The 72,089-nt window shown below is 45.0% G+C and overlaps 1 protein-coding gene across 2 annotated transcripts; it reads right to left on the reverse strand.

The window, feature by feature from the left end:
* Positions 1-2,289: 2,289 nt before the first annotated feature.
* LOC139317354 (zinc finger protein 777-like) lies at positions 2,290-52,567 on the reverse strand. Of its 2 annotated transcripts, none has more exons than XM_070944372.1 (6): positions 52,488-52,567; positions 10,810-11,205; positions 5,523-5,649; positions 4,793-4,906; positions 4,151-4,342; positions 2,290-3,709 (listed from the first exon to the last, which is right to left on the reverse strand). In XM_070944372.1, exons 1-6 carry the CDS (start codon positions 52,509-52,511, stop codon positions 2,595-2,597), a joined length of 1,968 nt encoding a protein of 655 aa, XP_070800473.1. In that variant the 5' UTR covers positions 52,512-52,567; the 3' UTR covers positions 2,290-2,594. The 2 variants fall into 2 exon arrangements, with proteins under 2 accessions (XP_070800473.1, XP_070800474.1); XM_070944373.1 differs by lacking the exon at positions 52,488-52,567 and adding an exon at positions 12,193-12,323.
* Positions 52,568-72,089: the final 19,522 nt, after the last annotated feature.

The raw sequence follows: 72,089 nt of genomic DNA on the forward strand, positions 1-72,089 counted from the left end.
TTGCCGCATCTGGCGGCTGATTAAAGCCATCCTCGAGTGGGAAAAGCTCGGGGAAAGTGAGGGGAGCATTCCATCACCTGACTGCATCACCTGACTAAGAGGGCTACTCGGTCCAAGCTTACGTCAAATGTGGCCTGTATTGCCAGTGGGCCTCAGACTGCCTGGGGGCCCCACATTCCCGGGGCCCACAACGGAGCTGAGTCTGGTGTTCTAACCATACCAGCAGCCCTTGTGTCCCCCCTTGCACGACCCAGGAGCCCCCCCCCCCCGAGTCACCTTGTTGGGTGCCTTCTCCGGCATCATCTTACTTGGCTCAGCTCCTCTAACAACCCCCCCCAACGAGGAACCTTGGTCCCATGGCACTGGGTGTTCAATAGCTCGGCTGGGTGCCTGGTCCATTTGGAGCTTCGGACTAGCGAGATGGAAACGGGTTTCCGAGCTGGTACCCCCCGTGTCCTGCCATGACCCATGAGGAGGTTCAAGCCCCGTAGCCCAAGGTTGCCAGGATGGGGCATCACAGAAGCTGGCCTCCCCAAACCGTTCCCGGAGTACATCCATTGTACTGGGGCCAGGGCCCATGGAGTAACTCCACTCCCCCTCCCCCTCCTCCTCCTCCTCCTCCTCTGTCCAACGCCTCTCCCTCCACCCCTGAAAAGTTGTTCCTACACGAGGCGGTGTTGGCATCCTGGATTCAGTAATGCCAGTAAGAGCTGAGCTGTGCCACCATTCCCCTGTGGCTGTCTGTCCAGTCCTAGCTCTCTGGCCTTGTTGACCTTCCTCTGGGCACCCCGCACTCCGTGTCTGCCGGACCTTTGGTCTGACCACCGGTTGGTCGGTACCCTCCTGCGCCTCCTCTTCCGTTGGCCCTTCCTCTGCCACTTCCTCTGCCACCGTCTCCATCTCCATCCCCTCTGGAGATGTCCCCTCCGCCATCCTCCAAACCTTCTGGTTGCCAAACAAAGCCATAGGATGATGAGAGCACTGACTTTCTCTCAGCTTGTCAATTCCCGGTCTGTGCGGCTCCACAAAAGACCAGCAGCCGAAGATCGTTTGCAAGGCTTTAATCACCGACCACAGCCAAATCACAGTACAAGTCGAGTAATAGGTTCAAAGTCAGTGCTGAGAGAAGTCGCCTTTCAGCGCTATTTATCCATTATTTCCTGTTTAAGCCACCATCAGGCAGCTAAAGCCACACACCCCATCAGCTGTTTATCGGTTCTTTGTATTTCCCGCCCTCTGCGTGTCTCTGGTGTTCTGTAATGTCATCAAAGGCCGACAGGCCATGAAGAGAGCCGGAAGCCTTTCCATCACTGCTGTTTGCCTCCCGATGCCTCGCGAGTGCCGTCCGCCGCCCGGATCACCACCCACCGTCCCAGGCGTCATTGTAGGTATCTTCGGTGACCGCGTCTCCCCCATCCCTCCCATGTGTGACGGGTCCCGGCAGGGGCTCGACAGTGTCCAGGGAAACAACGGCAAGGAAAGTGATGGAGCTTGAAAGGTAAGACCTGCATCCCACTTCTCGCCCGCTCCACCTGCCACCCCCAAATTGCAACCCTAAAGGGGGCGGGTGGCTAAGCAAGAGGCAGGAGCCCTGCCATGCCTGGCGAGGGGGGGGAGAAGAGACGGCAAGGGGAGCCACGTCTCGCTACATGCGTCTCGCGTCTCCCCCGCCCCACCTGCCACCCCTTTCGATAAAGAGATGGCAGGGAAAGGAAGCAGCTGCTGCCATTGGGGTGGGGTGGGACGTGTTGGGCTGCTTGGGCAGCACGAAGAACAGGGAGGGGAGGCGACAGCAGCGACGGCAGCGACGGGACATCCAGTCCCATGCTCGCCGCCTCCTGCACCTCCAAAATAATAAGACCCCCCAATAATAAGGCCAAGCCCTTATTTGGGAGGGGGAGCAAAAGAAAATAAGACCCTGCCTTATTTTCAGGGAAACGTATCTGAACAACTGCAGGGATTCACTTAAAAGTGTGGCAAAAGAGGTTGTATAATGAAGCAAAGCTCACATCCCTGTCTTTCTCAGTGACAGAAATGTTGGGCTCAATGGTGGTCGTAACTCAAGGGCTAACTATACAACAGCCAGAAGGAAGATAAAATAAGGCTGGGCTGTATCCTTTTCCGTAGGCGTTGCTGAAGACTCTGGGATCCTAGGAACAAATTGCTGTGGGGGCTTCCCCGAAGCCCATCATTCTTGCTACCGATGGCTCTGCACTTCCCACTGGTATTTCAGGGAAGGCCCCCCCCTTAATAACCAAAGGAAAGAAAGCCAGAGGTTTAAGCAGATGCTTACCAAATAAATCAGGGTCCACATTTATTATCAAAAAGAACAGGAGGGGGAGGGGTCAAGGAAGCCAGAAGCATGGAGAATATAGTTTGTGTCCATCAAGGTTACGGTGTCGGAAGAAATGAGGGTTAGTTGAGCCAGTAACCCGTTACTGGCTTGGAGGGAGGGACCCCGATTCAGTGCTCCAGTGGGCAGAGAGGTATGTATCTCTGCAGGAAGTCCTTCCCCCTCTCCCCGATTAAATCGTCTGTCAAGGAAAACCAGGGCTGGCTTTGGGGAGGCTGGGGCAGGAAACAGGGACGGCCCCTCACTCCCCCGTGTGTGTCCGCAAGTGATACTTGAGTGACTGCTTGTAGCGGAAGCACTTGGCGCACTCTGTACACGGATACGGCCGTTCGCCGGTGTGCGCCCGCTGGTGTTCGAGCAGGTGATGCTTCTGGGTGAAATTCTTCCCGCACTCGGCACAGTGGTACGGCCGCTCACCCGTGTGGATACGCTGGTGTTCGAGCAGATGGTGCTTGCGGATGAAGCCCTTGCCACACTCGCTGCAGGCGTGGGGCCGCTCACGGGTGTGGACCCGGTAGTGGTTGGTCAGCTTTGACTTCTCGCTGAAGGTCTTGTCACACAAGCTGCACTTGTATGGCCGCTCACCAGTGTGAGTCCGCTGGTGCCGCAGCAGGTGGGACGGCCGGCTGAAGGCCTTCCCGCACTGTGGGCAGATGAAGGACAGCTCGGTTTTGCTGGCGTGCACCCGCTGGTGCATGGCCAGTGAAATCTGCAGCCGGAAGCTCTTCCGGCACTCGCTGCATGAGTACGGGCGCTCACCGACGTGTGTGATCTGGTGCTTGCTCAGGCTTGACTTGTGGCTGAAGCTGCTGTTGCACTCGCTGCACTTGTATGGCTTGCCGGGCGGTGTGGGCGGCTGGGGCTGTTGCTTGAAGCTGCGCTTGTTAGGGTAGGTCTGTCCACGGCGGTGTGGCGGGGTGACCCCACGCCGCGCCGTGTGCAGCCGCTGGTGCAGGAGGTACTGCTGCTTGATACGGAAGCTGAGGTCACAGGCGTGGCACTCGTAGGGCCCCTCCTTGAGGTGGTTACGCTGATGGATTATGTAGTTGATCCGCAGCATGAAGCTCTTGCCGCAGTCCTGACAGATGTACGGCCGCTCGCGGGTCCGGTTTCGCTGTTGCAGGGTGACTGGCCGTGCTTCAATGCTGTTGTCTCTCTCGCAGAGCGGGGCACAGATCCCCACGGTGGGTCGGGGTGGCTTGGTCACCCTCTGTTCCTCCCGGAGAACCTCCACGTTGCAAGTCAGCGAGCAAGGCGGCTCGGCCTGGGACGAAAACAACCCCCGGGTCTCCAAACTGACGGGGTCTTCCTCCTCCTCCTCCTCTTCTTCCTCCATTTTGATTACGATCCCGTCATCTTACAAGAAACAGAAAAGCAAAAAAAAAATCGGGGTTTGATGCAGCATTGTGCGGCGAGAAGAAAAACCATTTAGGGCTCAAAACTTCCTGGGACGGGCAGGAGGACGAATCGAGGAGATTGCTGTTTTCGAACACAGAAACTCTGTAAAACATTCCAGAGTCTCTCAGGATATTTAAGTACAGGTAGTCCTTGACTTATGACCAAAGCATGCTGGCTGGGGAATTCTGGGAGTTGAAGTCGACCCCACCTAAAGCATGTCAGCTGGGGGATTCTGGGAGTTGAAGTCCACGTCTTTTAAAGCACACTGGCTGGGGAATTCTGGGAGTTGAAATCCACCCCTCTTAAAGCACGCCGGCTGGGGGATTCTCTACTCACCCGTGCAGTTGCTGTGCTGCACAGTAACTCTCTTGATCTCACCAAAGTTCACATTGTACTCACTTCCTTCCTCAAGGTTGTTCCTGGCAAAGTTTCCCAACAGGGTGGCCGCACTGTAGGGGCTGCCGCAGGGGGCTTTTGGGTCCAGGCCCTGGAAATCTCCCTCCAAACTCCTGGACATCTGGTGTGGCTCCAAGTCTCCGGGACATTCGTCAGAATGAGGCTCTTCTGTTTTGATCACCACCCTGATGCCGGCTGCAGGGAGGAAAACGTCAGAAAAGCTTCGATTGGTCCAGTACAGCTGGTCCTCGCAATTTACAATGGTTTGTTTAGCGACTGTTCAAAGTTACAACGGCCCTGAAAAAAGCGACTTAGGGCCATTTCCACACTTACAACCTTTGTGTGGACGTGGTCACAATTCAGACGCTTGGCGAATTGACTTATCTTTATGACGGTGGCACTCTCCCGGGGTCACGTGATCAACTTTTGCGACCGACTGACAAAGAAGGTCAATGGGGAAGCCAGATTCGCTTAACGACCGGGTTACTAACTTGACAACGACAGCGATTCCCTTAACAATTCTGGGAGTTGGAGTCCTCCCCTCTTAATGCATCCTGGGAGATTCTGGGAGTTGAAGTCCACCCCTCTTAAAGGATTTCATTTAATTTCCTTGCAATTCTCTCCCCAACAGAGGCTGGAACTCACCTGCTGTGGCATCGGGGAGGATTCCCTGTTGTTCCGAATCCTGATCGTCTCCATGACATGAGTCGGTCGCCCGCTCGCTCTGGGACAAGACGCCTGGCTTGGAAATAGCATAATCTGTGCCGGGGGAGGGGAGGAAAAGAGAGGGGTCAACCCTTGGATCTAGGCCAGGTGACAAGACATGGGTTCAAAGGACTGCTCTGGAGGTCAGGTGCGGGGAGGCGGCAGAAGCAGAGAAGCATAAGGTGTGCTTGAGGAGAAAGACAGCTTGCTGGGCCCCACGGCAATTAAAGGAAGTGACATTGAGATGGGAGAAAGAGGGAGGAAGTGAGGGGAGGGAGAAAGGAAGGAAGAAAGGGGAGGGAGGGAATCTAGTCCAACCCCCTGCTCCAGCAGGAGACTCCTACAGAATCAAAGAATGTTGCAAGGGATCTTGGAGGTCATCTAGTCTAACCCTCAGCTCAAGAAGACCCTTCCAGAATCATAGAATGACAGAGTTGGAAGAGACCTAGGAGGTCCTCTAATCCAACCCCCTGCTCAAGCAAGAGACCCCAGACCATTTCAGACAGGTGGCTGTCCAGTCTCTTCTTCAAAACCTCCAGCGATGAAGAACCCACAACTTTTGGTTGCAAGCAGTTCCACTGCTCAATTGCCCTCGCTCTTAGGAATTTTCTCCTTTATTCCTGGTGAATTGCACCCCACCCAAACTGGAGCAAGAGCTGTGCCCCCTTACCCAAAGAGACCAAGGACTGGTGGTTGCCCTTCATCAAATTCTTATAGAGTTCCTTCTGCCATTCTTCCAGTTTCTCCCATTCCTTCTCGTTGAAGTAGACAGACATGTCATCAAAGGTCACCGGCACCTGGAACCACAAAGTTGGCACCCTCAGCATTGATCCCTGACAGCGAAAACTAAAACCTTCCTTTCTTTCCTTCCTTCCTTCCACATCCATCCATCCATCCATCCATCTCCTTCCTTCCTTCCTTCCTTCCTTCCTTCCTTCCTTCCTTCCTTCCTTCCTTCCTTCCTTCTTGTTGAGGGTAAAACTGCCCTTTGCAAAGTGGTGCAACGGACCAGACAGCGAATAGATACGTTGCTTAGCAAAACACACAGATACTCACAGACTCTGAACGTTTAAAGAAAAATAAACAGTCTTTACTTGTAGTAAAACAAACTTGGCTTCTCAAAACAAAGATAACACTTCTTCAAATAATCACGGTTCAACACAAACACATAGTTTGCTTACAATTCCAGTTCTCTTCAGTAACACCGACACAGTTCCTTTCAGCAATTCAACCTTCTAATAGCAGGAGCAGAAGTGAATGAACTTCCTGCCTTCTTTTATGTCTGCTTAGCACAGCCAATTAGTCATCTTGTAGCAGTTAAAGTTACAGAACATAGTTTTCTATATATTACCTACCCAACCGTAGGATAAGCATCCAACACTTCCTTCCTTCCTTCCTTCCTTCCTTCCTTCCTTCCTTCCTTCCTTCCTTCCTTCCTTCCTTCCTTCCTTCCTTCACTCCCTCCCTCCCTCCTTCCTTCCTTCCTTCCTTCCTTCTCCCTCCCATATCCAGGGTCAGCCAGGCAAACATGGCTCATTCTCAATAAAGGAGAATATTTGGAGCTCGGGGTTGAAATGAGAGGTCCTTGGTGCTCTCTGAGCTGGGTGGTTTCCTTGCAGACATTTTGTGACCCTACTAGGTAACATCATCAGTGCTAGAAAGGAGGGGTGTTTGTGGCGAGGAGGAGGAGGAGGTGGAGGATGAAGAAAAGGACTGGGCGGTCCTTGATTCTCTATGAGCTGGCTGGTTTTCTTGCAGACATTTCATGACCCAACTAGGGAACTTCATCAGTACTACAAGAAAGAGGAAGGAAGGGAGGGAGGGTGGGAGGGAGGGACTGGGGGGTCCTTGGTGCTTGGTGGTTTTCTTGCAGACATTTCATTACACAACTAGGGAACATCATCAGTGCTGGAGGAAGGAAAGGAGGGGAGGGGAGGGGTAGGAGGAGGAGGAGGAGGAATTACATCATGAAACATCTGCCAGAAAACAGCCAAGTTCAGAGAGCACCAAGGACCCCCTAACCCTAACCCTAACCCTCCTCCTCTCCACAACCCCTCCTCCCCCCATCTAGCACTGTTGATATCACCTAGTTGGGTCATGAAACGTCTGCAAGAAAAGCACCCAGCTTGGAGAGAACCAAGGATCCATCCAGTTCAACCCCAAATACTCTCTACTATTGGTGCCTATGTTTATCCTGAAGAAGCAAGGTTAGGAGGAGGTTCCCCTGCCTGGGGAATTCTGGGAGTTGAAGTCCTCACATCATGCCAAGGTTGAGAAACACTGCTAGGAACTACGAATACCGTATTTTCCAGCGTATAAGACGACTTTTTAACACATGAAAATCTTCTCAAAAGTCGGGGGTCGTCTTATACGCCGGATGTCATTCTCCTGTAACCAGGCAGACCAGCCCGAAAGGCTCTGACGAGCCTTAAATGGCTCTGGCGATCCAAGCTCTGACGATCCCAGCTGAGTTGCCTGCTAATCAGGCAACTCAGTTGGGATCGCCAGAGCCATGGAGAAGGGAAAAAGTTTTCCCCCTCCAGCTTGCTTGCCTTGCTTCGCTTGCCTTGCTTCGCTTGCCTGAATCCATTCCATCAGCAAGCAACTCCCTGCCTGCAATCAAGCAGGCAGGGAGTTGTGGACTTCAACTCCCAGAATTCCTCAGCCAGCAAAACAAAGCTGGCTGAGGAATTCTGGGAGTTGAAGTCTACAAGTCTTAAAGTTGCCAAGGTTGGAGACCCCTGTTCTATTGGGTAAGGGTTTTTTTTCCCTTTGGGAGCTTTAAAAAAAATAGTTAATTGGGTTTTTTTTAAATTGTTCTTTTTTAGACCTAGCCATTTAAAGTTTAGGAAGTTTTAAATTTAGCTTTCATATAAAAATAAAAATAAAATAAAATAAAATAATATTTGTGCAGCTTTCTGAGATTTAGTGTCTTTCTGTAGTGTTTCACTCTAACTACACAAACACACTAAATCTCACAAAGCTGTATGTGGAATTTTGTGTGTGTAAAGTGTGAAAGTTGGGTTTTTGGGCTTTTTGTGGCTGTGTGAGGTTCCTGCTTGTTGCAGGGACCTTTTTGGGTCTAGCACAGCTGCTTTTACATTGTAGGTGAGCCAGTTGATGTTTTTTAATTTTTATTTGGTGTGCGTTGGAAGAGGGGCAGTCTTATACGGCGAGTATAGCCCAAACCCTATATTTTAACAGGAAAAGTCGGGGGTCGTTTTATACGCCCAGTCGACTTATACGCCGGAAAATACAGTATTTCAACGTTTTGGATAACCTTATGAGCAATGGGACATAAATAAATGCTTAACAACGGAGACACGTGGCTTCATGCTCTGTGCTAAAATTGGATCCCTCCCTCTTCCTTGCTGGTTCTCCCCAGTGGTGGGATCTGGTGAGGTCATCATTTATTTCTGATCTGATCACATTTCAAGCCCGAGTGCCATTTCCGCACGAAACGCATCATGGGGACAGCCTCCCCAAGGGACCACCTGGATTTTAAGGAGATTCGTACGAAACCATCAAAACCCATGTCGACTGGCCATGACCTGTTGTGTGTCAAGGCTTCACTGCAAACAATGGTGGGTCCCTTGTTGCGAAACACCAAAAATGTTGTCATACTTCCTACCGTGTTTCTCCAAAAATAAGCCCTAGTAAATGGGGGTTGGTGTGGCCAGCAAAGGAGGTGGGAAGTTGTGCGGGCAGACAGTGTCCGGCAGCAGCCATAGCCCGCACAATGCAGGTGAGTTGATTACCTGTCCAAGCAGCAGGCAGAGGCAGAGGTGCAGTGGAAGGCACACAATCTGGACGCGCCACGCGAGAAAACCAAGGGTCGGTGGGCCGGAACAGCAGCCGGCCACAAGAGCCTCGTCTTCGTGTTTTCTCGGCTTGCCCGTGGTGCGCCAGGATCACCTGCCTTCCGCCCCACGCTTCTGCCTCCATCTGCTGCCAGTGCCGCAGGGCGAAGACAAGACTCTTGTGGCCACCTGCCCACTCTGGCTTTGCTGCAGCCCGCGTAGCATGTCCGGATCACGTGCCTCCCCCCTCACGCCTCTGCCTCCGTCTGCTTCTTGGAAAGGGAATCAACTCACCCATGTTGTGTGGGCTGCAGCCAGACACCATTGACCCAAGTGTGCTCGCCGCCTCCTGGGCTGGCCATGCCCAGCCCCCTTCACTGGGGCTTATTTTTGGGGTAGGGCTTATATTAGATGCATGCTTAAAAATCAGGCTAGGGCTTATTTCCGGGTTAGCCCCAGAGTGCGCCAAGGGACCGGCGGGCTGCAGTTGCTGCCGGATACCATCGGTCCCCGCGTGCTTGCCACCTCTTGTGCGCGCGCCGGGACACCCAATCGGGCTAATCACCCTGAAACCATGTCTCCCTGAAAATAAGCCCTAGTAAAGTGCTTACTTTGCAGCCAAAAAAAGTATAAAACCGAGTCTTATTTTTATGGAAACACGGTAACTTCTCATTTCAAACGTGGGAAACACCCCCAAATTTCCCGACAACTGAAACATTCAGGGGGTTAATGAGCTGAGATGGCAAAAATGTAGGCAAAAATTCAACGCGATCTCGCAGCTTCGCAAACCTCATCCGTCTACAGGCAGTACTACAACAGCACGCTTAGCAACCATTCAAAGTTACAATGGCATCAAAAAAAAGTGACCTATGTCCGTTTTTCATGCCAATGACCCTTCCAAGCATCCCCATGGTCACTGGCCGGGAGTTGGGAACTCTCGATCTATGTCATGGGTCCTCAAACTACGGCCTGCGGGCCGCATGTGGCCCGCTGAAGCAATTAATCTGGCCCGCAGAGTACCATGAGGTTGCCCCTCCCACATCGCCCCACCCAGCCTTCAGCAGAGCGCAGGACTTGCCTTTGGGAGCCCTGCGGGCTGGAACCAAAAAATAAGCTCAACAATTTTGACCTGCAGAATGCTTGTGGAGGTGGGGGGGTGGTGTTTGAAAGGAGGCCAAAAAACAGGCAAAACTGGCCCATTTTTGGCCAAAAACTGAGATGTTTTTGCCTGGTTTTAGCCTGCAGTATGCTTGTGGGGGTGGGGGGGGGGGTGAAAGGAGGCCAAAAAACAGGCAAAAACGGCCCATTTTGGGCCAAAAACTGAGCCGTTTTTGCCTGGTTTTAGCCTGCAGAATGCTTGTGGGGGTGGGGTGGGGGGTGGGGGTGAAAGGAGCCCAAAAAACAGGCAAAAACGGCCCGTTTTTCACCTTCCCCACCTCCAGAAGATAGATATAGAGAGAGAGACAGAAAGAGAGAGAGAAAGAAAGAAAGAAAGAAAGAGAGAGAGAGAGAGAGAGAGAGAGAGAGAGAGAGAGAGAGAGAGAGAAGAAAGAAAGAAAGAAAGAAAGAAAGAAAGAAAGAAAGAAAGAAAGAAAGAAAGAGAAACAGAGAGGGACAGAGACAGAAAGAGAGAGAAGGAGAGAGAGAGGGGAAAGAGAAAGAGAGAGAAAGAAAGAGAGAGAGAGAAAAAGAGAGAAAGAGAAAGAGAAAGAGAGAAGGAGAAAGAGAGGGGGAGAGAGAGAAAGAGAGAGGGAGAGAGAGAGAGAGAGAATTCTCAAGCTCCTTGGGGCTGAGAAGAATTGCTGCATAACTGAGTTTCCTGAAGTGGACCACTAGACTCCTAAACAACTAAAAAAGCGATCTAATAAAAAGAAAAGGCAACCAAAAGAGCACCATGCAAACAAAAGCAAAAAAAACACCCCCAGGAGCAAAGCAAATTAAAGTTTAATTTGTGTGCATTGTTCAATAGACTGTTAAATTGGCCACGCCCACCTAGCCACATGACCTAGCCACTCCCACCTAGCCACATGACCACCTAGCCACGCCCACCCAGCCGATTTGGGCCCCCCGAACGGTCTGAGGGACTGTGAATTGGCCCCGTTTAAAAAGTTTGAGGACCCCTGATCTATGTCAACGAATGTCATGAGCCAAACCTACTTTTGGGGTCTCGCCCTTGGAGCCTGGCGGGAAGCGCAGGATCCAGAAGTTACGGTTCTTCAACAGGTTCTCCATGTTTTCCAAGCGGCGTTGAAGCAGGCCGTATTCTTGAATGAGGGTCCCCAACGCAGCCCACTTGTTCTCTAGCCGGCCGCCGATCTCCCCCGCCATCTTCTCACAATCCAGAACCTTCTTCTCCACCCTCCCGGTTCTGCCTTCCAGGTCCAGAAGGCGGGTGGTGTGTGAATCCACCTTCTTCTCCATGGCTTGGAAGGAAGCCACCAAGGTCAGGGCGATCTCAGCCACTTGATCCTCCCGGTTGAAGATTTGGTTGGAATCGGCGGGCATCGGCGGAAGACGATGACAGGCGGGTGCTGCATCCCGTTGAGATGCCTGCTGGGGAGGATGGAGAGAGGACAATTTAGGAGGGTGCACTGCTGCTTACGACAACGCCACACCTCCCAGTACTATTCCTTGACTTACGACACTTGGTTTAGTCACCGCTCAGTTACAATGGCCCCCCAAAAAGGGACCGTTTTTTCACACCTACAACCTGTCAAAATTCCGACGCTAGGCTACCAGCTCGTATTTACGATGGTCACAGCATCCCGTGAACCCCTTTTGTGACCTTCCGATAAGCAGGAAGCTGGATTCACTTAAGCGTGTGACTCACTTAACAACTGCAATGATTCACTTAACAACCACGGCAGGAAAGGTCGCAAAATGGGGCAAAATAGCAATAGCAATAGCACTTAGACTTATATACCACTTCATAGTGCTTTACAGCCCTCTCTAAGAGGTTTACAAAATCAGCATATTGCCCCCAACAATCTGGGTCCTCATTTTACCCACCTCGGAATGATGGAAGGTTGAGTCAAAATTCCCTTAGCAAATGTCTCCCTTTTTGACCCCAGAAATTTTGGGGCTCGATTGTGGTTGTAAGTCAAGGACTAGCTGTATGTGAAAATGGACATCTTCCCAATTTTAATTTTATTATTAAATTTAAATTCCAATTCCCTGGAAAAAAAGACTATCAAGACAGATAGCCCTTGATTTACAACTGTTCACTTAGTGACCGCTTGAAGTTGCAGCGGCACTGAAAACACAGATTCACGACCAGGTCCTCGTGCTTACAACCATCACCGCATCCCCATGGTCATGGGATCAAAAATCAAGGTGCTCTGCAACTGACTCATATTTATGACGGTTGGAGAGTCCCGGGGGTCTCCTTTTGTGACCTTCCCAGCCGGCTTCGGGCAAGCCAAGTCAAGGATTCGCTTAATGGCCACACAATTCACTTAACAACTGCAGCGGCTCACTTAAGGAGCAGGGGGGGAAGGTTGTTTAAACAGGTGGGACTTGCTTAAGAGCCGCTTCGCTTACTGATGGAAATGCTGGCGCCAGATGCAGTTGTAAGTCGAGGACTCTCAGTATGGCTTTCCACGGAATCCTCTCTAGCTGAAGGTTTCTGTCCTTGGAAGAGAGAAGACTAAATAATTTTTAATTATGTTGAGGAATCGGATAACAGCATAATAGGCAAGGGAAATTAATTGGAAACCTGCATTTTCTTTCTTTTTTCTTTCTTTCCTTTTTTCCTTCCTTTCCTTCCGTTCCTTCCATCATTAATTCATTACCTCTCCCTTCCCTTCCTTTTCCTTCCCTTTCCTTTCTTTTCCTTCCTTTTCTTCCTTCCTTCCTTCTTTCACTTCCTCCTTCCCTCCCTTTCTCTTTTTTCCTTCCTTCCTGCCTTCCTTCATTTACTTGTTTCCTTTTTCCTTTCTTTACCCATTCTTTTCCTTCCTTCCTTCCCTCCCTTCCGTTTCCATCCATCCTTCCTTCTTCCTTCCTTCTTCCTTAATTCATTTATTTCCTTCTACCCTCCCTTCCCCTTCCTTCCTTTTTCCTTCATTCATTCTCTCCTTCCCTCCCTTCCTTCTCTCTTCTCTTCCTATCCCATTTCTTTTCCTTCCTTCCTTCCTTCTTCCTTCCTTCCTTCAATTCATTCACTATTTCCTTCTTCCGTCCCTTCCTTTTTCCTTCTTCCTTCCTTCCTCCCTTCCTTCTTCCTTCTCTTCTTTTCCTATCAATTTCTTTTTCTTCCTTCCTACTCTTTTCCTTCATTCAATTCATTCACTATTTCCTTCTTCCCTCTCTTCCTTTTTCCTTCCTTCCTTCCTTCCTTCCTTCCTTCCTTCTTCCTTCCTGTCTAATGGTTCAAACCAGAAAGCTTCTAATTATTATAGTCTTCCTTTCGACCAAATCAGGAAACAGAGTTTATTATTTTCAGTCCAGGATATGAAACCACTATTTTCAATCACAATTAATATCCTGACTTATTCCAAAAATGGTAACCACAGTTAACTACAAGGGAACCTCCGATTAACCAGAAGCTTCTTCGGGGAGGCTTAAATAAAAACAGCGTAAAGCAAAGGTGTAGGAAAATCCCTGGATCAAGATGAGGGAAAGTTATGACTACTACTACGACCGTCGTAAATACGAGTCAGTTTCCCAGTGTCTGAATTTTCATCCCGTCGGCCTCGGGATGCCATGATGGTCATTAAGTGTGAAAAACAGTCATTAAGTCCCTTTTTTCAGGGCCGTTCCAACTTTGAACGGCCCTGAAAAAAGGGACTTTAGAACAGTCACTAAATCATGGGTCCTCAAACTACGGCCCGCAGGCCGCATGTGGCCCGCTGAAGCAATTAATCCGGCCTGCACAATACCACAAGGTTGCCCCTCCCACATCGCCCCACCCACCCTTCAGCAGAGCGCAGGACTTGCCTTCGGGAGCCCTGCGGGCTGGAACCAAAAAATAAGCTCAACAATTTTGACCTGCAGAATGCTTGTGGAGGTGGTGGGGGGGGGTGTTTGAAAGGACGACCAAAAACAGGCAAAACCGGCCCATTTTTGGCCAAAAACCGAGCCGTTTTTGCCTGGTTTTAGCCTGCAGAATGCTTGTGGGGGTGGGGGGGTGTGAAAGGAGGCCAAAAAACAGGCAAAAACGGCCCATTTTTCACCTTCCCCACCTCCAGAAGATAGAGATAGACAGAGAGAGACAGAGAGAGAGAAACGGAGAGGGACAGAGACAGAGAGAGAAGGAGAGAGAGAGGGGAAAGAGAAAGAGAGAGAAAGAAAGAGAGAGAGAAAAAAAGAGAGAAAGAGAAAGAGAGAAGGAGAAAGAGAGGGGGAGAGAGAGAAAGAGAGAGGGAGAGAGAGAGAGAGAGAATTCTCAAGCTCCTTGGGGCTGAGAAGAATTGCTGCATAACTGAGTTTCCTGAAGTGGACCACTAGACTCCTAAACAACTAAAAAAGTGATCTAATAAAAAGAAAAGGCAACCAAAAGAGCACCATGCAAACAAAAGCAAAAAAAAACACCCCCAGGAGCAAAACAAATTAAAGTTTAATTTGTGTGCATTGTTCAATAGACTGTTAAATTGGCCACGCCCACCTAGCCACATGACCTAGCCACTCCCACCTAGCCACATGACCACCTAGCCACGCCCACCCAGCCGATTTGGGCCCCCCGAACGGTCTGAGGGACTGTGAATTGGCCCCGTTTAAAAAGTTTGAGGACCCCTGCACTAAATGAACTGTTGTAACTCGAGGACAACACACTCGAAATATAATTTGAATCAAAATTTATTCAATCAGAGGCAAAATGTACATGAATACATATTTTTTTTGAAGTTTTTATTTTTATTTCTCATAAACATATTTAAATGTACAGTCTCTTATCCATCATTAATCATTCATCTCATCTTTTAACTATTTTTAATTATTATTAATTGTTCGGGGCTGCCCTTTTACCATTTCCTCTCTTTTATTTTACCACAACTTTCCCTTTTTGTCTTCCCTTCTCTTCCTTCTTCTGACCCTTTCTACTTTCTTCATTCCTCCTCTCCTTCCCTGTTCTTCTTCCTTTTCTAACCCTCTCTCCTACTCTTTTTTCCCCTCCCCTTTATTCCTTTCCTTTTCTCTCTTTTCTATCCCTCTCTCCTTTCCTCTCTTCTCCCCTCCTACCCTTTCTCTACTCCTCTCTTTTCCCACTCCCTTGTTTCCATTTTCAATTCAATCTAGAATGGTATCCGAGAAGCCCCAATTTTCTATTTATATACATCTTCATTTCAATTTATTTAATAAGTACAACTATTTCATCATTCATGCACTTTTTTATAGCAACACTTTTTCCTTTCCCCCACCCTTCCCCCATTTTCATTTACCTAGGCGTCATCTGGGTTTCTATTCTTTTTATTATGTTTTCTCTTATTTGTCTTTTCCCTATCCATTTTATCGCTGTACCTTTATTCATATTTCTTTCCTAACCAATCATAAAATTTTCCCCATGTCTTGAAATACATCGATTCCTCTTTATCTTTTATTCTCAATGTCAATCTGTTCATTTCTGCACATTCTAAAATTTTCTTTATTATTTCACCTTCCGATGGGATTTTATTTATTTATTATTCATTTATTTATTATTCAAATTTCTATACCGCCCTTCTCCTTTCGGACTCAGGGCGGTGAACAGCCAAGATAAAAACATCTGTACATAACATCACAGTTAAAAAATAAAGTTAAAATAATTTATAAATTTGGCCCATAATTTAAAACTTGTCAATTAAAATCAATATTAAAATTTTAAAACTAACCCTAAAATCAAGACAGACCGGCTAACTTAAAAAAATAAGTTTTTAGGGCCCGACGAAAAGTCCTGAGGTCGGAGATCACTCGTATCTCGGGGGGTAGATTGTTCCATAGGGTAGGTGCCACCACAGAGAAGGCTCTCCTGCTGGGGGTCGTCAGCCGGCATTGTCTGGCCGACGGCACCCTAAGGAGGCCCTCTCTGTGGGAGCGAACCGGCCGGTGGGAGGCTATTGGTGGCAGAAGGCGGTCCCGTAAGTACTCTGGCCCTAAGCCATGGAGCGCTTTAAAGGTGATCACCAACACCTTGAAGCGCACCCGGAAGTCCACTGGAAGCCAATGCAGCTCGCGCAGGAGAGGAGTCACATGGGAGCGCCCCGTCGCTCCCATAATCCCCCGCGCGGCCGCATTCTGCACCAGTTGGCGCCTCCGGGTGTACCCCAAGGGGAGCCCCATGTAGAGAGCGTTACAATAGTCCAGACGAGAAGTGACGAGTGCTTGAGTGACCGTGCGTAAGGAGTCCCGGTCCAGAAAGGGGCGCAACTGGCGTATCAGGCAAACCTGACAAAAAGCCCCCCTGGCCACGGCTGTCATATGCCCTTCTAAAGACAGCCGCGCATCCAGGAGGACACCCAAGTTGCGGGCCCTCTCCGTGGGGGCCAATGATTCGCCCCCAATAACCAGCGATGGCGTCAGCTGGCTATACCGGGATGCCGGCAGCCACAGCCACTCGGTCTTGGAAGGGTTGAGTCGAAGCCCGTTTCTCCCCATCCAGACCCGCACGGCCTCCAGGCACTGGGACATCACTTCCAAGGCATCATTGGGATGGTCTGGGGTGGAAATGTACAGCTGAGTATCATCAGCGTACTGATGGAACTCCACCCCAAAACCACAGATGATCTCACCCAGCGGCTTCACATAAACGTTGAACAGGAGGGGCGAGAGGACCGACCCTTGCGGCACCCCACAAACAAGGCGCCTTGGGGTCGACCGCTGCCCCCCTGTCAACACGGATTGCGACCAGTCGGAGAGATAGGAGGAGAACCACCGCAAAACGGTGCCCCCCACTCCCAGTCCCTCCAGCCGGCGCAACATGATACCATGGTCGATGGTATCAAAAGCCGCTGAGAGGTCTAATAGGACCAGGATAGAGGAATAGCCCCTATCCCGGGCCCTCCAGAGATCATCCACCAACGCGACCAATGCCGTTTCCGTGCTGTACCCAGGTCTGAAGCCAGACTGGAGCAGATCCAGATAGACAGCTTCATCCAGGTACTGGGGAAGCTGTCGCGCCACCACACTCTCAACAACCTTCGCAATAAAGCGAAGGTTGGAGACTGGACGATAGTTAGCCAAAACAGCCGGATCCAGGGATGGCTTCTTGAGGAGAGGCCTCACCACCGCCTCTTTCAAGGCGGCCGGCAGGACACCCTCGCTCAAAGAAGCGTTAATAATCCCCTGGAGCCAGCCTCGTGTAACCTCCCGGGAAGCCAGAACCAACCAGGAGGGACACAGGTCCAATAAACATGTGGTTGCGTTCAGCCGTCCCAAGATCCTGTCCACGTCCTCGGGAGCCACAGGATCGAACTCCTCCCAGATAACACTCTCAAGGCCTGCCTCAGTCATCTCATCTGAACTAACCCAGTCGGCGGCCAAGTCTTCCCGAATCTGAGTTATTTTATCATCCAGATACTGTACAAAATCCTCAACTCGGCCCTGCAAGGGGTCCTCCCGCGCTCCCAGATGGAGGAGGGAGCGGGTCACCCTAAACAGGGCGGCTGGGCGGTTATCTGATGACGCGATAAGAGCGGCAAAATAGCTAGATTTTGCCGCTTTTATCGCCACTAGGTAGGTCTTAATATGAGACCTTACCAGTGTCAAGTCAGACTCGGAACGACTGGCCCTCCAACCGCTCTCTAGGCGTCTTTTCCGGCGCTTCATCTCCCTCAGCTCCTCGGAAAACCAAGGAGCTAAGTGAGTTCGGTGCCGGGTCAGAGGCCGCAAAGGCACGACCCGGTCCAAAGCCCCGGCAGCCGCCCTATCCCAGGCGGCCACCAGGTCATCAGCCGAGTCATGAGCTAGAGTCTCAGGAAATGGCCCAAGCTCCATCTGGAACCTATCAGGGTCCATCAGGCGCCTGGGGCGGAACCACCTGGTCGGTTCCGCCTCCCTGCGACGGGGTACGGCGGTCAGAAAGTCAAGTCGAAGGAGCGAGTGGTCAGACCATGACAAGGGTTCGATATCTACATCCCCTATATCAAGGCCACTCAACCACTTACCAGAGATAAAAACTAAGTCCAGAGTGTGTCCCCCCATATGAGTATGGCCGTGAATTACTTGGGTCAGGTCCATGGCCGTCATGGAAGCCATGAACTCCCGAGCTACCTCAGATGTTTCACCGATGGATGGCAGGTTGAAATCCCCCATGACCACAAGTCTGGGAGTATCAGCCGCCACCTCGGCTATAACATTGAGGAGTTCGGGCAGGGCCGTTGCCACATGGCAGGGAGCCAGGTACGCGATCAACAAGCCCATCTGTACTCCACAGCCCCACTTCACAAAAAGGGACTCAAATCCGGCTATCTGAGGTACAGTGGTCTCCCTCGGATCAAGACCTTCTCTTAGAATGACCGCCACCCCCCCCACCCCTGCCCTGAGCTCTCGGCTGATGAAATGCACGGAAGCCTGATGGGCACATCTCCACGAGGGGAACTCCCCCCTCATGGCCCAACCAGGTCTCCGTGATACCTGTCAGGTCCGCTCCCCCCTCCTGAATAAGATCACAAATGAGGGGGGCTTTATTTACTACGGACCTGGCATTACATAACATCAGCTGGAGACTCGGGCGCTGAGACTCTGAGCAGCCTGGGGAACGGGAAGAGCTAAGGGGACCGGGGCACGCAATCGCTCGCAGATAGCGAGCACGTGCCCCCACCACATGATATGGCCCCCTGCTCCCGCCATACCTGTCCCTCCCACTCAGCGTGTTAATAGAGAAGCCCTCACTAGAGGGCATTCTAACAGTCCCCTTTCCCCCAGAGTCCGCACCCCCTACAGCACCATTAATAGCAGCCGGACTGGTCTCCAACCCCCGTGGGTTTTCCCCCAAACCCACATAACCTCCCCCCCCCTCAGAACCCCTTAAAAGTCTATTTAAAAAAGTCTTTAAAAAACCCCTCAATCCCCTTTTTGCGACATGCCACCTCTCGGGGTCCCAAAATCCGTCATTAAGGTGGGCCCTCGATAACATAGAGGGCCAGGCCTGCGAGAGGGGGGAATCTCGCAGCGCAAGAAGCTTTGCCCTAGAATACATTTTAACACTAGAGTGATAATACAAGTTTGGCATAGACATGGCCTAGGGGTCTATAATGATGGTTTCAAATGTCCAGGAAGCAAGACTAAGTTCATTGGAAGAGTCACCATTACCCTCTCACGGTAATGGGTAGGAGTCCTCACGTTCAGTCCAGCTGAGGGGAACTATCCAACCACCCTCTCACGGTGGTTGGCCATCCTAATCAAGGCAAGATGGAAAAAGTCAGAAAAAGTCCAAAAACCACCCTCTCATGGTGGTTTGGCCTTCCTGGCCCTGGAAAGATGAGTCCCATCCGCGGCGAACGTCGTCTGGAGCTGGCTCCATCCATCCTCCCGCAACTGCCTTGTCCTCCATACAGCCAGGAGACAGGACGAAAGACAGAGCCAGGTCCCAAGCTCTGGGGAAGAAAGTCCACATTGGCCGATAGGCCGATAACAGGGCCAGAAAAAGGGAGAGGGGGGGGAGGCCATCCATAGCGACCCAATACTTGAGCCGTCCACCAGCCTCTCCAACCCCAGGTCTTTCCACACAAGCCCTTAATGTCAGCCATGTATCCTTCAACCCCTGAGCACAATGGGGTTCAACTCCCCCATTTCAATGTCGAGGCTTGATGTTCCTCTCCTCTCCTCCAACGCCAACAGCTCTCCAGCTCTCCAGCACCATCATCAGCCACCACCGCCCTCGACCTGGTTGCCACGCAGCAGCCGCCATTGCCACAGCCTCGTCCTCGGCGCCGGCCACACCCGAGCTCCCAGCGTTCCCCAGCGCCCCCGGAACATCCAAAAGAAACCCCCAGGGGCATCCAGGGTCAGGGGGGAGCTCACTGGGCATCACCGCCGCCGCCGCCAATGCTCTGGCCGCCGCCGCCTCGGCCAAACAGGAAGAAAAAAACAGCGGAGCCGATGCAGACAGGCTGTCGGCGTTCAGCCTCGGCGTTCTTCCACCCGCGCCGTCTTCCGCTCACTTCTCCCCAGCTGCGAGGTTCCGGAGGGCGAAAAAGCCCTCATCAGGCTGGGGAGAGACTCCTCCAACTGGAAAAGGGGTTGCCGATGTTCATGGCAGCCCCAGAAGACCCCTGCCAGTCCACGAGCCACCCATCCCTAGACGCAATTTAAACGGGTGTCGCCATCTTGGGGCATGCGCAGTCCATTTTATCAGTTTTCCAATTTTTTGCAAATACTATTCTAGCCACAGTTATTATATGAATAATCAAATATGTATCTTCTTTACTACCGTCTTCTGCCACCAATAGCCTCCCACTGACCAGTCCGTTCCCACAGAGAGGGTCTCCTCAGGGTGCCATCAGCCAAGTTATGTCGGCTGGTGACACCCAGGGGGAGGGCCTTCTCTGTGGGAGCCCCAGCCCTGTGGAATGAACTGCCCCCGGAAATACGTAAGATCTCCGACCTCCGGGTGTTTTGCTGCGCACTGAAGACCCTGTTGTTCCGCCAGGCAGGGCTATCAATATAATAATTTTAAATTGGGGTATTTTAATTGTTGGGGTTTTAAATCAGCCAAATTTATTTAATTATTTTAATTTTTAATCATTGTTGTGCCCTGTGTTTTTAAATTGGCTGTACACCGCCCTGAGTCCTTCGGGAGAAGGGCGGTATAGAAATAAAATTATTATTATTATTATTATTATTATTATTATTATTACTACTACTACTACTACTACTACTACTACTACTACTACTACTACTATACTTCTCCGGTAATATTCCCCAATAAAAATGTCTCTGGTCTTGGCTCAATACATTGCTGTAACATTCCCTCTAACCATATCTGTATTTTAACCCAATAATTCTTTGCCTCTTTACACGTCCACTACATATGATCCTGGCAATTGATGACATTTCCAACATTTAGCTGATTTATCTTTAAACATTTTAGCTAGTCTTTCCGGTGGCATACGCCATCTATAAAACATCTTACACAAATTTTCTTTATATGCTGTTGCCATTGTTAATTTATAATTTCTCTCCCATAATTGTTGCCATTTCTCCAATTCAATTGTATAACCAAAATTTTTTGCCCATGCTATCATTGTTTCTTTTACTTCATCTTCTAATCTAACTTGCAACAAATAATTATATAATTTCTTAATCATTTTTTCATCTGTTCCTGTCAATATCTCATCCAATTCTGATTTCCCGAGATTAAAACCGTACTGTTTGTGATCCATGTCATATCTTGATTGTATTTGTACTCTCGTATACCAATCTATCTCAATCCCTTGCTTCTCTAAGTCTTGCTTTTGTTTCAATTCGCACTGTTCTGTTAAAATATCTTTGTATCTAACAATATTCCCCCAAATTCACAATATTTGGATGTGTTAAGGCTTCTATTGTTGAAAGCCACATTTTTAATTTTTATTGGATTTTTATTTTTAAATATACATCAATATCAATACATGAAAGCATTTGAAATGTATTCATGTATTGATATTGATGTATATTTAAAAATAAAAATCCAATAAAAATTTTTAAAAAGGCAAAATAATGACACCCCGTAAATTAGGGAGCTGCAAGACAGTCAAACAATATAAATTAAAATACAATCAAAAGCCAATTTAAAAGTTTGAAAAAAAATCAAGACACCTGTCATTCATCAATGAATGACAGGTGTCTGATTTTCCCCCGGGTTTTAAATTCTCTCCTTGGAAGGGAATTCCATAAAAGAGGCACTATCATTTTGTAAACAAAATGCCAAATACAGAAAGTCCTCGAGTTACGACCAAAAGGGAGCCCCAAATTCACGTCGCTAAGCAAGACCTTTCTGAAGTGGCTCTCACCCCATTCTCCAACGTTTCTTGCCACAATGGTTAAGTGCATCGGACTTTGGGTCACAAGAGCGGATCACGTGACACCCCCTGGGGACGTTAAGCGAATCCAGTTTCTCCCAACGACTTTGCTGGTCAGAAAGGGGATCACTGCAACCATCGTAAATACGAGTCAGTTGCCAAGCGTGGGAATTTTGAGGCCACGATGGTCCTTAAGCGTGACACAAACAGTCCTCGGTCCCTTTTTTTTCCCCAGGGACGTTGTAACTGGGAATGGTCCCTGAATAAACCACACTGTTGCTGCTTTTTTTTTTTAATTTATAAACTTTATTAAAACAGATATAAAACACATAAAACACATATGACAAAAACATAAAAATACATTATACAATAAACAATTATAAGTAAACAATCATTTGAAGCGTTTGCTTCATAATGGTCTTTCAAGTAATACAGTTATACTTATTCCCTTACATCTTAATAGTTTCTTATTGCCTTTTTTCCCTCTCCTCTCTTCTGCTCTCTAAGACTTCTGCTTTAATAATCTGTATATTATATGTTCAGATTATACCTTCGCTTTCTGAGTTTCTCTCTGTAGGTTTATTCGCCCATAAGGAAGTATTTATGTGCACACTTGTACTTCTATTCTATCTGACTTCTAGTTATATTTCTTCCATAGTAGCCATATGCCATTGATACCATTTATTCCAGACTTTATAAAATTCAATGTCTTCTTTTTCCTTTAGCTCTTTTGTCAGCCTGTCCATTTCAGCACATTGTGTAATTTTATCTATTATTTCTTCTTCCGTTGGGGTTTTTTCCAGTTTCCAATTTTTGGCATATATTATCCTTGCTGCCGTTAAAATATGTATTAACAAGTATTTTATTTCTTTGGGGTAGGTTTTTGTGAAAATTCCTAACAGAAAGGTTTCGGGTTTCTTATCTATTTGTAGTTTGGTGATTTGTTCTAGCCATTTCTTAATATTGGACCAAAATTTCTTTGCTGCCGGGCATGTCCACCATAGGTGGTAAAAGGTGCCTTGTGGATTCTTGCATTTCCAACACACCGAACTGTTTTTCGGGTTTATTTTGGCCAATCTTGTAGGTGACATATGCCACCTGTAAAACATCTTTAGCTGATTCTCCTTGTATGCCACCGCCAATGTTGTTTTTGTGTTCATTTCCCAGAATTCTTCCCATCTCTCCAATTCTATTGAGTATTTAAAGTTTTGCATCCATTTAATCGGATTTTTAACTCCTCCATCTTATATCTCAACAGAAATTTGTAAATTTTACTAATTAATTTCTCTCCAGAATCTAATATAATTTTATCTAGTTCCTGTTTTTCTTTACATATTTCATACGTTTTTATGTATTCCTTATGTTTTGATTGTATCTGTGAGAAGGTCCACCAATTGATTTCTCTATTTAACTCTGTTTCCAATTGTTGTTTGGATTTCAGTTTTCCTTGATGGTCAATTAGGTCTTTATATCTAATTATATTTTTGGGTTCTGTAAGGTTTGGGTGTTTTAGGGCTTCTGAAGGTGAAAACCAAATCGGGATTTTTGTATATTGTTGTTTTTTAATTTTTAGCCAAGTTAGTAATAAAGCATTTCTAAGTGTATGTCTTTTAAAATAGGTATGTGACTTGTACTTTTCATCCCATAAAAAGGAATGCCAGCCCGTTTGTAAGTCATGGCCTTCAATAGATAATATTCTGCTGTTATTCAACTCCATCCAATCTTTAACCCATACTAGTCCTGCCGCTTGGTAATAAAGTTCCCAATCCAGGAGTGCTGTTCCTCCTCTTTCCTTGGAGTCCTGGAGTAATTTTAATTTTATTCGTGGACGTGTTGCTGCTTTCTGATTGGCTCTTGGGGACTCGTTTTTTAAAAAATCAGTGTTTTCTCATTTCTCATCTGCACCACCTCATAAGCCGAGGTGGCGCAGTGGTTAGAGTGCAGTACTGCAGCTACTTCAGCTGACTGCTAGTTCATCAGATCAGCGGATCAAATCTCACTGACTCAAGGTTGACTCAGCCTTCCATCCTTCCGAGGTGGGTAAAATGAGGACCCAGATTGTTGGGGGCAATATGCTATTTAGTATACTGTCTTTGGTGTAAGCTGCCCAGAGTCCTCGGAGAGTGGGCAGCATAGAAATATGACTAATAAAAATAAATAAAATTAAAATAAATAAAATTAAAATAAATAAAATAATTTGCTGATTTGGGTGCTTGCAAGAGGAAAGACAGATATAGGCCGCAAAGAAATATTTTTAATTTTTTTAAAAAATCAAATTTTTATAAATTTTTGGTTGCTTGCCATCTGTCTGTAAGGCGGACAGCCAAATAAATTTGATAAATAAATATAAATACATGCAACATAACAATGGGGGGAAACATATTTTTCCATGATTGAGCTGTAATTTAGCATCCTTTTTTCTTTTTCCTTCATTACTTCCTTCCCTCCTTTCCCTTCCTACCTTCTGTCATTCATTACTTCCTTCTTCCCTCCCTTCCTCTTTCCTCTTTTCCTTCATCCCTACTCTTTTCTTCCTTTTCTCCTTCCTTTTTCCCTCCCTTCCCTTCCTCTTTTCTTCCTCCCTTCCTTCCTTCCTTCCCTTCCTTCTACACTCCCTTCCCTTCAGAACATTCTCTTTTTCCTTTCTCCCTTTCTTTTCCTTCCTTTTCTCCTTTGCCTTTTTCCTTCCTTTCCTTCCTTCTACCCTCCCTTCCCTTCCTTTTCCATCCTCCTTTCCTTTCCTTCCTCCATTACTTCCTTTCCTCCTTTCCCTTCCCAGCTTGTCATTCATTAATTCATTTCTTCCTTCTTCCCTGCCTTCCCCCATTCTCTTTCCTCTTTCCGTTCATCCCTACTTGCTTTTCCTTCCTTCTTTTCTCCCTTCCCTTCCTTTTTCCTCCCTTTCTTTTCCTTCCTGTTATCCTTCCTTTCCTTCCTTCCTTCATTTACTTCCTTCTGCCCTCCCTTCACTTTCCTTTTTCTTTCCTTTCCTTTCCTCCTTCCTTCCTTCCTCCCTTGATACATTCATTACTTCCTTCTTCCCTCCCTTCCCTTCCTTTCCCTTTTCCTTTCTCCCTTCCTTTTCTCCTTCCTTCCCTCCCTTTTTCCTTCCTTCCTTTCCTTCCTTCTACCCTCCCTTCCCTTTCCTCCTTCCTTCATACATTACTTCCTTGTTCACTCCCTTCTTCACTTTCTCCTTTTCTTTTTCCTCCCTTCCCTTTTTCCTTCTTTTCCTTCCTTCTACCCTCCCTTCCCTGCCTCCTTTCCTTTCTTCCTCACTCTTTCTTCCTTCCTTTGTACATTCATTACTTCCTTCTACCCTCCATTCCATGGGTCCTCAAACTACGGCCCGTGGGCCGCATGTGGCCCGCTGAAGCAATTAATCCGGCCCGCGGAGCACCATGAGGTTGCCCCGCCCACATCACCCCACCCACCCTTCAGCAGAGCGCAGGACTTGCCTTCAGGAGCCCTGCGGGCTGGAACCAAAAGGTAAGCTCAACAATTTTGACCTGCAGAATGCTGGTGGTGGTGGTGGGGGGGGGGTTGAAAGGATAATAATAATAATAATAATAATAATAATAATAATAATAATAATAATAATAATAATAATAATAATTTTATTTCTATACCGCCCTTCTCCCAAAGGACTCAGGGCGGTGTACAGCCAATTTAAAAACACAAGACACAACAATAATTAAAAATTAAAATAATTAAATAGATTTGGCCGATTTAAAACCCCAAAGATTAAAATACCCCAATTTAAAATTATTATATTGACAGCCCTGCCTGGCGGAACAACAGGGTCTTCAGTGCGCAGCGGAACACCCGGAGGTCGGAGATCTTACGTATTTCCGGGAGCAGTTCATTCCACAGGGTTGGGGCTCCCACAGAGAAGGCCCTCCCCCTGGGTGTCACCAGCCAACATAACTTGGCTGATGGCACCCTGAGGAGACCCTCTCTGTGGGAACGGACTGGTCGGTGGGAGGCTATTGGTGGCAGAAGACGGTCTCGAAGGTACCCGGGTCCTGTGCCATGGAGCGCTTTAAAGGTGGTAACCAACACCTTGAATCGCACCCAGAAGACCACTGGGAGCCAGTGCAGCTCGCGCAGAAGAGGTGTCACGCGGGCACAACGAGGTGCGCCCATAACCACCCGCGCGGCCGCATTCTGGACCAGCTGGAGCCTCCGAGTGCTCTTCAAGGGGAGCCCCATGTAGAGAGCATTACAATAGTCCAGCCAGGAGGTGACAAGGGCATGAGTGACCATGCGCAAGGCATCCCGGTCCAGAAAGGGCTGCAACTGGCGGATCAGGCGAACCTGATAAAAGGCCCCCCTGGCCACGGCCGTCATATGCTCTTCTAAAGACAGCCGTGCGTCCAGGAGCACACCCAGATTGCGAGCCCTCTCTGTGGGGGGCAAAGATTCACCCCCAATAGTCAGCGATGGCACCTGCTGACTATATCGGGACGCCGGTAGCCACAGCCACTCGGTCTTGGAAGGGTTGAGTCTGAGCCTGTTCCTCCCCATCCAGACCCGCACGGCCTCCAGGCAGCGAGACATCACATCAAGGGCATCGTTGGGGTGGTCTGGGGTGGAGATGTACAGCTGAGTATCATCAGCGTACAGGTGACACTTCACCCCAAAACCACGGATGATCTCACCCAGCGGCTTCACATAAATGTTGAACAGAAGAGGCGAGAGGACCGACCCTTGTGGCACTCCCCATGCGAGATGCCTCGAGGTCGACCTCTGCCCCCCTGCCAACACGAACTGCGAGCGGCCGGAGAGGAAGAGAATCACCGCAAAACGGTGCCCCCTACTCCTAACCCCTTCAACCGCTGCAGCATGATACCATGGTCGATGGTATCAAAAGCCGCTGAGAGATCTAATAGGACTAGGACAGAGGAGCAACCCCTGTCCCGGGCCCTCCAGAGATCATCCACCTGTTTGGAGGACTTGAATAGGGCATCATGGGGCCCTGCTGTGGAAGTTGGTGCAGATTTCACCTCCCCTGGCACTCCCAGGTTAGTCGTGAGTCGTGCCTTGTGGAGGAGCGACCTAAATAGTGCTGGTCAAAAGAGGCCAGTGAAGGCAGGCGTGTCTGGGTTCAGGCCCTCATCTTCTGAGAACTCGACGTCCTCGGGGACCTCGTCTGGCTGGTCTGACTCCTCGGATGAGGACTCTGGTGCCAGGGGGGCGAAGGTCTTGTTACGGGCCTGCTGGTGCGACCCCTGGACCTGAGCTGGTTGAGAAGGTGGGGCCGCCTGCTGCCAGCTGGCGGCTAAGAACGAAGATAGCGCCGTGGAGAACATGGCCTGGAAGTCCAGGTGAGATGGCGCTGGTGGCCCCCCTGCGCTCCTGCGCACGGGGCAGGGCCGTGCGAAGGCCCCGCTGGCGAGAGGGGCGCTGACTCGCTCCGGCCTGGGGCGGGGGAAGCCTGTTGGAGCCCCTCCTCTGTCATGACCGGGGTCGCCGGGGTCCGTACAAGCTCTGTCCAAGCGGTCATCGCGGAGGGTGACTCCCTAGGCGAGGAAAGCGTAACGTTTTCTGGTCTTGGCCCCCTGGTGGGGGACATAGCCAGCGTCTTTTGGGCCAGGGCGCACTGTCTCTCGAGCGCCTGATGGCGTCTCTGCGCATCCTTGTCCTGGAAGGTTAGCCCCGTCCCAGATTTTGATCTGTGGCTAGAGTTTTCAGACCGCTTTTTGGAACTCTTTTTGGAAGATCTGGCCCCCTTGCGAGGTGGGCTCAGTTCTAGTTCCGGGTCTGAGGAGAAAGGGGCGTCAGACATGGCGATGGGGCTGTGCTCTGTTCTTCGAGCCAGCCCCCCCCTTCTTCGCTGTGTGAACGGCGAGGCTTGAGCACTCTGCCCCATCCGATGGGAAGCAGCAGCTGAGAGCCCGGAGGTCTCACCAGCTAACTCAATTTATCCCAGGCACCCTTCTTGGAGGCTTGGTGTGCCTGTCGGAGCCACTGGGGGGGTGCTTGTTCAAGATGGCGGCCCACGTGGTCTTCCAAGATGGCGGGCGCCACGTGGGATGCGGCTCGGGCGGCTTCCGTATGCTCCGGACTTATGCTGGAGGCCCGAGGGTCCAGCCAGCTGCCGTGCTTCTTCTCCGCTCGCGGGGGCCCTCTCTGAGGCGCTGCGGTGGCTGGCAGGGCTAGCCGGGCGAACCGCGGCTGCACGCTGCAGGCTTCTGCGCGATCGGCGTGGAAGCAAGCCGATCGCTCTCTTCTCCCCGCGCGGCTTCCCACAGCTTTTAAAGTTTGGCGCCGGGAGAAAGCGCTGCGTGGGCGGCTCGGCTCCCCGAACCCGACACCGAGCTGATCAGCGCTGCCTCTGAGATTGGCGATTAGCGAAAGAGGCAAAAAGCTTAAATAAAGTAGCACTAGAAGAAGAAAAACACCGGGGGAAGGAAATAATCAAAAATAAAATAAGAACCTAGGCGTCCCTGAGAAGGGAGAAAGAGAAAAAAGTAGGGAAGCAATACCTTAAAGCAGGAGCTCCTGGGAAACACTTCAGAGTTTGCCAAACAACTGAGCGAAGACTGGGGTATCATGGGACTAGGGGGTGTGGCTGAGCAGTGGGGAAAGGGGGAAGTCCTTTTGTCTTTTGTCTTTATGTTAACACTCAGTTGTTTGCCAAAGGCTGAAGCATTAACCCATTCATGGATAGTGGGAGCAGCGCACAGGAAAAAAACAATTATCCTGTTGCAGATGGAGCATTCTGACTTCTACTTAAGATTTCAAAACAGAGGAAGAAAAGGGAGAAAATTTACCTGAAGTAATTGCCGAGGTTCTGGCTGAGGCTTTGGAACCCAAGGAAGATATTAAACGAGATTGATGAAGCATTTAGAGTCTACACTAGATATGCAATAAGGAATAAACTCCCAAGAGAAGTGCATGTAAGATTTACAAAGAGGGCAAAGAAAACAAAGATATTACAAGCGGCAAGAATTACAACACTGAAATACAAAGATAAAGAACTTGTGGTATTAAGACAAATACCTAGAAGAGTTAGAGATTTGAGGAGAGAGTATCAATTCCTAACGAAATTCTTAATATACAAAGTGAGTTTTAGATGGCTAATTCCTGAAGGAATTATGGTGACATGGCAAGAACAAGAATATAGATGTCAGCATTCCAAATTAGGCTCTCTTCCAGTTCTGACATGAAGACATGAAGCAAAGACCAGAAGCGCTGATTTATTGCTGAGATGAACTTTTACCTAGTTTTCTGCATGCAACAGATAGGGTTTCCTGGGGAACGAGGGTGGGGGCCACATTCCTGTGAGAAGTACGTGCCGGGACGTAGAGATGGATTTGCATGATGGCCAATGGGACATCGGGCTGGAGAGCGGAAGAGGAGGGGGTTGGGAGGAGGAGCCAGTTTGGCAGCAATTAGAGTTAGGAATGTCGGCTATTTCTGTTCTTAATAAAAAGTGATTTATTAGAGACTCTGCGCTTGATAATGGAACTCAATTAAGACAGAACCGAAACCTGACAATAGATTGGACACGCTTGAAAAAGCAAAATTATTTTATCAGCAATTCTGTGGACCATTGGAGGAAGATTTGGGGCCTGTAGGTAGGGTAAAAGAGAGAGAGGAAGAGAAAGATAAAGAGGAAAAAGCAAAAGAGGAAAGAGCGTTAAGAGAGGGAGCCAGAGCTAAAGACCCAATGGAACAAAGAGAGACAAGAGCGATGAAATTAAAAACTAGTAATAAGTAAAACATGGAAGAAGAAATTAAAGCAATTTCCTTAAATGTAAATGGACTGAATGCGGCGATAAAAAGAAATAGAACATTGGCTAAATTAAATACTTTGAAGATGGACATTATATGTTTACAAGAAGTACATATTAGAAAACAACATTTAAAATTGTTACAATATCCAAAATTAGGACTCTTATTTACATCGACATATCAAAGTAAAAGAGGTGTGGTATTGTACGTTAAAGGAATATTAGGGCCCAAGTTAATTTTTGAAGACGAGGATGGCTGGATTTTGATGGTGGAAATAAAAATGAACTTTAAACAAATACTTTTGATAGCACTATATGCACCGAATGAAAAACAAGAAGAATTTTATCAGAAACTACACAAGAAAATTATAGAGTTGGACTATGAAAATATATGTATAATGGGAGATTTCAATGCGATAATAGATGCAGGCTTGGACTATAAAACAATGAAGGTAAATAAAAAGCCTAGAAGTACACTGCCGAAATTGTTTTTCACAATGATAGAAGAATTAAGTATTCAAGATATTTGGAGACAAAAACACTTGAAAGAGAGACAATACACTTTCTATTCAAATAGACATATATCATGGTCAAGGATAGATATGATATGTCAACGGGACTTACAGAGACTGTGCAAGAAGTAAATATTGGTTGTAATATATGGGCTGATCACAGCCCAATTACAATAATATGGAAAGGGCAAAAGAAAAAGACAAGGTGGACTTTGAATGCAACAATTTTAAATGAAAAAGAGTTTCAGGACTTTGCAGAAAAAGAATTGGAAGTATTTTTTAAAATAAACAAGAAAGAGGATACATCACTTCAAAATTTATGGGATACAATGAAAGCATTTATTAGAGGCCTAGCAATAACGTACTTGGGAAAAAGAAACAAAAAGAAATGCCAGAAACAAGGAAGATTAGAAGAGGACTATAAGAAATTGGAAAAAGAATTTCAGAAAGATACCTTAAATAAAAAAATTAAGAATTTGATGGAATTGAAAAAACATTAAATAAATTTGAATGAACAAGAAGCATTAGCAAATAAATTGAGAACAACCAAACAGAATTTTTTTGAAAATGCAAACAAACCGGGAAGATGGCTAGCGTACAAGTTAAGAAAAGAGAGGGAGAAGAAAATAATAAAATGTTTACAAGATGGAGAAGGGAAACTACAATATAGAATTGAAGATAAAAAGAAAATAACTCATAAATATTATGAGCAACTCTACTCTCAAGAGAAGACTCTGGAGGAAGAGATACTACACTATTTGGAAAAATCGGATTTGACTAAAATATCAGAACAATACAAAGGAATGCTAGAAGAAAGAACAACAATGATGGAAGTAACAGAAGCAATAAAAAGACAAAAAAGTGGGAAAGCACCAGGACCAGATAGTTTACCAGCATCAACGTGTCTGGGACGAAGAGAACAACGCTCTGTTCTTAAAGTCCCAATATTCCTAACCAGGAAGCCGATCGAGGCACTATTGATCCTGGAGAGATCAATAGAAAAAAGAGGAGTCTTCAAGGACCTCGGAGAGAAAAGCAATCTCCCCGAAGGTTCAGGAGAAACCTCTTAATTACGGTTAGGAAAAAACCAGCCATCTTGGCTGGCCCGAAGCGCTGACAACCGAAGAGTAGGAAGCGAAAATTGAAACAAGAGATCACATCGGTAAGAGAAATAAACAAGAGAACGAGAAAATCGAAGGTGGTGCAATTATAGAGTGGGAGAAGTGAGCAGAGAGAGTGAGACTCCAAGCAAACGGCGATTGACAGCCAGATAAGCAGCGACGAAAAGGTGAGAGGAGCGGAAGAAGTATCTTGGACTGACAGTGACAGCACAAAAGGAGAAGGAGCGGTGGAAACGGAGAAACTCCAGAAGCTATACCAGCAAAAGAGGTGTGGAATATAAAACAAGTAGACTACACAGAGAAAAGTGCTTTGGATTAGAACTGAAAGTGTGGCGAAAGAAATTGGAGAGCGGAAGAAGCAGCAAGTGACGGGAGGTCGTATTTGGATTTTGGATCGGAAAGAGGACTGGACTTTAAAATAAATAGACTGTGAAAAAGGACTTACAAAATAAACAAAGTAAATAGAGAAAAGTCTTTTGGATTAGAGCAGTGGGTGTTGTGGGAATCAGGTGGCCATAGTATATGTGTAGATCGGCCTAGCTGGTTGGACACGTGTACGGAGCTTGGCACCGAAATAATCTGAGTAGTAAAAGCGGGTTCAGCTGGATGACCACTGGAGGGACTCTATTTAGAATGGAGGCTGTGTTTGCAAGGCATAGACATCTCCTTGTAGAACATTCCTGAGGACTGAGGTAACCTCTGATAACGGGGAGATGGGCCTCTCGGCTAGCAGAAGAATATGCTGGGAACGAAGCCAAATATGATAACATAGCAAGAGTTAAGTTTTGTTTTTGCCTTAGGTATCGCTTTCCTAGAATTCATGTGATTTACTGTAATATGGTAGGATGTGAAAGTTATGTCCAGATATGGAGAAAATCCTTTGTATCACGGATGTAATATGAGAATGTATAGCTGTAATCATGCCTTCTGATACGCCCAATACCCTTGCTTAATAAAAGAGAGGTCTGGAGTCAGCTCGAGGCTCTCTCATCCCGAGAAACACTTGTCCTGTGTCTTCTCTAATCTGGACCTCTCATGGGAAGCCCGCCAGGATGATTGCAACAGGGTGTGACGAGAGAAAGGGAGAAATAGCGAGCGATAGAAGGCGACTCTGACAGAGTAACAATGTGAAAGGCGAGTAAACGGCTGAGACGGAAAGTTACAAGATATACAGTTAAAAATCGGACTTGAAAGAGGCTTGGACTTTAAAGTAAATAGACTGTGAAAGAGGACGACACTCAAAGAATAAAGACGGTGGGATTGACGGGAGTTATTAAAGTCGGAAAGAGTGATTGGGGGACTGACTCAGAAGTATTGCCAGTGTTGGAGTGATATATAAAACAGATTTGGAACTTAACGAACAGGAAAGAGTGAACTAAATACCTAAAAGTGTTGTATCTAGACATTTTGACATTTCGGATATTTTGACTTTTGGATATCTGGATACTGCAGACCAGGGATATTAAAAAATAATTGTATAAAGCAAAGAAGAGGAAATGATGCAAGAGTGAAAGAAGATTGTAACACAGAAGAATAACGAACAATGAGCAACAAAGTATATACATAATTGTTTAATTTGAATAGAGTTATCTATCAACTATTAACTATTAAAGAGAAATTAATTGTGGGAGTTTAGACTGTTATCTATTGTTTAAAGATTGAGATATACCTGTTGTGACTCCGACCCCCGAGCCCGTCTTATCGGAGGGAGAAGACTCCGAAAGTGAAGGAGAGGAGTTGGCAAGGCCTCCCTCTCCAGGACCCTCCTCTCTGGCAATGCCTCAGGTGTCTTCCGAAGGAGAAGAGATAGGCCAGGAGCCAGGCACTTCCGAGCAGCCGCAGTTAGACAGCGAAGGAGATAAATCTTGGCTGGATCCCCGACAGCGTCGGAAAGACAAGCGTGTGCAGCAGAGAAGGAGGCGTGCCAGAGATTAAGCTGAGTCACTGGACCACACCCCACAGGGGATAAAAGGAGGTGTGGTGGCCATTCAGGCTTTGTGACGGACAAAACGGAAAGCTAGCAAGTCATTCTGCATTTCTGGAACTTTGTTATATGCTCTGCTTGGATTGATCTTTTAGACTGGACTTGATTATTCTTTGGCTTTTGTGGACTTTGATGTTTTCGGTCGGAGGAGATAAACCTCCCTTTGTAAGTAAAGACTGTTGGCAAGCAGCCACTGGGTTGCTGCCAATTCTGTTATCAAAGGAAATTCTTGTCTGCTGGTTTATTTTAACTCTTGGTCGACTGCTGGTGTGCGTGTGTGAGACGGGGACAGAACAATACCTACCTTATTACTACTTATATTAATTTCTTGCTTAATAACCTATCTATTCTACTTATTTATTCAGTTATTTATTTTAAATATTAGGAACGTTTAGCATTATATATTTATCGCTTTAGATTGATCATATATACTGTGTTAGCCATATTAAGAACAAAGTAATGAATTGCTGAAATCCCAAACTTTTCCCGTACTCCCCTCCCCCTATTTTTCTGTTCCCTTATATAAGGATATTGAAAAACTGAAACTTACTAAATTTTGAATATGTATATGAAAAGCGTTATAAAAAAATATATAGTGTGACAGAGGGGTTAAAATATGCACTAAAGGAATCTATTCATTAGGGAGATAAGAAGCCTAACACAGATAAATTTACAAGATTATTATTATTGATTGCTATTTTAGGATTTGTATATCATACAAGTCAAGCACTAATATAGATACATAAATTTAAAGACAGTAAGTGTATGAAATTTTGGGAAAACATAACACAAAGAATAAAAATGACAAGTACAAGCACAACTATAACTAAGACAAACAAGAAAATAACTTCGAACCAGACACCACTGACAGCATCTCCTGTGCAACAAAGACAAATTGACACTATGTTAGGAGTAGAGAAAGAAAAGACAACTTCCACTTTTAATATGCAAACCATACAATCAGTGTTAGCGATGATACAGGAAGGAATGAACCAAACACAAGAATCTATCGCAAATAACCATGAGGAAGCAAGGAGAAATCATGAGGACCTGAAGATGAATGTGGGAGAGATAAATGACAATATCAAGAGAATGGACGATAAAATAGAAAAAATACAGCAGAATATTGTGAAAAATGAACAAAGGATACAAAAGATGGAGGCAAAAAATGGAACAAACGGATAAGAAAATAGAAATGTTGGAACAAAGCCAAGTGTCAACTAACAGAGAATTGGAAGAGTCGATTACGTATCTGGAGATGGAGAAGGCGTCTTTTTACCTCAGGTTCCAGAACATAGCAGAAAGCAAAGATGAAGACCTAGGAGAATTAATGGCAGGAATTATAGCAGAAGCAACCCAGAGAGATAAAGAAGATATCCGAAGGGACATGGACAAGGTCTATCGAGTACACACAAATTATGCCCACAGGCGCAAATTACCCAAGGAGGTACATATCAGATTCACCAAAAAAAACCATAAAAGAAGATATTTACAAGAAAATGAGAGATGAGGCAATCTTATACAAGGGAAAAGAGATAATAACGCTCAAGCAGATTCCAAGAAGAGTAAGGGACCAGAGGAAAAACTATAATTTACTAACATCACAATTAAACAAATATAAAATAATGTTCCGCTGGCTGATTCCGGAAGGTATACTAATCTCCTGGCAAGATAAGAAATATAGGATTGAGACTTCCGGGTTGGCTCCGCAGCGCCATGGACGGTCTTTTTAGACCGCCGCCCCCACGATCCCGTTGAGCCGTTTTGACAGCATTAATCAGCTGTCAAACGGCTTGAAAATCTCCCCTTCGGGAAAAGAAGGGGAGGAGAGCAGGTGGGTGAGGGTAGAGCTCCCCGAAAACCCCTGGATTAATTCCAGGGGTTAGGAGGGCGAGAGCTCCCCGTTCAGCCCACTGAAGCTCCGGATCCGGGGGGACTCTGTTTTTTTTACAGAGCTAGGCCTTGCGTCCAATTTCTGCTGTCAAACAGAAGATTAAATGATTTCAAAAAAGCAGGCGGAACAGAAGCAGGAGGACAAGCTTTTTGCAAGTATAATACTTAACTCCGGGGATACAATGTTTCTAATTGGATTTTCTGAGCTGGAAGTAAAGATGGCGTTTCTTTGTTGCGATTTTAAAAGTGAAAGTTAGAAAGGAAAGTCTTTGCTAATAGACTCGTGCTCAGAGACTGGCTTTAAGTTGCTGGAATAGATTTTGAAGAGCTGTTTGGGAAAAGATTATTTCGTTTGGTGATTTATAAAGAAATTGCTGAAAGCTGCTTAAAAGGATGGCTCTGACTTTATGATTTTATGGTTGTGGGAAGAAAGAAAATCTTTTTAAAATAAAATGGCTTCTAAGAAAGGAGATCTTGAAAGTGCTGGAAGCTATTTGGAGGTGTCAGAAATGAAACAGTTGTCTGATTTACAGAGCTATAAGGATTTTGATGCAGAACTTACAGAATTTATAAAAGAAGCCATGAATAATCATACTGCAGCTATAAGTAATCAAATAGCAATTCTTAAAGGGATAACAACAGAAATGATTGAGGAGACAAAAACAAGTACGGAGCATGATGTCAATTCAGGAGATATTCTGATTGCAGCAGAGAAGGTGGAAGAATCTTCTCAAGAATTTTCAAGCTTATTCTCTGCTCTTTTTGAAAAAATTGATAGAATCTCTCAAAACTACGACTTAGTTTGGAAAAAAATAGTAAATGACCAGACTTTCGAAGTTTCAGAAGATGAAGGAGATTTGCCAGTGGTATTTATACATTTAATAGAAAAGAAACAACTGAACTTTTTTTCACAAACTCTTGACAATCTTTGGTCCTACAGACGAAGGAATGAACTGATTTATATAAGCAAGAAGAGGCGATTTGGGGGCTCTAAATCAGAGGAAATTTTTTCAAAAAGGGGACAATCTTTGCAGTTACATCAACCTCAAATTAAAATGAAAAACCTCCTCAAAATAGAAGTAGGAGGGATGCAGAAAGACTGGAAAAAATATAAAAAGAAAGCAAGAATGGAAGATTAACCTTTCCTTTTGGTTTTGCAGCTGTTCTACTCATGGTTAAAAATGATTATGTTTTAGGTGTTATAACTACTGAGGGGGAAAAAGTATAAAATTAAATATTGATTTTTAAATACGATGCATTAATGGTTGAATGTAAGATTAATCCTTTTTGGTTTTCTAGTTTATGTATTAATGGTTAATTATGTTGATCTTTTAAAATTTTAAAAGTTGGAGGGAGGAATAATGAAGGGGGAAAATTTAGAAACTTAAAAAATGTAGAAATTTAACTTGAATATCTAAGGTTTATTTTTTGTTATGAGATTGCAAAATATCTGAACTTTGAGAAAAGTGGGAGGGGGAAAAATGTTTTTGCAAATGAATTGAATACTTTATTGATATATTAAGAGAATTTTTAAGGTTTGAATGTTTAATATTTGTTAATGGTTTTAAAACTCTTAGAGTTATTGGATTATACGCTACTTTGAGTCTATAAAAAGGGAGGTTGATGAAATTGTAAAAGGGGAGTTAAGGGGTCTTGGGAGTTATTAAATCTTGCAGTTATTAGTTTATTTTAGCGAATGTTTGGTGAAACCTATGCCCTGTTTTTGTTCTGGGAAGTCGGGGGTGGGGGGTGGTGAGGAGGGGTTGAAGATTGAGTTTACCAAGGATTGATTTTTTTTTCTTGATGATAGTTTGAATGATTGTTTATATTGTATACTTGTTTGATCAGAAAATAAAAACTTTTTTATTATAAAAAGAAATATAGGATTGACAGTTTGGAAAAAGCCCAGGAAGTTTTGACCAACATTTTGTGCTAGAAGAGGAGCAGGAAAGTAGAGAAGAACCAGAGAACAAGAGCCAGGAGGAACAGACTACAGAAGAAATGGAAAAAGAGCAAGAAGAAAAGAGAAGAATCGAAAGAGCAAGAATCGAAAGAGAGGGAGCGAGGGAAAAGACACAAATCATAACAAGAAACACAAGAAGGCTAAGAACAACGAATAGATAAGAAATAAAAATGGAACGGGAAATAAAGATGATCTCAATTAATATCAACGGATTAAATGCACCAGCCAAGAGAACTCGCACATTTATAAAATTGCAAAAATTGGAGATGGATATTATAAATTTACAGGAGGTTCACATTAAGAAACACCATCAAAAAATATTAGAGAATCAAAGATTAGGAAAGCTATATACCTCACTAGCAGAAAAAAAAAAAGAGAGGAATTGCAATATACATTAAGAAACACTTAAAAACGAAACAAATATATACAGATGAAGATGGAAAGGTCTTGATGATTGAGATACAAACAGAATTAAAAACAATATTATTGATATAGATCTATGCACCAAACGGAAATCAAAATGAACTCTTCAAAAAAATACATAATATAGTTAAAGATCTGGAATATGAAAATATTTGTATTATAGGAGATTTTAATTCGATTACGGACATGGAAAAAGACTATCGGGACTTCCGGTTGAGGCGTGGGTCGAGGCGACACGAGGAAGGAGAGCTCTGTATCCCGTGTCGAATTTCCAGTGTTATGGTGCCCGTTTTGGGAAAAATCGGTCTTGGGTGGACCGGTAAAGAGAGGGTGACTTCGGCGGAGCTGGTGTGGAGAGGTGCAGTCTCCCGCCGCGCCAAGAAGAACCCTCATTTCGAACACGGAAGACGACGGCCGACATGGCCGACCCAGAGATCTAACGCCCCAAGTGCAAAATCGGGAAGCGAAAGAGTACGGGGTGAAGATTGGCGATGCGAGCAGGAGATTAAAATGCTAGAAACAGTGATATTGAAGATAACTGCGAGGAGGTGACAAATCCTAGAGTCCAGAGGAGCAGCTGAAGGAAAGGGAGACTCGGAAAGGTGCAGATGGCAAACAGTGAGGGGAGCAAAGTGACGCAGCGAAACCTGTCCCGTTGGATATATACGGAGGAGTAGAAAAGGGACGTTTGAAAGAGCGAGCGTTCTGAATCTGGGAGAAGAGAAGCGATCTGGAACAGGGACGTTGGTTTTCCATTTAATAAAGTTGCACCGACAGAGAAGGACAATATAGGCAATAATAATGAAGGACAAAAGGGAAAACTGCAGGGCTGAGATCGCCATTTTGGACGGTGAGAGTGAAAGACTTTGAACTCTGTTTTTTTTCTGATCTTATAAAGAAGATTCTAGTCCATTCGGATTTATAACTGTTGGTGTTGGAGAGTTGCCAGAGTGGGACTGGTGTCAATTATAGTGGAATTTTGCACTGATTAAGCCTCGGAAGGAAATTTCCTATATATATCTTATATATAATAACTATTTACATATTTACATATTTACTTATTTATTAGTCATTACTATTTAATAACTACTATTTAATAATTATAAATTACTATTAATTAATTAGACAATCAACTTAAACTTTAATCAATTTATATATAATTTTTTAGTAGTTTATATGCTATAATATTTTGTCTGTTGCTTTCTTATATGTGTTTTGATTAAGATTTTTATTAATATCAAGCCAGTTAAAAAATTAATTAACCTGTCTACTATAGTATAAGTTAATACAAGTCTAAAGTATTTATAGCACTTATATCACTTTATAGTATTTATAGCCTATTGAACAGGAGAAGGATTCTCATTAAGATCAAGATTAAGATACAGTACGTCTGAGAATCATTAGAGTGATATATAATAAATTAGTTAAAATATAAAATATAATTTATAGATTGAGATTTTATATTCAAATAAAATAGGAATAGAATATATTTAGACTTATTTAAGAACATTAGGAATTATGGAGACCTGGTTGGGCCAGGAGGGGGGGGTCCCCCTCGTTGAGATGTGCCCTCCAGGTTTCTATGCATTCCATCAGCCGAGGTCCCAGGGGAGGGGTGGGGGGGGTGGCGGTTCTAGTAAAGGAAGGTCTCGCCCCAAGGGAGGCCACTGTACCTCAGATAGCCGGATGTGAGTCCCTCTTTGTGAAGTGGGGACAAGGGAGGCAGATGGGCTTGCTGATTACGTACCTGGCTCCCTGCCACGTGTCGGCGGCCCTGCCCGAGCTCCTCAACGTGATTGCCGAGGTGGCGGTGGAGACCCCCAGGCTTATGGTCATGGGGGACTTTAATCTGCCGTCTGTCGGTGAAGCGTCTGAGGCGGCTCGGGAGTTCATGGCTTCCATGACGGCCATGGACCTGACCCAATTAATTTGTGGACCCACGCACATAGGAGGACACACTCTGGATCTGATTTTTGTCTCTGGGCAGTGGAAGAATGATCTCGAGATAGGGGAGATAGTGATTAAGCCCTTGTCATGGTCGGATCATTCCCTTCTTAGGCTTGACTTTCTAACCGCCACACCCCGCCGCAGGGAGGCGGAACAGACCAGATGGTTCCGCCCCAGGCGCCTGATGGATCCTGATAGGTTCCAGACGGAGCTTGGGCCATTTCCTGAGACTCTGACTCATGGCTCGGCTGAGGATCTGGTGGCCGCCTGGGATAGGGCGGCCGCTGATGCTTTGGACCGAGTCGTGCCTGTGCGGCCTCTGACCTGTCGCCGAGTCTACCTGGCTCCTTGGTTCTCCGAGGAGCTGAGGGGGATGAAGCGTCAGAAAAGACGCCTAGAGAGCAGTTGGAGATCTAGTCGCTCCGAATCCGACCGAACACTGGTAAGATCTCATATTAAGACTTACCTAGTGGCGATAAAAGCGGCAAAATGTAACTATTTTTCCGCTCTTATCGCATCGGCAGATAATCGCCCGGCCGCCCTGTTTAGGGTGACCCGTTCCCTCCTTCATCTGGGAGCGCGGGAGGATCCCTTGCAGGGTCGTGCCGAGGATTTTGTCCAGTATCTGCACGATAAAATCACTCAGATTCGGGAAGGCTTGGTCTCTGACTGGGTAGGTACAGACGGGATGATGGGTGTCGGTCTTGAGACCGCCATCTGGGAGGAGTTCGACCCTGTTGCTCCCGAGGACATGGACAGGATACTGGGGCGGCTGAACGCGACCACATGTTTATTGGACCCGTGTCCCTCCTGGTTGGTGCTGGCCTCCCGGGAGGTTACGCGAGGCTGGCTCCAGGGTATTATCAACGCTTCCTTGAGTGAGGGTGTCTTGCCGTCCGCCTTGAAAGAGGCGGTGGTGAGGCCCCTCCTCAAGAAGCCTGCTCTGGATCCGGCTGTTTTGGCTAACTATCGTCCGGTCTCCAACCTTCCCTTCTTGGCGAAGGTTGTTGAGAGTGTGGTGGCGCAACAGCTTCCTGGGTACCTGGATGAAGCTGTCTATCTGGATCCGCTCCAGTCCGGCTTCAGGCCTGGGCACAGCACGGAAACGGCATTGGTCGCGTTGGTGGATGATCTCTGGAGGGCTCGGGATAGGGGTTGTTCCTCTGTCCTGGTCCTGTTAGATCTCTCAGCGGCTTTTGATACCATCGACCATGGTATCCTGCTGCGCCGGTTGGAGGGGTTGGGAGTGGGGGGCACTGTTTTGCAGTGGTTCTCCTCCTATCTCTCTGACCGGTCGCAGTCGGTGTTGGCAGGGGGGCAGAGGTCGACCCCGAGGCGCCTTGTTTGTGGGGTGCCTCAGGGGTCGGTCCTCTCGCCCCTTCTGTTCAACATTTATGTGAAGCCGCTGGGTGAGATCATCCGTGGCTTTGGGGTGGAGTTCCATCAGTACGCTGATGATACTCAGCTGTACATCTCCACCCCGGGCCATCCCAACGATGCCCTTGAAGTGATGTCCCAGTGCCTGGAGGCCGTGCGGATCTGGATGGGGAGTAACAGGCTCCGACTCAACCCTTCCAAGACCGAGTGGCTGTGGCTTCCGGCATCCCGATATAGCCAGCTGGTACCATCGCTGGCTATTGGGGGCGAGTTATTGGCCCCCACGGATAGGGCTCGCAACTTGGGCGTCCTCCTGGATGCACGGCTGTCTTTAGAAGAGCATATGACGGCCGTGGCCAGGGGGGCTTTTTATCAGGTCCGCCTGATTCGCCAGTTGCGTCCCTTTCTGGATCGGGATTCCTTACGCACAGTCACTCAGGCACTCGTCACTTCCCGCCTGGACTACTGTAATGCTCTCTACATGGGGCTCCCCTTGAGGAGTACCCGGAGGCTCCAACTGGTGCAGAATGCGGCCGCGCGGGGGATTATGGGAGCGAGGGGTCGCTCCCATGTGACACCTCTCCTGCGTGAGCTGCATTGGCTTCCAGTGGTCTTCCGGGTGTGCTTCAAGGTGTTGGTTACCACCTTTAAAGCGCTCCATGGCATAGGACCTGGGTACTTGCGGGACCGCCTTCTGCCGCCGATAGCCTCCCACCGTCCAGTACGCTCCCACAGAGAGGGACTCCTCAGGGTGCCGTCGGCCAGGCAATGTCGGCTGGCGACCCCCAGGGGGAGGGCCTTCTCTGTGGCAGCCCCCGCCCTCTGGAACGATCTGCCCCCGGAGATAAGAAGGATATCGGATCTTCGGGTCTTTCGCCGAGCCCTGAAAACTCTTCTTTTCCAGCAAGCAGGGCTGGCGTGAACCCCGCCCCCCTTTTTTAGTTTTTAATGGTTATTAATTGTTTAGTTTTAATTTGTTAATGGGTTTTAATTCGCACTGTTTTAATTCGGGCCAAAGTATATAATTCTTTTAATTAATTTTAAATTTTGTATTGTTATGTATTTTAGTTTTGGCTGTGCACCGCCCTGAGTCCACTAGGAGAAGGGCGGTATATAAATTGAATAAATAAATAAATAAATTAGTAGTTTACAAAACTGAGCTAGAAGCAGATGCTGATTTGGGAAAGAATAGACAGAATTCTAGAAAAACAACATAAAATTTTGAAGGAAATGACATCCACCACAGTAACTACAGTAAAATCAGGAAAGAAGGTCACTTCAACACCAATTGGATTAACATCTTCTCCAGCAACACAAAAGACCTTAGAAGGGATGTTTTCAACTGAAAAGCAAACCTCCACCATGAGTATGCAGACTGTCCAGACTACATTAGCGACAATACAGGAGACTATGTTAAAAATGCAAGAGTGTTTGTCTAGAAATCATGAGGAAGCCAGGAGAGATTTGGACGAAGTCAAAAAATCGGTCAAAGAGGATATACAAAAATTAGACAAAAAAATGGAGATAATACAAAAAAATGACCAAAGGATCACGGCCATAGAAAAAAAAAAACAGAGCAAACGGAAGAGAAGCTAGAATTATTAGATGAGAAAATGACAGGCCTCAATAAAGACCTTGAGAACACGGTGGCACAGTTAGAGATGGAGAGAGCGGCATTCTATCTAAGGTTCCAAAATGTGAGAGAAGAAAGAGATGAGGACCTAACTCTAGTAATGGCCGAAATGATCACGGAAGCTCTACAGCGAGATAAGGATGAGATTATTAACGAACTGGATGAGGTATTTAGAGTACATACGAACTACGCGAGACAACACAAACTGCCAAGAGAGGTCCATGCACGATTCGTGCGGAGGAAAGTCAGAGACATCGTCTTCAAAATAACAAAAGAAGAACCAATGTACTACAAACAGAAAGAAATCATAACATTAAAACAAATACCAAAAAGAATTAGAGAATGGAGAAAGGACTATGGATTCCTCACAACATTACTAAATAGAAAACAAATATTATTTCGATGGATAATACCGGAGGGAGTGTTGGTCACATGGCAGGGGAAAAAGATAAAAGTCAACTCCTTAGAAAAGGCACAAACCCTACACGACCAGGTGATAGAATTAGAAAGAACAAATGGCAGAAGAGAAGAATTGGAAAAGAGAGTTAAACCAAAACAAAGACGAGAAGATCAAGAAACCCTGTGTGAAGAGAGTATTAAGGAAAAAGAAAAAGAAGAAGAGGGGGAAATTCGAGAAGAAGAAGGAGTAACGACAAGAGCACAAAACCAAGCTAAGAAAAAGGACAGGAAGTAAAGGAATAAAAAAGAAAAAGACCAATTTTAAAGAATGGACCGGAACCTTAAAATTATATCACTAAACATAAACGGACTTAATTCGCCAGCCAAAAGACATCAAATATTTAGGAAATTAATCAAACAAAAAATAGACATTGCATGCCTTCAAGAAACTCATATAAGAAAAGCCAGATGCATATTAAAAGGTTGTATAATGCATTATTGGAAATAGATTCAGAAACGGAATTGGTTAAGGATTGTATGATAAAATGGGCACAAAACTTTCAGGAACCAGTGATGATGGAAACGTGGGAAAAGATTTGGGTCAGAAATGTTAAATTTACGCAAGCACAAAATTTGAGAGAGAATTTTTATAAAATGTTTTATAGATGGCACTTAGATCCTAAAAAATTATCATGTATGTACTCTAATTTGCAAGCTAAATGTTGGAGATGTGAATGTAATGATGCAACCTATTATCATATATGGTGGACCTGTAAGAAAATCAAGGCATTTTGGATAAAAATTTGGTGGGTGATGCAGAATATTCTGAAAAGAAGGTTGAAATTTACTCAATTGTTCCTATTGGGTATAACTATGGACTGTACAGTATCAGAGACTAAATTGATTTTGAATTTAATATCAGCAGCTAGGCTGTTGGTAGCGCAATATTGGAAGAAGGACTCTTTGCCTACTATTGAAGAGTGGATATTGAAAGTAACGAACCTAGCAGAAATGGCAAAAATCTCAGCGTACTTGAAGGACTATACACAAGAAAGATATGTAGCGGAATGGAGAAGATGGATTGACTATATTCAAAATAAGTATCAGACAAGAAAATATCAAATAGCTTATGGATGAACGTTAAGTATTAGAAGTATTATGTTATCTATAGTGGAGTTAAGGTTTCAGGGGGGGAGTTAGTAGTCTGAGGATAAGTAGGTTAATCTAGTTTATGATTGTTAAATGAAACACCTTGTATTTTGCTCTGGGAAGTCAGGGGGGGAGGGTGGGATGAGGGGAGGGAAAGGGTGGGGGGAATATGGGGGGGAAGAAAATTTTTGTTTTTTTGTAAAACTGTTCAATAAAAAAAAACTCATATAAGAAAACAAGATGAAAAATTTTTACAATGTAAAAATTTAGGGAAACTGTATCATTAGCAGACGAAAAGAAAAGAGGAATAGCAGTTTTTGTTAAGGAAGAGATAGAAAGTAATTTAAAATATGTCGACAAGATAGGAAGAATCTTGATGATTGAAGTAAATGTTAAAGGTAATAGTGTGTTGTTAGTGGTCGTATATGCGCCAAATAGTGAACAAAAAGAATTTTACCGAAAATTGCATGAAAAGATAATAGAACAAAATATAGAAAATGTATGTTTGCTGGGGGATCTTAACGCAATTGTGGACCCAAAAAAGGATTATAAGAGCAATCAGAACAATAATAAAAAGAAAAATTTGCTGCCAAAAACATACTTTAATTTAACAGAAGAATTAAATTTAGTGGATATATGGAGACTATATAACCCAGAAGAGGAAAGGTACACATATTACTCCAACCCCCACAAATCCTGGTCGAGGATAGACATGGTATGGGCTACAAAGATCTTAATACAGGAGATGGAATCAGTAGAGATTGTGACGAACGATTGGGCTGATCACAACCCAATAATAATAGAATGGAGAGGGCAAAGAAAGAAAAGGAGCAGATGGATGATGAATGTTCAGATAATGAAAGAAAACGAGTATACTGAAAAGATAGAAAAAGAATTGAAGGGGTTTTTCAAAGATAACAACAAATATCAGACATCCCTCCAAAACCTGTGGCACACAACAAAAGCCTACATTAGAGGTTTAACAATAGCCTATAATAGCAAACGGAAAAAGGAGAAGGAAAACGAATATAATAAAATCCGAGAAGAGATTAAAAATTGGGAAGGGAAATTACAGGAGAAGCCAGAGGATGAACAAATAAGAACTAATTGGATGGCACCTAAACATAAATTGAACCTATTTGAACATGAAAAATATGTCAATACAATGAAATTTGTAAAACAAAATCAATTTGAACAGGCAAACAAACCAGGGAGGTGGATGGCTTATAAATTAAGAAAAGAAAGAGAGAAACGAACAATTCATCAACTGCAGGATAAGGATGGTAAGTTATGTCAGAACCCAGAAAAGAAGAAAGATAGCAATCCAATTTTTTCAGGAGTTATACACACAGGACAAAATGCCAACAGAGGAAATAGACCAATATTTAAAAGAGGAGGGAATGCCAGTAGTAACTGAAGAAGAGGAAGTGATACTGAATAGAGAGATTACTATAGAGCAGTGTTTCCCAAACTTGACCCTTTGAAGATGTATGGACTTCAACTCCCAGAATTCCTCAACCAGGCATACTGGTTGGGGAATTCTGGGAATTGAAGTCCATGCATCTTAAAATAGCCAAGTTTGGGAAACACTGCTATAGAGGAACTTCAGGCAACAATTAGGAAACAAAAAAACAATAAAACTCCGGGAACAGATGGGTTACCAATAGAATTATACAAAGGATTAGGGGAATCATTAAATTGGATATTATTAGAGGTCTACAATGAGGCATTGAAAGAGGCAAAGCTGCCAGAATCTTGGAGGGAGGCATATATCTCGCTAATCCCGAAGGAGGGGGCAGATACAACACAGATAAAAAATTATAGGCCAATTTCTTTACGATTATAAGATTTTTATGAACCTGATGGCAAACAGATTAAAGGTAATATTAAATCATAGAATACATTCAGATCAGAACAGATTTCTGCCGGCAAGACAAATTAAAAACAACATAAGGACTGTGATTAATGTAATAGAATACTATGAGGTGCATCCAGAGAAACAGGTAGCCCTGATCTTTCTGGATGCACAAAAAGCGTTTGATCGGGTCAACTGGAGATTTATGACACAACAAATAAAGAATATGAAACTCGGGGAGAAATTCGAAAAGATGATAGTTTCAATATACACAAAACAGAGAACAAGGATACTAGTCAATGGGGAACTAACAAATTTTTTTGAAATAAGTAGAGGAGTACGACAAGGGTGCCCACTTTCACCACTACTTTTTATTCTAACTTTAGAAAATTTACTTAGAAGAATTAGATTTAACAAAAATATAAAAGGACTCAAGGTAAAAGGAGAAGAATACAAGGTCCAAGCGTTCGCTGACGACCTTGTATTCTTCATAGAGGATCCACTAGAAACAGAATTAAAGTTAACAGAAGAAATAGAGAAATTTGGTAAAGTGGCAGGTTTAAAAGTCAACAAAGATAAGACCAAAATATTAACTAAAAACTTAACAACAAAACAAATAGAAGAGTTAGAAAAACAATCAGGATTACAAGCAGTTAAGAAAATAAAATATTTAGGTATTAATTTGACAACTAGGAATGTGGCCATAAAAGATAATAATTATGGAAAGTTAGTACAACAAATTAAAAAAGACTTAGAAAGATGGGGGAAACTAAAGCTATCATTGCTAGGAAGAATTGGGGCAATAAAGATGAATATACTCCCGAGACTTCTCTACTTATTTCAAACTATTCCGGTTAAATTAGAGAAAAACTTTTTTACAAATCTGAATAAAATAACATCAAAATTTGTATGGGAGGGGAAAAAACCAAGAATAAATTTAAACATATTACAGGATGATAGAACTAGAGGGGGTTTTGGCCTACCAGCATGGGAAAAATACTATAAGGCAGCGAGTTTAACATGGATTAAGGATTGGGTCAATTTGGACAATTATAGACTATTAAAATTGGAAGGCCACGATTTATTAAAGGGGTGGCATGCCTTCTTGTGGAACGCCGGGAACAAAACATATAAACACTTCAAAAATCATATAATAAGAAATTCACTAATTGGCACTTGGCTCGAAATTAAAAACAAACATTATATGGAGGCGGCAACACACCCCAATACACTAGACCCCCATAAATTGATAAGATATAAAGAATTACTGGATCCCCAAGGAAGATTAAAAACACAGCAGGAACTTAGGGAACAAGGTATAGAAATAGATTGGTGGCCCTACCTACAAATACAAACTAGATACAATAAAGATAGTGAGGAAGGAGGAATCGAAACAAATCCCAACCGTCTGGACAAATTATTAGGAGCTAAAGATGGAAACTTGATTTCAAAGATTTACAAATACTTATTAGAATTCGACCTAGCAGAAAATCTAGTCAAAGGACAAATGATAGCCTGGGCAAGGAATATTGGTAAAAACATACAATTGGAAGAATGGGAAAGGGTATGGGAAACCAACTATAGAATAACAAAATCAGTAGCATATAAGGAGAACCACTACAAGATGTGGTACAGATGGTATCTAGCCCCTGCGAGATTGGTGAGGATGTATGCAAATCTTAATCCAACGTGTTGGAAATGTAAGCAAGCACAGGGAACCTTCTTTCATGTCTGGTGGCTTTGCCCAAAAATTAAGAAATATTGGATAAAAATAAAAATTTGGATATCAGAAATAATTGCGGAGGATATTGAGCTAGAACCAGAAATCTTTTTGTTAGGAATGCTTAAACAAAACATTAGAAAAGAAAAAAGTACCTAATATTACATATAATTACGGCAGCTAGGTTAGCCCTAGCACAAGTCTGGAAAACAGATCAATTGCCAACGGAGCAGCAAATAATTCAAAAAATTTATACATGTGCAGAAATGGATAGACTAACGTTGAAATTGAAAGATAAGGAAGACTCACAGTATTTTAAGGTATGGGATAGTTGGTATGAGTGGATAAACCAATGGAAAAGAAGGTAAAGTTAAAATTTAGTAAGAAATTAAAAGTAATAATTATATACAGTCATCAAGATAAAAAAGGAAATAAGTCATTGTGTACATTTGTACTTTATATACCACATATACTTGTTTGTTGTGATTAGTATCATTGATTGTATTTTAAGGTTGTGAATGTTTTATATAATTTTATCTTTTTAAATCTAATAATAAAGTTTGTTTTTTTAAAACAAAAAAAAAGAAAAAAACTATCATAGTAACAAAAACAACAAAACTAAGAAAAAGACTCTTCCAGATACATTCAGAGATATGGCACAGGAATTACAGCTTCAAGATGTATGGAGGGAGGTGAACAAAGAAAAAAAACAATATACATTCTATTCTAGCCCACATCAATCGTGGTCTAGAATAGATATGGCCTGGATGACTACAGAACTCAGAAAAGACGTAAAGGAGGTTGAAATACTGACAAACACGTGGGCAGATCATAGTCCAATAACAGTAATATGGAAAGGGTATCGAAGGAAAAGAAGATGGATGATGAATAAGGAAATACTAAAAGATAAACATTATCCACAAATGATTGAAAAAGAAATGACTATATTCTTCCAGATAAATACAAAAGAGCAAACCTCACTCCAAAATTTATGGGATACAGCAAAAGCCTATATAAGAGGCTTGACAATCGCATATATGGCAAAGAAAAATAAAGATAAACGACAGCTAAGAGACAATTTGTTAATAGAACTTAAAGAGTATGAATCAGAGTTGCAGAAAAATCCCCACAACAAATCAATCCAAGGAAAAGTAAATCTTACAAAACATAACATTAACTTAATCACACAAACAGAAATCGCAAGGAAAATTAAACTAGCAAAACAGAATCATTTTGAATACGCAAACAAAACAGGACGTTGGCTGGCTTACAAATTGAAAAAACAAAAAGAAAAGAACAATACACCAACTGCAAGATGAGGTAGGAGAAATTTATCATAGAAACGAAGATAAAAAGCAAATAGCAAAAAAAAAAATTTCAGAATTTATATTTATTTTATTTTATTTATATATGAACAAGAAGAGATCATGGAAGAAGATATCAAAAATATTTAAACAAAACAAATACTCAAGGATTAGAAGAAACCCAGAGAGAGCTACTGAATAGACCAATCACCATGATGGAATTAACAGAGGCAAGAAAAAAACAAAAAAACAATAAAACTCCAGGACCAGATGGCATACCGACAGAATTTTACAAAACATGTCAAAACCCAATGGATGAAATTCTACTTCAAATTTTTAATGATGCACTTTTAAAAGCTACAATCCCCAAATCGTGGACGGAAACTATCATCACACTCATTCCAAAAGAAGAAACAGACCAAACACAAATCAAAAACTACAGGCCAATATCACTTCTAAACATAGATTATAAATTATTTACACTGATTATTACAGAGAGACTGAAAAGAATAATTAACGAGTATATCCATCTGGACCAGAACGGCTTTATTCCAAAAAGACAAATAAAAAACAATATGAGACTAATAATTGATGTTTTAGAATATTATGAACAAAATTTAGACAAACAATTGGCATTAATTTTTTTGGACGTGCAGAAGGCTTTTGATAACTTGAATTGGAAATTCCTTATATTACAATTGGAAAATATGAAATTCGGCGACAAATTTTTAAATATGATTAAGAAGATTTACTCCTCTCAAACTGCAAAGATAATGATAAATGGGGACATGACAGAACAATTCGAAATATCAAAAGGAGTGAGACAGGGATGTCCCCTATCTCCCTTATTATTTATATTAGCCCTAGAAACATTATTAAATGAAATTAGAAAGGACAAAGAAATAAATGGATTGAGAATCAAAAAAGAGGAGTATAAACTTCAAGCTTTTGCTGACGATGTGGTCTTTATCCTAGAACAACCAGCATCAACAGGAAATAAATTGTTAGCAAAAATAGAAGCGTATGGAAAAGTAGCCAGACTTAAAATTAATAAGCAAAAAACAAAGGTACTAACGAAGAATCTTACAACTCAACAAGAAAAAGAAATAGAAGACAAATTGGGAATACAATTAGTAAAAAAGGTAAAATACTTAGGAATCTGGCTTACCAACAAAGGATCATCAATCAGGGAGGATAATTATAATAAATTGGCAAAACAGATTAAAAAGGATTTAGAAATGTGGAGCAAGCTACAATTATCGTTCCTGGGAAAGATCACATCTATTAAAATGAATGTATTACCCAGAATCTTATAGTTGTTTCAAGTAATCCTGATAAAACCGGGGAAAGATTTCTTCAAAGACTTTAATAAAATGATTGCAAATTATATTTGGCAGGGGAAGAAGGCAAGGATTAAAATAAAACATCTGCAAGACATACGAGAAAAAGGAGGATTAGGATTACCAGATTGGGAAATGTATTATAAAGCCGCATCACTGATTTGGATAAAAGACTGGATAGAACTCAAAAATGGAAGAATATTAACAATAGAAGGTTTTGATTTACAAAGAGGTTGGCATGCATTTTTGTGGGAGGGAAGAGACAAACAACATGGATATTTTCAACAGCATATTATTAGAGAAGCACTGTTTAAAACTTGGCAAGAGGTTAAAAAAGTACACTATGATAAAACTCCAGAATGGCTATCGACCATGGAGGCGCAGATATACCCCAATGCCATGGATATGGATAAAATGAAAACTTATAAAGACTTGTTAAACAGCAGAGGGGAACTAAAGTCAAGACAAAAACTGAAAGAACAGGGTACAGACATTGACTGGTGGCCATATTTACAGATAAAATCCAGGTACAAAACAGACCGGGTAAAATTTGGATTCCAAAAAGAGCCATATGAATTAGATAAAATTTTACAAGGGACAGATGATAAATTGATAACCAAAATTTATAATTATTTACTAAGATACAAATTAGAGGAAGAAGTGGACTAAAGTACTGTTATTAACAACTGCTGCTTGCAATTACTGCAAGTTCGAATCTCACCAGGCTCAAGGTTGACTCAGCCTTCCATCCTTTCAAAGGTAGGTGAAATGAGGACCCAGATTGTGGGGGCAATAAGCTTTGTATAAATATACAAAAGTATGAAGGCTATTGCTTAACGCATTGTAAGCTACCCTGAGTCTCCGGATAAGGGCGGCATATAAATTAAAGCAAAAAAAAAAAAAAGTGGTCAAAGAAAATATAATTTGGGCAAAAAATTTCGCATAAAACACTGAACTGGAAAAATGGGAAAAACTATGGAACATAAATTATAAGTTAACAATGTCTGTACCCTACAAAGAGAACATGTACAAAATGTTCTATAGGTGGCACCTCCCCCCTGCTCGTTTAGCAAGAATGTTTCCGAATACCTCCCCAACAAGCTGGAAATGCAAATTGCAGAAAGGAACCTACTACCACATGTGGTGGTCCTGTCAGAAAGCAAAACAGTTTTGGCAGGCAATCAGGATACAAATAGAGGAAATCACACACCAGAAAATAGAATTGAGACCAGAAACCTTCCTATTAGGAATAACCACAGGACATTATGAAAAAGAAATAAAATACCTAATTATTCATATAATAACGGCAGCACGAATAGTTTTTGCTCAGAGCTGGAAGCATGAAGATATACCAACAGAAGATAAAATAATTAGCAAAATCATGGAATGTGCAGAAATGGACAAATTTACAAAAGAAATACAGGAAAAGGAAGAAACAGACTACTATTTAGTATGGCAGAAATGGTATAATTGGCTGGAGAAAAAGAAAGGAAATTAAATAAATAGGGATACAAAAGAGAGGACATAACCCATGGATAACAATTGAGTACTAACTAAGGAATATAGTAAATTAAATACATAGATTAAGAAAATCTGAGGAGATGATGTATTAGGAATATATATAGTTTTATACATAAATATATTGATATATAGATACGAACACAAATATAGTCTACCGATGTGACAAGTTTGAAAAAGAAGTCGCAAAGACTTGATTCATGTTTATTTGTTATCTATGTTTTATTGTTGTATGTATGTTTGTTTGTATTTTTTGTATTTTAATCAATAAAAATTTTTAAAAATTGAAAAAAAAATAATGGCACACAGACTGAAAAAGCCACTAAATGAATATATACATGCAGATCAAAATGGATTTTTACCAAAAAGACAAATTAAAGACAGTATGAGGACGATTTTGAACGCTTTGGAATATTATGAGAACCATTCAGAAAAACAGATGGCGTTGATGTTTTTAGATGCCCAAAAAGCTTTTGATAATGTGAGTTGGCATGATAAAACAATTACAGAGAATGGATTTTGGGGAGAGATTTATAAATGTTAAATTCCTTGTGTGTCCAATCACACTTGACCAATAAAGAATTCTATTCTATTCTATTCTAACCCTGGCCCAAGGACCCCCCTATATTTAGGGGGGGAGTCCTTAAGCCAAAGCCAGCCTCTGGGGGTGACTCTCCCCTCCCCACACTCTCCCTGCCAGGCCCCAAACTGGCAAAAAAAAAGCAGTCCAGTTTGATCCACTGGCCCAGCAGCGGGGGCAGCATCCCCAGGCGGGAACACCCGCTCCTTCCTTCTTACCCCCGCCCGCGCTGCCCGGGCCGCAACTGCATTTCCCGGTACACCCCTCTCCCGCGCTGTCAGCGCTGTTCTTCCCGCTCACCCCCCCCCCCCGCGTGCGCTCTCTCTACGCGCCTCCCGCGGCTCTTCCCGCTACCTATCCTCCCGCTCGGTTGTCCAGACGGGCCTTCTGGGGGGCGCCCGAAGGGGGGGGGCGTCGTCAGGTTTCTCCCGCCTCCCCCTCTCCGGGCGGTCCCCCCTCCTTACCTGGGCCGGCGCGCCCCCCTCCATGGTTCTTTGTTGCCCCCCCCCCCGCGACGGGGCGCTGCGCCGCACAACGAGGATCAGCTGGGCGAGGAGGCGGGAGGGGGAAGAGGAGGAGGAGAAAGCGCCTCGGGGTCCTTGCGACCGCCGGATGGCTTTGCCTGCCCGGCCGCGCCTGCGCAAAAGGGCTGGGCCGCTGCGTCAAAACCGCCGGCGCTCTATATAGAGTTCAGGCTGAACTACGATCCGCCCTACGTGCGGTTCTCCCGCGCAGTCAATATATTTTTACACGGTCCTGTTTTTTGTTTTTGTTTCCCCCCCCCAATGTTGGTTTTGTGTTCTTCGCCAGACGAAGCCGGCCAAATGGAGCCGGGCGGCTGTAGAAATAGAGTCATTGATTGATTGATTGATATCCGTCATAGTACCGGTATGAACAATGTGGGATAGTAATTTAATTTAATAATAAATTAATAACAAGGCTGATGAAATTAAAACCAATTCTACCCAGGTTTAATAACAGTTCAATTTAATAATAAATACCGTAGGATTAATTATAATTTATATAACTTAATTATATAATTTAACTTAATTATTAAATATGATGCATGTTATTCATTTATGGTTAATATTAAATACTATGCATATTATTCATTTTTGATTGATTCTATTCATAAAATTATTAAATTTTAATCATAACAATACTATTGAATATTATCCATGTTCATTTATAATTAATCATAAGTGAATAATATGCATAGTACAATAAAATAGTATTACTATTCATGTATTATTTAATTACTGATTGTATTTTTATGTTTTATTGATACTATTAAATATAATGCAATATTATATATATTACTATTGTATTAAAAATATATATTACATAATTTATATAATAAACAAGATATACCGTGTTTCCCCGAAAATAAGACCCTGTCATATTTTTTTGAACCCTGAAATAAGTGCTTGGTCTTATTGCCATGAGCTCAAAAGCCCGATTGGGCTTATTATCAGGGGATGCCTTATTTTGGGGGAAACAGGGTAAATATAATTTATATAATTTAAATTAAAATAGAATATTTTTATTAAATTTAATATATTAATATTGAATTATTATTGGTAGTAGTACTAAATATTAACATTATGAATGTTAAATTTAATAAAATGTTTTATGAAATTTAATAAAAATTAAATGTTCTTTATTAAATCAATAAATATTACATTGCTACTAAATATGAAATTAAATATATGAAGCAGGTGGGAATGGGGGAGAAGTCCCTATCCCGACTCTGGTGGAGCTGATTCCTCCGAGCCCCTCTTGCAAGCCAGAACCCTCTTCTCATGGTCAATGGGGAGCCAGAAACATTGATGCAGTTTCGCAGGAAGCTGTCCTCTGGGGTGGGGGGGGGGGGGGGAAGCGTGGTGCAGTGAGGAAGAGCAACCCCCTCCAGCCGCCAGCTGCAGCACCACAGAACAGAGGGGGAATTGCAGGAGGGGAGGTCCTGCTCTTCCTGCAAAGCCGAAGGGGTAATTCCAGGGTACCTGCTTTTCCTACCTCTGAGTTACCCCCTTTTGCATCCTGGAAATCCTCCAGTAACTACAGGCAGTCCTCAACTTACAACTGCTCGTTTAGTGACCGTTCAAAATTACGGCAGCACTGAAATGACTTTCAGCAATAAAATGTCCACAGTATATCAAAGTCCAAAATATTCTTCCCGTCGGCTTCTTAACAACCCATTGCGGATAAAATATGGCGGACGTGTTGCGTGTCCCTTCCCGTTGTGTTGCTCGACCTGACCTGGTTTACGGGAATCCACACAACTGCAAAAAGAACAATTTCCCATCCCGGCTGCCTTGTTTTGTGTGAACTGGCCTGCAACTTTGTCCGTTTCAACACCCTCAATTAATAAAAAAACAATAATTCAGCTTTGCAAAATGATTGTTTGTAATAGTATTTGCAAGATATAATCTGATTTAACTGTTCCATTTAATTTTATTTCCTTTATGTACCACAATTAGGAACCGCCCGTCACCCTCATAGAAACACTCTGAGCAATGTACAATTACATATACAATATATGACGACAACGCAGGGAGGCCTTGACATACAACAGTTCCATTTAGTGACCATTCAAAATGTCAACGGCCCTGAAAAAAAGAGGACTTAGGACCAGTTTTTCACACTTACAACCGTTGTAGCATCCCCGCGTTGATGTAATCAAAACTCAGACATTTGACAACTAACTCATCTTTATGACAGTCACTGTGTCCCGGGGACACACTTACAACCATTGTAACATCCCCGTGTTGACGTAATCAAAACTCAAATGTTTGACAAATGACTCGTCTTTATGACAATCGCCATTTCCCAGGGTCCCGCGATCCCCTTTGACGATCTTCCGACCAGCAAAATCAATGGGGAAGCCGGATTTGCCAAACAACCGTGTTAAGAGCTGCGGGGATTCACTTAACAACGCCGGCGAGAAAAGTCGTAAAACAGGGCACAGCTCACTGAACGAGTGTTTGGCTTAGCCACGGAGAGGTTGGCCTCGATTATGGTCGTAGTACGCCGAGGACTCGACCGGTTTAGGCACGAGCAATAAAGCAGCTTGACTGGTATTTAAGGTGTCCCAATTTTTCGTCCCTGACCTTAGGCAACGTTAAAATGGGTGGACTTCAACTCCCAGAATTCCCCAGGTCCCGCCCACAGAGGAAGTCAACCCAGGAAGAAAACAGAGAATTAAAAACTCGACCTCCAGGAACTGAAAACAGCATCGTTAGAGCCTCCTGTCAATAGTATCGGCAAGAGGGGGGGAAAATCAGGATCAGGCTGGAGGCCATCTTGACTTTTTTGACCCACTCTGTACCTTGGTCTCAGCAAAGCTCAATGAATCGGTCACATAAGAAGAGATTGGTCCGGAATGGGATAGGGTCTCCAGCTTGAGCAGGGGGTTGGACTAGAAGACCTCCAAGCTCCCTTCCCACTCGTTATCACCATGGGTCTTAAGCCCCAGATCTGGCCTTATGTCTCCAGCTCTGGAGATCACGGACCTGACCAATGACAATCCTTTACTTGGTTCAAGATAGCTGCCTAAACTTCCCGGCCGCCACCCCCCATCTGGTTCTCGCTCGGGATGTGCTGAATGGTTTACGGGGGATACGTCTCTTGTCCAAGTTCAGGCTCTACATTGTCTGCCCGGACCTGGATTCCACCCCGTTGGCCATGCCGGTTCGTCCGAGTTGGGTGAATCTCCAGCCAGATTGGCTCCCCCTCGTGCAAGCGCTGGTGTCCCACCAGATGCTGCTTGCGGGTGTGAAGCTCTTCAGGCAGAGTGGACACTGGTAGGGCCGCTTGCCCATGTGCAGCCGCCCGTGAGTGGCGAGATGCTCCTTACGGATGAACGTCTTCCCGCACTCCCCACAGGTGTATGGCCGCTCCTCGGTGTGGATTATCTGGTGCCGTAACAAATTGGAGTGGTGGTTGAAAGTCCAGCCGCATTGGCTGCAGATGTAGCAGCTGGGTTTTTTTTGCAACCGTGTGAGTACACTCGTGAAGGTGTAGGTTGATCTTCAGCCGGAAAGTCTTCTTGCACTCGGTGCAAGTGTGCGGCCGATCACCCGTGTGCCAGAGGCAGTGTTTTCTCGGTCTGGCCTGGTGGGGGAACCAACGCCCACAATCCAGACAGGTATATGCCCTGACCTCTGGCTGGGGATGTCCTGCAGGACTGTCCCCGCAGTCTGGAGAGACCTGGAGATGGGATTGCTGGTGCAAGGCGCACTGTTCCTCGTACAAGAAGCTCCTGCCACAATTGGGACACACATACAGTGCTTCGCCGGGAAGTACCCCTTCCTGGACGATGATGGTGGTGAAATTGGCGACGTCTCCTCCAGACACAGCCAACTGTTCCAGTGCAGCCATCTGTCCATCCACTCGCAACAAGCCCTCCTCCGAGGAGGGCAACACGTCCTGTTCCGAAGACCCAGGCAAGAGGCTGAACTGACCCAGGTTTCCAGGCTCTGTCTCAGCTACAGCAGACGTTGCTAAAAGGACAGCAGCTTCTAGGGGAAAGGATCAGAAAACAAATCATTTGGGAATACTTTTGGAATTGTTGCCCGTGGGAATGGGTTCCCTGCAAATTACCTGCTCTGTCTTGTTGGGACGTTTTCTGCTTCACCAGAAGGTCCTCGGTGCTTGCTACTTAAAGGCGCCCCACCTTCCATCGGGGACAATGAACCGGGTTTGGAAGTAGCACAATCTGGAGGGAGGGAAAGGAGAGGAGAGAAGAAGGGGAAGGGAAGAGGGAGGAAAGAAGAGGAGGGAGGAGGGGTGGAAAGGAAAGGAAAGGAAAGGAAAGGAAAGGGGAGGAAAGGAGAGGGGAGGGGAGGGAAGGAAAAGGACGAAAAGGCATGAAAATTCCTCATTGGTTCAAGGCACCCGGCACTAAAGGAAGTCTTATGACCATAATTCAGCCCCACATTTCCGTTGCTAAGAGAGGCAATGAGCCTTGTCCCGGTTTATGACTTTTCTTGCCACAGCTGTTAAGCGAATCATTGTATTTGTCAAGTTAATAACACGGTCGCTAAGTGAATCCAGATTTCCCCCGTTGACTTTGCTTGTTGGAAGGTCGCAAAAGGGAATCTCCTGACCCCAGGACACGGCAACCGTCATAAATACGAGTCGGTTGCCAAGCGTCTGAATTTTGATCACCTGACCACAGGGATCTGCAACGGTTGCAAGTGTGAAAAACGGTCATAAGTCCCTGTGAACAGTTCCTAAACTAAAAAGATTGTTTCAGTTTTCCTATTTATGATGAAATTTTGACATGATCCAAATTCGGACTCTTGGCAACTGACTCGTATTTATGATGGTCACAATGTCCCGGGGTCACATGATCCCCGTTTGTGACCTCCTTCTGATGATTAAAGTCAAGGGGGGAAGCCCGGCTCACTTAATGACCGTGTTCCTAATGGAAGAACCGCCACGATTCACTGAACAACCGTGGCAAGAAAGGTTGTAAAACGGGGGAAATTTCCAAACCGTCGAGCTTAGCAATGGATGTTTCAAGGCCAACTGCGGTTGTTGAGGTCTAAATTTTTTTTTTCCCGCAGTCACTAAGTTGAGATTCTGTCACTTCTCGTTCCCCCAAAGCAACGCACCAGGTGTAACTTTCCAGATAGGAAGAGACCTAATCCCAATTTATTTAGGTCATCTCCGAGACTTGGCCCAGCCACCCCTCACCCCCTTTACCCGTTGAAACCAAGGACTCTGCCGTCTTCTGCCACTCCTTCGGTCCCAAGTTTGAGTCCTCCCACTTCTTTTCCGAGCAGTAGACCAAGGCGTTGCCGAAGTTCATGGCAACCTAAAAACAGAAGCAGGGAGATCCCTGATCAGCTGGGGAGAGCGTAGTCTCCCCCAAAATATGCCCCGCTCCTGGGACCACCCACCCCATATCTAACACACACACCCGACGCACACACACGGGCATTGTACCCATGGTTGGCAGGGAGCAGAATCAAACTGAGTGAAATGCCTCTCTTGATTTGTGAGTCTCCTTGCATTTGTCCTTTTAATGTGTTCAATTGTTATAGTGGTTTTTACAGGTTTTCTTTAGTGTTTTCAAATGATTTTAAGATTTTAATTGTCTTTTTTTTTTAAATTGTGAACCACCCAGTGTTGTTTGCTAAAATGGGAGGCTGTAGAAATCAGATAGATAAGAGATAGCTAGAGAAAGGGGGGGATGATAGAGAGGGAGAGAGAGAGAGAGAGAGAGAGAGAGAGAGAGATAATGATAGAGGATCCAATGGATCGATGGATGAGATATGATGGATAGATGATATAGATATGGATACATAGGGAGGGAGGGAGGGAGGGATAGGCAGGCAGGCAGACTGACTGACTGACTGACCAACTAGAATCAGGCTATACGTGGCCATATTGATGCATTCAGGAAGTCAACTTAACGACTGTTCACTTAGCCACCGAAGCGATGACGAATCCCATCGCAGGCACATGTGACCTGGATTCAAAGTTGTGACGGCTTCTGCCCTCTGTGATCACACGATTGCATTTGGGGTGCCCGACACCCGTCTGGCCTTTTTAGCAGTTTTCCATTAAATGGGTCCTTTTTTGTCAGAGTTTTGCAGCGACTAGTATTATGAGCTAAACCCAGGCGCAAAACACAGCACACAGAGCCTTTAGATAATTAACAGTGTGTTAGGAAATTATTTTACCTAACTTGTTGGGTTGGCAATATATAAACCATCAATATAGCTTTAAGACTGCTGTAGTGCTGTATTGCATCATACTGTGTCCTGATTGGTTAGCTCTGTAGCCAATGTCCTTAAAAGGGAGCTAGAAACCTGGTTTATTTCTCTTTTGCTGATCTTTGCTGTTTGTGCTCTCTGATATCACTGTATGCTACTGTTTGCAAATCTAGAAGAACTGTTACGACGACTGGTAAGAAGACTTTGTTATTGGATTATCCCTGGACTATTGTTTGATATCTAACTGCTTTATACATGTGTGACCTGGACTGTTTATTGGACTGTGCCTTATTACTATTTCCTGAAAGTAAACACAACTCAGTGTATCTGTTTGTTGGCTGTGTTATTTCCTAACTACTCTCAATCGCTTTTCATGTGCACACCCTTGCTACTCAAGGGTTGCTCTGTGAATTCCTTAACATTGTGGTTTATATACAACTAAATATATACATATACGTGGTAGATACCTTATCATACAGCTACAGACTGTTAATGTACGAGGATTTAGCCCAAGAAGTACTCTTAGTCATTGGTATGTCTAAATCATACTTTATTAATTCTGTTCTGTTTTCTCTTAGGATGCTGCATCGAACTGGAACAATATTTGACATAGAATCACTTATATACTAAGGAGGAGTGGCTAAAAGTAAGGAGGAGTGGTTATAATGGGAGGAGAGAGAGAGAATTAGTTAACCCTTGTAATGCCAAGCAGGAGGAGGCATATAAGTAAGGCATTTATAAGTGACAAAACCCCCTCTAAATGCCTAACTGATAATGTCAATAAACACATATGTTACATATATACACAGCTTGGATCTTAAATAAGCATGTTGTTTGTTTTGCAGAGGTTTAGTAAGTATATCAGCTATTTGATCTTCTGTTTCGCAGTGAATGGCTTTTATGAACCCTATGTTAGAGAGTTGTCTTACGTGCTTATGTTTAATGTCTATGTGTCTTGATCGTTGGCCTACTGCATCTGCTTTGGATATCTCAATAGCTGCTTTATTGTCCTCATGGATGATGATGGGATATAATGGCTCAGTCCAAATGTTCGTTAGCAAGTCATCAAACCAGATTAGATTGTTCGTGGCCTTGGACATACATATAAATTCAGCTTCGGTTGTAGAAGTAGCAATTAAGTTCTGTTTGCCGGTATACCAATGAACAGGACTGTCATTGATGAAAAAGATGTAACTGGAAGTGCTTTTCCTGCTCTTTACATCACCTGCCCAATCAGCATCTGCGTAGCAGGAGAGTATAGGTTCTTTTGATATTGTTGGTTCAAGTACGAGAAGTGCATTTGAGCTATATTTTAGGTACCTGAGGATTCTTTTTACTGCTTCCCAATGGTAAATTGTGGGTTTTCCAACATATATGGAGAGGAGATTGATGGGTAAAGCAATGTCTGGTCTAGTCCAATTTGCAATATATGGTAGAGATCCTATGATAGATCTATATAATTTATCTGTAAATGACTCGCCCTCATTGTGCATGTTCTTGAGGAATTCAGGTTGCATGGGTGTATCGCAAGGTTTGGCCATGCTCATGTTGCATTTCTCTATTAGCTCTAAGATTTTTTCTTCTTGCGAAAGTCGGAAACCCTTTTGTGTTTGTAAAATATGAACTCCTAAATATTTGTTAATTTTGGCTAATATCTTCAATGAAAAGTGTTTATTTAATTCTTTGGCAAATGAGTCACATTTGTGTTTTTGTTTTCCCATGTATAGTATGTCATCCACGTAAATGAGGACATACTCAATGGAGTCTTTTTCTCTTCTTGTGAAAAAACAAATGTCTGCTGAGGTTGCTGTGAATCCTATTGTTTTAAGAATGTTGGCCAAGCATTCATACCACCGCTTCCCTGACTGTTTTAGCCCATATAGGCTTTTGTTTAGAAGCCATGTGTCACATTCCTGTGTTTTTATCCCTGGGGGTGCCTTAACATAGATCATTTTATCTAGTTTGGCATGTAGATATGCAGTTTGCACATCAAATTGATATACATCTAACCTTAAAATGGAGGCTATTACCAAGGCACTTTTGACACTTTCAGCCCTGACAGTGGGGGAGTATGTGTCTGTATAATCCTCTGGATATTTTTGAGCAAAACCCTGAGCTACTAGCCTAGCTTTATATAATGTTATTGTTGTCTAGATTTTTGATTTTGTATATCCATTTAGTACCTATTGTGTTTTTGCCTTCTGGAACTTCGGAGGGGGTGTATACATCTAGCTCTCTTAGACTAATCATTTCTTTTTCCATAGCTTGCTCCCATTTAGCTCTCTCTTCTTGGGGTAATTTTAACACTTCATTATATGAATTTGGTGTTGGGCTGTCAGTGCGTATAGACATGACGAAGTCTTTGAACTTGTTGGGTTTTTTGTTTCTGTTTGTTCTTGTTAGTCTATCTGGAGGTGTGATTGATTCATGTAAGTACCTGGCTTCCTTTTCGGTGAGTGTGTCTATTTTTAGCGTTGGGTGATTTTCTTTCCATCCACTGGTGCTAATATTTTGATGCCTAGGTTTAATTCCCTGTAGTTTCCTATCATCTGTGATGTCTGTATGTTGTTGATTATTTGCTATACTGGGGGTGTTAAATATTTCATTTGAATGTATTCTAGACCAATTAGCGTGTTCGTGGAAATCAGCTGATCTGGATATTATGAACCTATTCTGATTATCTATAAATCTATACCCTTTGGTCCCCGATTCATACCCCATGAACCTAAGCCTTCTAGACACTTTATCCCCTTTTCTTCTTAATTGTTTGGGAATATGCACGTCTGCTGTGACTCTAAAAATATGTAGGTGGGCTATGTTTGGTTTTCTTTTATACATTAGTTCATAGGGAGTTGTGTTTATTATGCTAGACCATAATCTGTTGAGTGTATAATTGGAATAGAGGAGGGCTTATGTCCAGAAAGATTTTCCTAGTCCCACATCTTCCAAGATGCACCTCATCATTGTTTGTAATGTGCTGTTTTTTGGTTCCGCTACTCCATTCTGAAATGCGGAGAACAGTGATGATGTGTAATGTAGTATTCCATGCTCTTTTAACCACCTGGAGAATTCCTTTGATAGGAACTCGGAACCTCTGTCAGTCATTATTTGTTTTATTTTTGTGTTATGTTGTACTTCTACTCTTTTATAGAATTCCCTGAATTTTTGGTACACTTCATTTTTATGTTTGAGAGTGTATACGAAGCCATAGCGGCTACAGTCATCTACTATAGTTAGGAAGAATCTCTTTTTGTACTTGACAGATGGTTTTAGGGGTCCAACTAGGTCCATATGGACTAATTGAAAGATAGAGTCAGTTGTGCGAACTGACTTCTTTGGTCTGGGCTTTGTTTTTGATTTGGAACATTTACAAATTGAACACTCTAGATAATTTTCACAATCTTTTACTTTTAGACCATTAGTACATTTTGTCATTTTTTGCACAACAGGAAAACTGATGTGTCCCAGTTTTCTATGTAGTAGGTGTGCACAATTATCATGCAAAGGTTTACCTAAAGTGGGTTTGCTTTCATTGGTTGACTTGTGTTTGTGTTTGTTGTACTGCATCTGTTGTTGGTTGTCCCCCTCTATTTCGCTGTCATCATCTGCATGTGTTTGTCTCTGCTCTACCTCTGAGCTGGTGTTTATGCTTGAGTTGTTAATGCTTATTGTCTTGAAGTATGGTAGGCCATCACTAATCATAACTTCCCCTATATCCTTTCCGTTCTTGGTTATGTGTACTTGTCCTCCCTTAAAAATAACTTCAATGTTTGTGTTTTGTGTTAATCATGTAGCAGCTAGTATGTTGTATGGGATTTCCGGTATTAATAGGACCCCCTCTATTTCCCCAATTTCTGGTATCTTAATGTTTCCCTTCCCCATCACTCTAACGTTGTTTTGATTGGCTACTTTGATCATAAAATCTTCCTTTTTGAATGAAGATAGTAATTTGGCATTGTGCGTGGTGTGGTTGGTTGCACCTGAGTCAATTAACCAGATACATTCTCTTTTGTCATGTATGTAGGTGTGCCTCTGTCCCCCTAGTCCATAGAGTGAGCCTGAGTGGCTCTCTCGAGAGCTGTCTCTTTGATCCCTTCTGCTGTTGGGGTTGGGGGAATCCCTGCGCCTATATCTACGTTCTGGAGAGTGTCTTTGTTTGTACCCTGGTTTATCTCTTCGTTGACTGTATTCTCTGTTTCTTGTGTTCCTAGGGCAATCCCTCTTGTAATGATTTCTGGAGCCACATGTGTAGCATTCGGGTGTGTGGCTGCTCCTGTCTATGGAGCTTACTTTTCTCCATAGTGTAGAAATGGGAGGTGCCAGTCTGGGTTATTCCTTGCTCTAGCTCTATGTCCTGAGCTGAAAACTTCTGAAGATCCGCCTCCCTGGTGACGTCTCTTCAGTTTTTTTCAGCTCAGCACAGCTCATGGTTGCAATCTTAAGCTCCTGAGCTTTGAGTTGGTTTTAGCTATATTTAGCTATATTTAGTTATATTCCCTGGACTTTATTATTTTCTCTTTTTTGTTTTCTCTCTCCTTGTGCTACTTGTGATTGACGGTTTAATCAGGTAGGGGGAGTCTCACCGCCTTGGTTTGAGTGGGGGGGGTGGCTGTCGCTCTCCCCCCAACCCCCCTGGCTTTTAAATGCTCTGAGGGGGCTAGCCGGCTGGCTTTCGCCCCGGTCCCTCACAATCACCATTTTGACTGTCAGGAGGCTGCGTTGGGAGCCGGAGGGACGCGCGCGCCGTTTCGGCTTGCCGCGCCGTCCCTTTCATCGCTGCTGATCAGCTGGGAGTCGGAGCGGCCTTTTTTGCTTATTTTTGTAGTTTCCAAGCCGTTTGCAGTCGCGCCAGCTGGTTCCAGCCTGGGTGCTGCCTTTCCTTGATTTCTGTGCCGGATCAATATTCGAGGAGTTGGGCAAGGCATTCAGCCCTTATTCTAAGTCGCGGCGGCCTTCGTTCCCGCGCATTTTCTGGCGCCAATTTGCCCAGGCGGCTTTGATTCCCCGGCCTATCTTGACCACAGCGCTGGTGGCCCCTCGCTTGGCATATGAAGCCTGACCTCTGACCAGCACCCTTTCTGTGTTTATCTGCGGGTTTGCTTGGCAGCCTGACCTGCTGCTGTTGTTTACCTCCTCAAACAGCTTTATTTGAACTGTGGCAGTTGAAAGCGGCCATTTTGAAAGTCACCGACAGCCACTTTGTCAGCACTTCAGGCCAGTATAATTCCCTTTCCTGCATCGGTTGGGAGAGACTTTGCCTATCTGACTTGTGAATAATGGGGGATGCTGACAGACAAACATCTTTTTCTGCTGAGGGTTCCTGTTTCCCCACCCCCCTCTTATCAGAGGCAGAGCTGCTTCCAGGCCACGTTCTGCTAGCAGCTAATAAAATCAGGGCCAAGGTCAGGGCTCGCTCAGGGCGTTCCAAGGCTGAGGATAAGTCTACCCAGGTTAGACAACGTGCCTTGGACAGAGGATTCGCAAAGGCCGCTGCCATTAATGCACCTACAGAACCTCCACCTTCGGTGTCTGCTCATCTCCTTTCTGGCCAGGGTGTGGAAGCTGCAGTTCCTCGGACTGTACATTCTCCTGCTGTGGCTGGGACATCTAGACAGTGGTCTCCAGAGATATAACCTGAGCCTCAGCCTACCCCAGGGCCTTCTGGGCCCAGTAGACACCCTGAAGCTACATATGCCCCCACAGCGGCTGGCCTTCACCAGGGTGAAGGGGGGGAACCAGATGTTTCTAATTCCATGAAGACCTGGGTAGAGCAGGCAATTAGACAAGGCATTGCAGAGGGTATGCAGCTTCAATCGCAGGTTTTTGCCCAAATGTACGTCTTTAGACCAGAGATAGAGTCTCAGGGTTATATCCCTCTCTCTGAGGATTACCAAGGGCAGATTTCCCCTTCCCCGTCTGAATTAGCTGATTATGCAGAGGACTACCTGGAGGAAGGAGAGATATCAGATGGGGATCAGGACCAACCACCTAGGCCTGCATTCAAGGGTTTATTTAATCCAGCCCTTTTGAAGCCCCTTCTGTCAAAAGCCAGAGCCACCGCTCGCCTGGGTCCTGATCCAGCTCTCTCTGTTTCGGAGGGTCACTGGAGAACAGGACGATTACCTTCTCACTGAGCAGGCCGTGGAGGCAATTACTATCCCTATTCCGGGAATGTTTCTGGACATGATCCGTAGACAGTGGGCGGCCCCTGCTCTACCTTCTAGGGCCTCAGGTTTGGACAATCAGTTGTTTACAGTTGATGCGGACATGCTTAACTTGTTGGAGGTCCCCAAGGTTGACACTCCAGTGGCGGCTCTCACCTCTTCTTCTGTTTTACCACCTGATGCAGAGGACGCCTTGAAGGCTGAAGATAGGCAGGAGGAGATGGCATTTCGTTGCGCACACCAGGCGGATGCCTGGGCTGTGAGAGCTTCTTCTGCTACATCCTTTCTCACCAGGGCGTCGGTCAGATGGCTTCACCAGCTGCAGGGCCATTTGGCACCAGATGATGTTCGGGCCCATCAAGACCTTTCTAGGAGTTTAGCAGCAGCTGAATATACGGCAGATGCTACCTTGACAGCTGTCAGGTTCTCTGCCAGGGCCATGGCTTCGTCAGTAACAGCTAGACGTATGCTTTGGCTACGTCATTGGCGAATGGACGGGAAGAACAAGTGGAAGTTGGCTTCCGCTCCCTTTGGGGGGGGGTTTCCTTTTTGGCCGAGCCTTAGATCCCCTGCTCTTAGAGATGAGGGATAAGAGGAAGATTCTTCCGTCCCAGGGCAGGCGAGCGGATTTCCGTTCGTTACCTCACTATAGACGGCCCTCCTTCCGCCAGGGGGGAGCCGGGCTAAGCTTCCCCGTCAGCAACGGACCTTACACTTCTCTAGATCTAGTTACCAGGCAGATAGATCAGCCTTTCCCCGTGGTCGCCATCAGCCGCCCAACAAGCCCTTTAGGGGCTCTGGCGGCAGAGGAGCCAGAAGATCTAAGTGACTGTCTGTCTCTGGCTCCTATTGGGGGCAGGCTCACCCTGTTTGCGGGCCGCTGGGACGACCTAACAACAGTCAGTTGGGTGAGGGAGACGGTAAGAGCAGGGCTCTCCCTTGAATTCCTTTCACCTCCTCCGAGGCTTTTCCTCCCTTGCCCCGTTTCTGGAGGCCCGTCCAGGCGGGGACTCATGGAATCAGCTATCCAGCATGTGCTGGATATTCGGGCCATTCAGCCGGTTCCACTGGGGCAGAGGGGGCGCGGTTTCTATTCCAGGCTATTTGTCATCCCAAGGGCCTCGGGGGGATGGAGGGCAATTCTAAATCTGAAAGGTCTGAACAAGTTTATCGTTTACCGGAGGTTCATAATGCACTCCCTGCATTCCATCTTAGCGGGAATCAGGGAGGGAGACTTTTTAGCCTCCATAGATTTGACCGAAGCATACCTCCACATCCCTTTTCGGCCGGAGCATCGTCAATACCTGAGGTTTTGTTATTGAGGCCGTCACTACCAATATCTTGCCCTGCCGTTCGGGCTGGCCTCCGCCCCCCGGACGTTTACCAAGGTTCTCTCTGTCTTGGCGGCGTATCTCAGGTCTCTTCCCATCAGAATTCAATGCTACCTCGAAGATCTGCTCCTACAGGCGTCCTCCCAGCGGCGAGCGGAACAGGACTTGACACTACGATACAGGTACTGAGGGACCATGGGTTCTCGGTGAATCTGGCAAAGTGTCATCTGGTACCTTCTACAAGGTTAGTTCACCTAGGGGCACTGATAGACATGCAAGCAGGGCAGGTCTTCCTGTCCCCGGACAGACAGGACAGTATAAGGACACTGATTCATTCACTGCAGGGGTCCCAGACGGTTCAGATAGGCCAACTATCCCACCTGTTGGAAAAAATGATATGTTGTCTGAACATTGTTCCCTGGGCCAGGTACCATGCAAGACCACTACAGTGGTTCTTGCTTCCCTTTCAGAAGGCAGGGACGAGTTCGTCGAAGGTCAGGGTTCAAGTTCCGCCTCGGGTTCTCCGTTCCCTGATCTGGTGGATGTCAGAGGCCATCCAGAAGGGGTGTTTCTTCAGGGAACCTCACAGGGTGGTAGTAACGTCAGTTGCCAGCCTGATGGGCTGGGGAGGCCATTGCGGACCCCAGGTGGCTCAGGGCCGCAGGTCACACCTGGAACTGTCTCACCAAATCAATTGGTTGGAGCTCCGAGCTGCCCGCCTGTCTCTCCAGACCTTTCTTCCGCAGGTGAGGGGGCAGCTTGTGCTCCTTCTCACAGACAATACATCGACAAAAGCCCATATCAACAGGCAAGGGGGGACTCGTTCCCAGCCTCTAATGCGAGAGGCGGAGACCCTTTGTCTTTGGGCAGAGACTCACCTTTTGTCCCTGACAGTGGACCACATCGCCGGGACGGACAATGTCGAGGCTGACTGGCTGAGCCGGGCCACTGTGGACCCCTCAGAGGGAGGCTCCATCCCGGCCTGTTGGCGGAGGTAGTCGACCGGTTCAGTCGCCCGGTAGTGGATCTCTTCACCTCTCCAGCGAACACACAACTTCCTCTTTTCTTCTCCCGTTTTCTTGCCCCGGGAGCGGCGGGGGTGGACGCTCTGCGGACCCCGTGGCCCAGGGGCCTCCTATTCGCCTTCCCTCCCCTCCCCTTGATCCCAGCCTTCATTCGAAAGTTGTTCTTGGAGGGGGCGGAGATGGTCTTAGTGGCCCCACACTGGCCCAGGCGGCCTTGGTTCGCCGACCTGGTCGACCCGTCGGTCGCCAGGCCCTGGCGGATTCCCCCGGACCGAGTCTCCCGCAGTCAGGGTCCGGTGCAGCACCCGAACCCGCAGAGACTGCAGTTAGCCGCTTGGAGGTTGAGCGGGGCCTCTTGAGGCGGGAGAACTTCCCGATCAGGGTCATCAGGACTATGCAGGCGGCCAGGCGGCCCTCCACCACGCGAATTTATGAGGCAACGTGGAACAGGTTTGCAGGGTGGTGTGCCTCCAGACAGTTGAGCCCAACTTCAGCATCGGTGGTGGAGGTGCTGGAGTTCCTACAGGACGGGTTGGACATGGGACTTTCCACTAACACTCTACGGCGACAGGTAGCTGCGCTAGGCACTGTTTTGACATTTGGGAAGTGGGGCTCCCTCGCTAACCTTCCGAGGGTGAAGATCTCTCTGTGTGGAGCGGCTATTTTTAAAACCACCGCCTCCACCGTTATCCCACTTGGGACCTCGCTAAGGTTCTTCTAGCTTTAACAAGGGCTCCTTTCGAACCATTGAGGGAGGCTAGCCTCCGTCTTCTATCGTGTAAGGTAGCTTCCTTGTGGCCGTCACGTCGGCCCGACGGATTCCGGAATTGGCGGCTTATCGGTGCGGAAAGACCTGTGTATTTTTCACCCCAACAGGGTGGTCCTGCGGCTGGACCCTGCCTTCCTTCCTAAGGTCAACTCCTTGTTCCACCGAGCACAGGAGTTGGGCCTGCCAGTCTTCTGCCCTCGGCCTAGGCACGCCTTGGAGCAGACCTGGCACGCTTTGGATGTGAGGAGGGCCCTCCGTATTTACATTTTTAGGACCTCTTCTTTCCGAAGGATGGAGGCACTCTTTGTCTCCTTTCAGCCGTCAACTCTTGGCCACAGGGTGACCTCTTCCACAGTGGGGCGCCGGCTTAGGACGTGCTTCTCATCGGCATATGAGCTTCAAGCTCTCCCGGTGCCTCAAGGGATAACGGCCCACTCCACCCACAGTGCTGCCACAACTGCGGCCTGGTCTTCTCAGGCGTCAGTGGAAGAAATTTGTAGGGCGGCCACTTGGACTTCTCCCACTCCCTTCATCCGTCTCTATAGACTTGACTCCTTCGCTTCGGCGGAGGCGGCCTTTGGGAGAAGGGTACTGCAGCGGGTTCATGACGATCCGGGGTCGTCGGCCCAGGACAGCTCCCACCCTTAGGGCTGGTCAGTCTTTGGTATATCCCAGACTGGCACCTCCCATTTCTACACTATGGAGAAGGGACGTTGGTCTTACCGTGATACGTTCCTTCTCGTAGTGTAAAATGGGAGGTGCCAGCCCCACCCTGCTTGTGGCTGCCTGGACCGGCTCCCCTGGTGGAGCATGTTGTTTCTATCTTTTAGACTGCGTACATTGGTCTGGACTGCGTACCATTCGCTTTGGCTTCGCTGGCAAAACTGAAGAGACGTCACCAGGGAGGCGGATCTTCAGAAGTTTTCAGCTCAGGACATAGAGCTAGAGCAAGGAATAACCCAGACTGGCACCTCCCATTTTACACTACGAGAAGGAACGTATCACGGTAAGACCAACGTCCCTTCTGTCTGTTTTGTGGTCCCTGCGTGATATTGAGCGATCTTTCCTTAGGTTGTCCTCAACTATTAATCTGTTTGTGAGGTTCTCAATGGATAGGTGTTCTATGCTGAGACTGTCTAATTGTGTTATGAAGTTGTCCCAGCTTTGATCTAAAGAATTAATGATTATGCTTTTCATGCTTTCTTCGGTTATTATTTCTCCCCTTTGCAATAATTCAGCTCTAGTGGCATTGAGTGTGAGTAAATGTTCGCTCATAGATGTCCCTGTTTTGAGTCTGGCTGAGTGGAATTCCCTAGAAATTCTTGTTATGGTTGCCCTGCTTTTGCTATAGAATAGGCCAAATAGTTTCTGTATTAATTCTGTCAGAGTTAGATAGTGGTTAATGCTGGGGTATATACATGGAGATATGCTAGCTATTAATAGGTAAAAAGCCCTATGGTGCAGGCAATCTATTTCGAAGGACCAAGGTTTTTCTGGGGGGTCAGTAATTAGAAATAACATATTTTCTTTTAGGAAAATTACTTGGAGTTGCTGGTTCCATTCTAAAAGATTAGACCCATCCAATTTTAGTTTTAGAAAGTCTGTTGGTAAAGTCCCAGTGTTGTGTGAGAAATTACTTACAGGTGGGCACTGTCCATGGTTTAGTATGTAAGGGAACTCACAATATGGCATTGGTATGCTGACCGGCATTCTGTACTGACTTGTCTCTATGTTTTTCTCTTCTTTTCTAGGTAGGCGGTTCTGCGCATGCGTGAAGATCATTTTCTCTCTGCAGTCGTCGTGGAAGGACCCTGCTGCCGCTGCTCCCGGGTGAAGGCCCCACTCGCCTGGATGGAAGCCTGGCTCCTGCTTGAAAGTCCCTCGAAGATCGTGAAAGGGCTGGTTTGCCGTCTGGTTCGTCCGGACGTCCCTCCGAACCCTCACCTGGCTCTGGAAGTCCGCGGCTGCAGGATGAAGACACGGGAGGCATGGTCCGGTGTCTGGCCCCTCGACTGGTCTCGGGCTGAAGCTCTCGATCATTGCTGGCTCTGGATGACTCGTTGCCATCTGCTGGATCGGTGAGTATCTTGGTTGTTCTCCATGGTACGGCGCAGGTGCTGTTTTTAGTGTAGGACAGTCCCATTCATGTTGATTTGGGACCGAGGGTTTTGTGGTGGTGGCCACGTTTTTTCGATAGTCTCTGGCATCGTCCCTTTGCATGGCTGTTGTTGTTCCGGACATTTTTGGGGTGTCCGTGTTTAGACTAGGGAACTTCATTTTTGGGCTGAAGGCTGCGGTCATAGTTTGTATGTCCCAGTCTAAGTTTTGTTCGTTGGGCAGCTCTTTTAGTTCATTGTTGTGTTCCTCCTCATAGTTGTCTTCGTCTTCCGTTCCCTCTACTCGCAGGTAGGCCTTGTTTCCCGCCCTAGTGTTTGAAAATTGAATCCCCGTAGTTGATTGGTCGGCCATTTCCAGTGATGTCATAGTCCAAGATGGCCACCGTGAAAAAGGCGCGAATTCTGTTTCGGCCTGCTCAGTGTGTGTGAGGTAATCTGGTGAGTTTCTTACCGGATCGTAGCTTTCTTGTCTCTGTTCAGGTTCGTCTTCTCCAGTCGCTGCTCCGCAGTCTTTGATTAGGCTTCGGAGTTTCGCGACGAGGTCCTGGTTGGTTGGGGTCGTTTCTATTATATTTAATAGATTTCTTCTGAGCTCATCGTCCTCGTTTGAGGTGATCTCTATGCAGGTTTCTTCTTCGTTCTCTTTCATTCCTGTTTCTCCTGTGGAGTTTGTTTCAAGGCTGTATTCGTTTCTAGTCGGAGTTTCCTTTAGAGCGTTATTCGTGGGCGATAGTTGGGCTGCCATCTTCTTTGCAAAAGCTCGGGTGATAGATCTGCCTTTGGTTCCTTGCGTTTTGGTGAATTCAGACATACCTAAGATTATCTGGGCTATCAACCATCCTCTGCTACCATATTGTTAATGTATGAGGATTTAGCCCAAAAAGTACTCTTAGTCATTGGTATGTCTAAATCATACTTTATTAATTCTGTTCTGTTTTCTCTTAGGATGCTGCATCGAACTGGAACAATATTTGACGTAGAATCACTTATATGCTAAGGAGGAGTGGCTAAAGGTAAGGAGGAGTGGTTATAATGGGAGGAGAGAGAGAGAATTAGTTAACCCTTGTAATGCCAAGCAGGAGGCGGCATATAAGTAAGGCATTTATATGTGACACAGACACAAGGAGAGCAATGAGATACACGAGGAGAGAGAGACAGAGATGCGCCCTCTCACCTATATATAGACACCTCTTAAAAGGGTAGCAGTCTTGTGTGGACCCCACCAGAGTCTTAACCCGGCGATGCCAGATGCTGAATCATTCCCATTGCATCAGCTTTCAGTTGCCTCAGCTTACAACCTTCCATCAGTTTACAGCTATTAAATCTACATTCCCTGACACTCCTCCCATTTAAAGCTGTACATCTGATAATCCGAAAACTTTCACATAGTTCTTATATTTTTCTACAGATACAGGTTTAGTTAACATATCAGCTAAATTACAATCACTGGAACAATGCTGTAATTTGATCAGTTTCTCCTTTACAGCTTCTTGTTGGATATTTATCCTACGGTTGGGTAGGTAATATATAGAAAAACTATGTTTGTGACTTTAAATGATATAAGAAGAATGATTGGCCGTGCTATGATCAGGCAGCCATAAAAGTAGACAGGAAGCCCGGGAGCTCCTGCTCCTGCTATTTGATTTTTGATCTCCTGAAGAGGGACTGTGTGTGACTGAAGAGAACTGTAAGCAAACTATGTTTTGTGTTGGAGAGTGATTATTCGAAGACGTGTTATCATTGTTTTGAGAAACCAAGTTTGTTTTTACACTAAGAGTAAAGAATGTTTTTTTTTTCACCATTCAGTGTCTGTGAGTATCTGTGTGTTTAACCAGCAACATATCTCTTTGCTGTCCGGTCCGTTGCCTACTATGCAGAGGGAAGTTTTATTTTTTATTTATTTATTTATTTATTTATTTATTTATTTATTTATTT

The sequence above is a fragment of the Pituophis catenifer genome, unplaced genomic scaffold (genome assembly GCF_029215685.1).
Source record: "Pituophis catenifer annectens isolate HBS135680 unplaced genomic scaffold, rPitCat1.0.hap2 SCAF_5, whole genome shotgun sequence".
In the NCBI taxonomy this organism is placed as follows: domain Eukaryota; kingdom Metazoa; phylum Chordata; class Lepidosauria; order Squamata; family Colubridae; genus Pituophis; species Pituophis catenifer.

What these genes read in the sequence shown, in the direction of transcription:
- LOC139317354 (XM_070944372.1), bottom strand. Translation starts at nt 52,511, where the DNA reads ATGGAGGGGGGCGCGCCGGCCCAG. An exon ending in CCTCCCCGATGCCACAGCAG is followed by an intron (nt 4,343 to 4,792) that starts GTGAGTTCCAGC and finishes TCCTCCCTGCAG; the next exon opens with CCGGCATCAGGGTGGTGATC. An exon ending in GAACAACCTTGAGGAAGGAA is followed by an intron (nt 3,710 to 4,150) that starts GTGAGTACAATG and finishes GTTTCTTGTAAG; the next exon opens with ATGACGGGATCGTAATCAAA.